Source organism: Salmo trutta, chromosome 1 (assembly GCF_901001165.1).
Source record: "Salmo trutta chromosome 1, fSalTru1.1, whole genome shotgun sequence".
In the NCBI taxonomy this organism is placed as follows: Eukaryota; Metazoa; Chordata; class Actinopteri; order Salmoniformes; family Salmonidae; genus Salmo; species Salmo trutta.
Window position 1 is genome coordinate 65,815,626 of NC_042957.1, and position 71,332 is coordinate 65,886,957.

The following is a 71,332-nucleotide window of genomic DNA, read 5'->3' on the forward strand; positions in this document are numbered from 1 at the left end:
ATCCATTTATCCCATCCCATCCATTACAATGACTTTGTCCTCCTATAGCTCCTCCCACCAGCCTCCTCTGCATTTCACACATACAGTAGGGGCATTCATCTTAACTTGCAATTGACGCTTGCTTTACAAAGGCCTGATAGATTGACATGTATAACTTCTCTGTCTTTAGCTTATCGAAGCTACCTGGGTTACTAGTCATAGATGTGTATTTTCAGTGTTTCCTAACACCCATCTCTGTGCAAAATATAAAAGCTAATTGTGAGTCGCTTATGTTTAGAGGCTGATATTTTGATCCTAACACACATGATCCAATGAGAACAAGCTCTTTTGATATTGCTGCTAAAGTGTATGTTAGAGTACTTTCTTCTGTCGTTGAAACCTTGTTGGATGTAACCTACATTACAGTCTAAATTGCCTTCGATGCACACTGAATGCAAAGCAAGAAAGAAAATGACGGATTATGGATTTACATATGATTGTTATGATGATAATGATTAAATAGATATTATTTATTATCATTATTATTTTGCTGTCCAAAACTAAGCTCACTTAGATGCCCTCTGCATTAGAGGTTGAACATCTTATACCTGTCGGTACAACATTTAGCACAACTTTGTAACTTTTTGACTCCTTTTGGTTACCATTGATTTGTTGGAGCCAGGTTACATTTCCCTGCACTTGTTGGTTCAAAGGCAAAATTATTGTTTTAAGGTGTGTTCCGATGGGGAGGGGCTGGAATTAGTACTGTTGGCACAGCTATGGTATGTTTTACAATAAAGCAAGAGAACTGACCGTTTTCTGACTTTGTCTGACTTTGGCCTGCTATGGGGACATGCTGTGCATGACATTAAGTGCTTAAGGCTAATGAATTGAAGTATTGTTTCAGTCAGTATGGGGAAAACATCCTTTATTTGTAGACTGGCATATTGTAACAGGCATTATAATTGCCTTCAACTACCCCCAAAAATGTTATATATATATATTTAAAAAATATATATTATTCACTTCATTCTACTTATGCCATGTGATGTTCTTTATTTTGACACTAAAGTTCATATTTAGGCCTTGGCTATCGACCACGTTTTTTGTTTTTACTTGACAAAAAAGGCTAACTTTCCTTTAAAAAACATGAATGTTGGTAATAATGTGACCTCTGAATGGAAGCACATATGAAGTTGCTTAAGCACATATACAATCCAGAACAAAGGGCCTTCTGTCTTAAATAACTGTTAAATAACTATTCTGGCCACTTGTGTTATTACTACTTTACTGATGGGTTATTTTTCTGTTGGAGGAAGACAGCTTGACCCTTGGCAGGAATGTAATCAGAACCACCACATAATGGGGGGGTGGGGGGGGGTCTTATGCAATGTCACATTGTGATACCTCTTGTATCAAAAGGCTTTGTGGAATGGGAAGACCTCTATTAGGCTTTCACTTCTATCAACCAAGGCTCAAGTATCACATTTGTAGGCTGTTTGATGTAGGCTACCATTGACTCACTCCATTTTGTAACAGCACAACTGAGGCTTTGTCAAACTCGTCGTTTCAGCAATGTGTCTTGTCCTGAGCAAGATGTGTCCTTCAGGTAAGTTCTGTCACGGGGTGGTAGGCTTCGTCTTCGGTTGTTCTTTATCCCACACACGCATAACCTTGGCCTATCCAGTAGACTCGTCTAATGAGCATGCAGTCGATCCATTCAGAATTAGGACGTGAGATGTGTCAGGTTACCTTATGTTTTGGTGGGAGACGTGCTGTGGGAGTTATAGATTTGTGAACTGTATCTAGGGTTTCCAAATTCAAATGCCTAAAGACCATTTGAGTTGTAGGCTTAACTCTGTTCAGATGTGCATGGTAGCCTACAGTAACTCCCAAAGCCCAATTTATTGACAACTCAAATGATGGCGCGAATGCAGTTGCAAAAAAGCGCACATACCTGGAATTTTGGCGCAAAATGTGTCAATGTATTGCTTCCTGGAACTTCGAGTTTACAGGCGGGCGCGCTTCTCAATGATTCGGCCCCAGACCAGTCAAGTGTAACAAGTAGACCTACCTATATTGGGAGGGAGTATGCCTATACATTAACGTTACATGGACAACAGAACATGTTGTATGGCTTGTTTAGACTTCATAATATGGGCCTGACCTTGTCTATAGACCTAATCTAAAACCAGTGTAAGACCTTGGGCTGGACTGGAAAACATGCCGAGGTCTTTCAATGGGAGTTGCTTATCAAATAATGTTTTTCGGCACTGGGAGTGTGTCATTCAACCTTGGAACAGATAGATATGTCAAGATTGATGGGCCAATTGAACACATTTTGAGAAAAGTTTTAATCGGCTAGTAGCCTAGCGGTGAAGAGTGTTGGGCCAGTAATTGGAAGGTTGTTGGTTCTAATCCTAGAGCCAACTAGGTGAAAAAATTCGAGCAAGGCAGTAAATGTTGCTCCTGTATTAAATGTAAGTTGGCGATGCACGCACATGGGGACTGTCCGGTGATGTCCTTATTTGAAAGCCTTTTTCGGAAATAGCTGGTTCTATTCATCTAAAAAGCAGGGACAAATACAATAATTTCAGCAATTCTCTTTTGGAATGCGTTCGCTTCTAATTTGAATTCCCTTTATTTGATCCATGTACAGAAGTCAAATTACACATTCAACTTGTTTGTAGCCTAACAATTGTTGTTTCATATTTTTGCAGATAGCTCTCATACACAAAACCAAGCTTTTTGACAAGTCCGGCACATTTCTAGAAGCGCAGCGCGGTACCTCTGAATTGCTCTCTGGGCTATATCATGCCAATAAATGTTGAAATTGTCCAGAGAATGGAAAACCGTTTCGCCATAGATTTGAGTCTGATCAGGTAGACTATATCGGTGTCATATATAGGCTCACTGACATCCCTTTCCCTATGCATTTGTTGCAAGTTTGACATCTCACTTTGAGCTTAATCACAACTTTAAGAATTCAAAGCTCTCAAGTTTGCACTGTCCATGTTCATGGCCACATATTTTAGACATGTTATTTTGTAGGTTAAAGTGTATAACTGTATTGTAATCGTGTTAGTATAGCCTATATAATTTTACAAGCGTCAATGGTTCTTTATCGGATAACATTAAGCTAAGAGCCATAGAGGATGTGTCTATTTTATATAGAATGGAGGTTCTTTGTTTGGTGAACCATATAGAAAAGTTTCAATTAATTGGTTTGCGTGTTTTCATCATGCATTTCAGGAATGAGGACTTTATCGAGGTGAATGAAGGCTACATTTCGTTTGTTGAGGCATCTACTTTCCAACTGTCCCCCAAGTAGCCTATGTGTTTGTTTTCCGTTTTCAGGTTTACATTTTTTAGATGTTTACACCTGAAGTAACTTAACTAATGTTTATCATTAAACAATTCGGCACATAGCCAGCTTGTATCAGTCTCCATTTGATTTGCACTGGAATCCGCTGTAGACGCAAGGGTTAGAGGATAGCTATATTGCATCTACGTTTATAAGTCTTCCTTTTTTAGGAAAATATCTTAGCCCTATAGTCAAATGTTCCATTATTCATACACAGCGTGTGTAACTTGCTGAAAAGGAGACAGCCATTTTCTCTCGTCTATACCCGCTTCAAGCAGCGGATCGAATGTTCGCAGGGGCTTTGCGGTGTATGAAATGGTCGCTCGGCATAACGTGCTGAGAGTTGGAGGTGTAGCCTAATAAACTACAGATTTGAGTAGTGCAATGGGCGTTCCGTGTCAGTTTCAATACAGAATCCCATTCTGAATTTGCTTACTGACCGAAGAAGCACGCCATTTTTGTTTATTACACAGTGTAACATAGGCAAATGCAACGTAAACGTAGGCACATTTCGAGAAATTGTATTTGATCTTAACGAAAGACAGGATCACTAATAAGGGGAACGAACAACCTTAGTTTTGGACATATGCACTTGGATAGTAAATAACAGAAATGCTTCATCGAAATTCATCAACAAGTCTATTTTCAATCAAGGTGTTAGGTGTGGATAGCAAATTGCCAAATGTGCACATAATACATATCGGAAAAGAGGTTTAAATATATCCGGAGTTGGGCATACTCTTCTAAAAATTGGCCCATAAATTGTTCTTCTGCTGTCTCTAAAGGATAACCTAATGTAGTTCCAGGCAGAACCCTTTTTGGTTCCAGGTAGACCCCTTTCACCCAACAAATTAACCCTCAATGAATACTTTAAGAATCATTTTGGTGAAAATGTTCTGTAACTAAAAAGGGTTCTATAATTGGGAGAGTCGAATAAACCTTTATGATTCAAGGTAGCCCATTTTTGCCACATACATTATATATAAGGTGAGGCCACTTGGCGGCCAATTTGAAGAAGATATAATTGGGCTACAAGACCGGCCACAGAAATGGAACAAGAAAACACACACAGAACTATCTTTAAAAGTGAAGGACATTATAGAAATAGCCAACCTCAAGATCGCATAAGAGATTGCATGAACCTGAGATATGACTGACACGCAGGACTCTGAGATGACTCCGCTTTCTGTAGTCAACAGAAACCTCGTTGTACACGTTGGAGCATATAAATAGAACAAGTGCGATGTTTCACATTCCCCCTTTATCGCCACACCACAACCTTCCAGTGCAGCCTGCCATTTCTGTATCATCTTACATTGACAGACGTAGCCTACTGCAAGGCGTATTTGCCATGTAGCCTAGGGCAAACAACAACGAATAACACCAATCAATTCCTGTTTTGTGTATTTTTTATGAGATTTATTTTAACAATTCTGATGGGGGCCAGTAGCATACGCCTATATGCCACTCTAATTATAAAGGATTCACAAATAAGTCAATTAAATGTAATTTGTGAAGATTACATTTATTTTGTGTTATATCATGGCCAAACACTAATATAATCCGCCAATACTTATTTGCAGCATCGTTGTTGAATAAACACGAGAGAGAGAGAGAGAGAGAGAGAGAGAGAGAGAGAGAGGCACAGTAAATTCAGTTTGCTTCGAGGCTGTGGTTCTTCTTCTCGAGCTGAAAACATACATGTATTTTATGTGTGTCTGTGGTTTTCCTCTTACTCAGGCTACGCGTTTTGCACAACAGATAATGTCCTCCATGAAAGTAGGACAGCGATCAGCGCTTGCGAGTAGTGAGCTGAGAAACCGCGGTTGCCCAGAAACGAGCGAGCCAATAATATTTTACCAACTCGCACTGTGTATCCATGTATGGCTGTCGCCATTGCTGCACTGCAGTAAAGCTGAGACCAATCATCGACAGCACCAAATATGGAGTCCTGCAGTTAGGTGTTACCTCTTCTAGGCTTAGCGCGTTCCCTTAAAATGTAGTCGTTTTAATACCCACATTGCGCTGAAATGTCGGTATCATGGTTTGAGCGTATCAAAATGGTGGTGGCATATGATTTCCAATGCAACCAATGCATCTTTTGTCCGCCGTCCTTTGTCTCCTCGTCCGTAATAAGGCTACAGTGGCCATATCTACGTGTTATGTTGAACATGTGTTGTTGGGTAACAGTGTAGGGCGAAATAATCTGGCATCTGATGGTCAAATACGGAACAAATCCGATGTACATTCTGGTCTCCCCTTCGCATAGGCTCTAGAGCCATTCCACCAAATGGAGCGTTTTCTTTCCAAACCCGAAGCATATTGTCGGTTTGATGAACCACTATGTCGTTATAAACACTATATTACCACACATTGTGCACACTAACCATACTTTGTATGCTATTCAGTAATACACTGTAATTGTGTAACAGCACACTTTCCCTGTTTCTATTGATATTGTGGAAACGCCTGAGTAATTTAGTCATATATCAATTCACATTGTTGACAGAAACGTTCCATAATTTCGTTATCATACAAAATTGTAAAATACCTATAATGTAATGTTTAGTATGATATGTAAGTCTCTCTCGCGTTCTCTCTCTCCCTCTCTCTCTATCTAAATCAAATTCATACATATTTCTTTGTCTCATTATATTTTCCTAACTCGTATGATTCCTTTTGGTAACTATGCCCTTTTTCTATAGATTCTTCTCTTACTTGTACAACGTGTTTAGTTGTGTACAAAAAATTGCAGGCTACAGTCGACTACTTGAATTTTCCCAATTTCCTTTTCTGAACAAGTTTAACCTTTTTCAGATGTGGACTTGAATAACACTGTACTCTAATGACTTGGGCCTACTCTTAAATACAGTCAGAAGATAACAAACGCGTGTTTTCGCAGTTTGATCTTTATGTAATTCATAGCTCTGTCTACATTACCATTTATTTTTCACGAAAGAAAGGCTGTAGTTTGCATGGCTCAAGGGACAGAACTCAAGGGGTTTATATTTGTATTAGTTTGTTTAATAAGTTATCTAACGAGGACTGATAGCCACATTTTGTCAAATACTATAGGTTTCAAATGAATGTAGGTTTCTGTAGGATATGTTTCAGATCTCAGAGTTATCTCTTTATTATAGGAGGCGTAAATCATATTATTCTTTGCTCTCTTAAAAATTCCTTAGAAAAACAAAATCATTATGAAAAACACAAAGCCTAAAAACCTTTGTAAGTAGGCCTAATTATTAAAACATATATAAGTTAATGAGACAATTAAAGCCACCAAAGCGTCTTGATAATAATAATAATAACAATAAACAATAACATTCGTTATAGTAAATAAAAAAACTGGTATAGATTTTTAACAAACCAACATCATTTAATTGAAGTAATTTGGTTATTTAGCAATGTATTAATATTGTTATCATTATTATTAGTAAGTATTAACATTATTATTGTTATTACCTTGTGCTAGACTACGAGTTATATGTCATTATCATGTCATTCTTTATTCCAAAGACCTGTTTATTCTTGTTATGGCTATGTTATCATATGTTCACATTTCTATGGCCAAGTTGTGTTTGAAATATTTGATAGTTTTCAGTTGTGTTTACCTATTCATCTTCAGACAGTAAAACTTAACATTCAACTCTTCTTAATTTGACTTTTAATTGTTTTCATAAATTCATAAATCTTCAACCGAATTACTTTTTTTAAAAACTATCGGACGACCAAAGAGACCAGCGATTCAACATCCCACAATGAAGTAAATTACCTATGAAAAACAAACAATATCTTCATGAAAATGATACAACTTGAAAGGTCAATTTTAATTGACCTTTGTAGAGTTTAGCCTCACGTAGTTGGACATTAATGAACAATAGTGCAATATTCTAAAAGAACATACTTTCCCATCTCTAGGGTACACATAGCTACCCTATGCATTTGTATTTAGGTTGGTGCATGGGACTCCTGGCAACTAGCTTATCAGTTAGATTCGGTGGAAATACAATCGAGCCTCAAGGTCATGTTCTTATTGATTCTCACTTTGATATTTTCATATCAAATAAATTAATGCTCTTTTTTATATTTCTAAATGCCGATGACTGGCTATTTAAAGATCTGATCAAGGAAATAGTCACAAAGCAAGGTAAGAGGTTGGGTAGACTATACAGTGTATATAAATTAACAAATAGTTTTAAAATGAATATTACTTTGTTGTGCCATAGTCAGACAGTTATTTATTCGCTTATGCCAAAGACATTCCTGCGCACAAGCCAGACCACCACCAAATCAGCGTCACTTCCTTAGACTCTAGAGGAATTAACTCCTCCTTTTCACTTAGCAACCCAGGGCACGTAGCAACAGCTGAGCCAATGCGCTCTACCAGATACGGTCCCACCGACTACGGTGCTTGGCAACCCATATAAAACGTGATGACGTCTTCCTCACTGAGCGTATTATGGGATGTGTGGAATTAAACAGCGACGGCAGTAGAAAGAAAAAATATAGAGCTTATAAACGAGGTTGAAGTAAACATGGAGCTATCGGCTGTTGGAGAACGTGTCTTCGCTGCCGAGTCTATCATCAAACAACGCATAAGAAGAGTATGCAGTTTATTTTCGTTACACCTCCGCGTTTCTAACAATAATGTATGCTAATCGCAATGACATTTTATCGACAATAAGTAATTCTCTCCCTATTTGTTGTTCTACTTGCAGGGTCGAATGGAATACCTTGTGAAATGGAAGGGCTGGTCTAAAAAGTGAGTAGGCTACACTCTGGGTTGGAAGCTGGCAGCAGCGCTTCCAGCCTGTCGTTTTATCTCTCGAATGCTTGTTTTTATGTGCAGCAACGTGTGCTCATGACATGTTTAGGCCATGTAACCGAGGCTTGTTGATTGCGTAAAGGGCATAGTTTTGGTAACATTCGCGTATTTTGCTTAGGCTATTTTAACGCACAAGCACAGGACAAGGGTGTTGCTAACATTAGCAGATTGCTACCTCCACATACGTCGCTGTCCGCTAGGCAATGCCAGAATGAAAGCAACGAGATTCTCAGCCGACATTGTTTCATTTGGTGAACGCTTTCGCCACGAATGTGACACTCTTTTTACGCTACCGTATCGTTCTTTTGGATAGATATAGCACCTGGGAACCGGAGGAAAACATTCTAGATGCGCGCCTCTTCGCTGCATTCGAAGAGAGGTAAGGTTTTGACAGCACAGCAGGCCTCTTCTGGCAGAGTGCGAATATGTCATCTTGGGCTATCCCCAACAGACGACACGCATTTAACATAACTCAAATAAGACTAAATTATTTCGAGCGAGTTACGTTTCATACGAAAATTGTATGTATTTATTTCACAGGGAGCGTGAAAGGGAGTTATTTGGGCCTAAGAAGAGGGGACCGAAGCCGGAGACATTTCTGCTGAAGGTGGGGGAATTAAACTGTGACTGTCATGAGTTAGTTAGTCCATATTTCAGTCATATGTCTTTTCTTACTCATCACCTATGTTTTCCGACAATTGAATCATGAATCTTGTGGTCTGATAGAATGTCAGACTACAAAATGTCTGACGTTCAGCTAATAAATAGATAAAAGTGCAACATTGTCTGTTATCTTGCTCTTTAATTTTTTTTAACCTCTGCTTTAATATCCGTTTTGATGCTATTGTTCAAACTCCAAGTTGAATAAAGTAACCCAGGTTTCCAAGTTACAATGGGAAATAAATGTATCGCAAAAGAGTGAATGCATGGGGCTTACTTTCTGTTCAAACATTGTCATTACCAACAAAATTGGCATCATTGTAACAATGATTTTGGTGTAGGGAAATGGCATGTGGATGAACAATGTCAAATAGGCTATAGGCCTATTTCAACGTTGGAAAATATCTGCAATGATACAGCTTATAAATAACAGGATTTAGCCTTCCAAGTACATGTTTATGAAACCCCATGCTTATCTAACTTGACCACCTTTATACAGGCAAAGGCGAAAGCCACAGCAAAGACTTATGAATGCAGAAGAGAAATGCCAAGGGGGATTCGTGTTTCATACCCTGTTCCGACGCCTATGATTACACCGAGAGCTCGAGAGGGACTACGGGCTGTCGTGCCCACAATCTTTCCCCCTAGCACGGTCAACCGAGGAGAGAGCGTGAGGGTCAGACTGCCAGAGACAGAGAGAAGGCCGCGACCGGCGCCTCCGCCCTCATTCATGGCTGAGGAATTTGTCACCATTCCTAAAAAAAGGGGACCTAAACCCAAGTTACGTTTACGATTCAACATGGAGCCAGACAGCTGTCCAACAGAGGAGCCCGGGAAGAGGAGTCGGTTAGAGGAGCAGCAGGTCCCATACGCTCAGTCTAAAATGTCCAGACATTGTCATCATGAAGGGGAAACATCTGAGAGAAGTGTCATCCAGTTGACACGCAGGTTTCAGGAGGGAACGAGCATTGTGCCAAAATCAAACAAAGCTCAAAGACAGGTGGGGACTGTGTCCCATCCTGGCACCCATAGCCATGACGGAAGACTCGTCCATAAGGCTAGACTCGATCACCAGAGCCGCAGGACTTTAGAATGCCCTGGGGGCATGTCTATCCCACACCCCAAACTGAAGCATGTGTCCAAAAACCATTTCTACAGAGCCAATGACTCTTCTTCATCCATGCAACAGTCTAGGCCCATTGTTGTCGCCAAATCGCCTGCATCGAGGAGTTCTGGAGAGCAGTCAGCAGTGTCTTGGAGGCCACGTCTGGATAATGTTGAGACGGTGGTGGTAACAGATGTTACAACAAACTTTTTGACAGTCACCATCAAAGAGAGCAGCACAGACAAAGGTTTTTTCAAAGATAAAAGATGAAATGAAGTCTATCTGCTTCACATAACATGACTAACAATGCAACAGCTATTTGTAAGAAGTTGGTAATAACTTAATCATGATCATTTGAGATACATTTTCTATAGGCCTAACTATATCCAGTGTTGTATGTTTAATATGTATTATGTCAAAAGTATTTAATGTAATAATGACCAAATTAAATATGTCTATATAGTTTATTTGAATATAATTTTTTGGATAACTATTTTGTATTTCATTTAAACTTTTAAATACATTAAGAGTCTTACATTTCCTCACCTTCTAATGGGGCTATCAGTTCAGCCTGGTTTAAATGTGGTAGGCTATAGAGGTATGTAATAGTTGTTACTTAATATAGCAATAAGGACTTTCCCTAACGTTTCATACCATTTTCTGTACACATTTAAAAAATATATTTTGTAAAATATTTTCACATTTTGTATTAACATAATTGCAAGGATAGACATGCATGTAGACCTACTTTAGTGTAAAGTAGGCCTAATGTTTAAAAATATTTGGAAAATACCTTTCATTATCCATGGCATATTCTATGCAATAAATCGAGAATATTCGTGTGAAAATGTATGTCAGATAAGGTTCAGTGGACGACCTTGACCTATAGTTAACGATTTCCCTAATACACAGCTTTGTGCTCCGCTGCAGCAACCAGTGTAGTTGGAGCTCGGCGGTTGAGTTGTTCCTGGACTTCCTGGTGTGTGTCAAATCAGTTCAGCACAGCTGGGACTGGGACTAGCGATATTTTAGTTATGACTTTCACTAAACTGCTTTAGAAAAATGCACGAGCAAAATAAATCAGGTTAATTTGTTTTGGGATTTGAGGGAATCATTTGTAAAATGTCTTTTGTTGGTTTATTCAAATAGCCATTTGGGAATTGTTTTGCGCAATATTCAAAATAACCCGTCAATGGATTTTCTTGACAAAACTAATTGTGTGCTTGAAGAAACCTTCGGACAAGATAATTAAATGGGACAATGATTAACTGAGGTTTTGGGTTTCTTCAAGCAAACAATTAGTTGTGTCACGAAAATGTGGGGTTTAAGGACAGGACTCTTCAGAGTTTAACTTTTTGACAGTATCTAAATGGTAGGTTTACTTCAGTTAGGGTAGATAATGAATTACCGTTTAGCTCTAAAGCATTGGTCATGGTGCGAGCTAATGAGTTTTGATGATCTATTGCTCGTTAGACCAATTTTGTCTTTTCTAATTATTTGTTTACATTCTAGAGGGATATTCGCATGGGGTCTTGATTAGCAGACAAGGACGTGCATTTATGTAGTCAATATTTTATCACTTTACTTATTATTCTTAGGTCTATTGACAGACTGCCGAAAGAAATGGCACACATGGGGCCACGGACTGCTTCATCTTTTGGATCTTGAATTTGACCACAACCTTTTAATTAAATTAGTCGAACGCTCTTTTTTTTTTTAAATTACGAAATATCATGTCCAAGTGCATCTTAGAAGTATTCCTACTTTTGATAATGCCAATATCTAATGGCTTCTGCATTGGAGATTTGCTTCGTTATCTATAGCCTAATATAATACAGGTTTTACATTCATGTCAGCCTAACGGTTGACGTTTCTATCTTTTGGAAAATACGAAATATGACTCATCATCACACACCCTGATGACCCACGCCTCCTTTTATAAACTGAGCTATATGACTTGCCTAGTTAAAGGTTAAATAAAGGTTAAATATTAATACAGTTAAATAAAGGTTAAATATTAATACTTATATACTGCAATCAATTCCTCTCGCACGCCCGGGACTATAGGCCAACCCATGTGTGTGTATGTGCAACGTTATGTCTCCTAATTGTTTTAGGCCTAAGCCTATGTCTTTTGCGACAAGCAATGTATAGACGGTGCCAGACGCATGCCAGACGCACGGCAGAGAGGTAGGCTATATTACAATGCAGGGACCAGAGGGCACGGGAGTCTCATTACAGGTGGTTGCCGTCGGGGACCGTTTTAGCCAGCCATGGGTTGGTCCTGGGCAGGAGGGCCACGAGCGTTCAAAGGTGCAGATGAAACGCGGATGCTGCTGGATGTGTGTGATGATGGGACGTCTGTGTGGCATATTTGACTATTTTCATATGATGTGGTCGTGCCTCATATGGGATGGGGTGCTTGCACTTGCAGGTACGGCAGTAACCCTCAAGACTAGGTGGAGTGTCACAGACTCAACTCTATGTTGCCATAAGCCTATGAGCTTTTTATTTTATTATTCACGATTTTAATATATATTATTCAATAGGAGTTCTAATACAGCTACTAGGTTACATTTACATTTTGCATGATTTTGTAACATTTTAAAGGGGTTCACATTAAAGAAAAATATTACTTTGGCCAATTACTTTGGAGACAGAAATATTACAGTGCTGGAGCTGAGCTAGAGGCTGACTGTGACCATAAATGATCACTGGCATTTCTAACACTCTGGCCCATTATTTTAATTGAGGACCCCAAACGAGCCCATTTTATTGCTTGAGGCTCCCATTATTAGCCAGATAATGATACTTTTGCGAAGAAAAAAAATAAGTTATGCAGGCAAAAAATGTACCAGCCCTTCTGGCATTTGCCCGAAATGCCAGATGGCTATTCTGCCCCTATGGGACACTGAACCACTAGCCTTCTGTACAATTCAGTCAGTCTGGGAGCTGAATGCCACTCGGACTAGAGGGTTATTCTCTCTCTTTTTGTAGAATAACAAAGTGTCCATTCATGTTGCTCTCCCCAGGGAACTGGGCTCTGGCCTCCGAACACGTGACGCAAACAGACCAACCTGAGAGCGCTGTGACAACAGCGCGAGCCACTCAACTGCCATTGACAGTTACAAGGCCTTCCCTTACAGCTGAATTCTGATAGACGATTGAAAATAATAGCTATTCCTGAGTATAGTTTGGAATACTTTTTATAGAATAAATTAAAATTGTGTAGGTTAAGAAATACATACATTATTAGTGTTTAAAATGAATAAAACGTGCCCTATTTTAGCTCTTAGCAGTTTTTTTAATCTAGCCTATAGACTATGTTATTACTACACAGTAGGCCTATGTCTGTTAAATTTCCACCCTGTTGAGGAAAGGACATATCATTTCGTACGCCTATACCCTAGCAGAGGACTTTTCCCGCAGCTGAGAAAACATCTGCCTAAATTCTCCATATGAGTGCAATTTACCAAACCACATTCCCATAAAAACGCATAAGCCTTTGATCTCGCACCACCGGAGGGGCCAACCAAGTCCTGTGACTTTGTATTATACACATGTGGTTGCTGGATAACCCCGCAAGATGTCGCCATGGACTTGACTTGCACCTTTTGTTGCTTGAGCACAGAAGGATTGCTATTTTGTTCACAGGTTTTTAACCCTCATAAACGTTAAACCGAGACGCGCATGCCCTGCATTTTCCAGATGTGCATTACATGTACACGACCACTAGATAGAGCCCAAGTATCAAAAATACGTTGTGCCTTTTTCAGTTCTTGGCCTGGGCCTGTTCCTAGTTGGATGCAACCGGGAAGGGATTTCGTCATCATTACGGTTATTCGCCCTCCCCACCTCCTTCACCCCCACTCACCACCCAAACAACACTATCTGTGGCCGTTAGGCCTCCCATTCGTTTTATAAAACCAAGCCTATCATTACAAATGCGATTTCAATTATCTATATATACAAAAACATCGTATTATTTTGTTAATTTATTTTATGAGTGATTTACTTATATAGGCCAATGTTTAGGGGTTGAATGTACAAATATAAAGTGTTCGGAAAATACGTATCAATACTAGCCGACATAAATAAAAGGCTTCTAAATAAGAAGTCATTGGCAGTTGTCGTCATTTATTTCCCAAAGTTTCATGAAGGCTCGCTCCAATTATCCAGGTGTGGAAAAGCTGTGAGTCGCGCAGTGCAGCTGAAGGTAACAAATGGCTGGAGCCTGTACTGCGGATCGTCTTTTCACTGAACTAACCTAAAACAAAAGCTAAAAGAGATTGAACGCGTATTAAGTATTCAGTCGTGTGAGAACGTAGGCCTAAATAATGCGATAAAAATAAATGTAATTACGTTTTGTTCAAGCTTTTTCGATTATTGGACCCACAGGCTATTCCGATTGATAGCCTATACCTACAATTTACCACAAATAGTCTACATGTTGTTTTATCTATTTTACACAACTTCTATCATTAAATTATGCAAAGACAAATGCAAATTACCGCCTTTGAAACGGTTTCGATTTTACAAATATTTGGGCTTGGTAATTACGCCATTGATTGATTGATTGATTTAATTTATTTGACAATTTGTAAAATACATACATAATGGCGCTCCAGCCAGTGACGTCTCCACATACAATTTAAGAAAATCATCAAGGATAACACAATTAAGCTTAATAGCTTATTTCCATTGTGGTCCAACGGTAATGATGACGAAATCCATTCCCGGTTGTATCAACCATCATCATCACACATACACACAGACACACACACAGACACATAGCGAGGACATCCATTTTCTAGGGTGCAATTTACTATTCATACAATGCAGCCGCAGCGTCAGTCACAGGCGTCCACAGATGTTGCTAAGAGAGCATCTCAGTGAGCTAGCAGAAGGATTGGAGCGGAACATTGGTGATGTCTTCTCACCAAGTTGATTTTGGATTCTATTTTTATTCCTATATTTGGTGGATGCAATGTCGCCAACTCTCAGGCTGATTTTCATGTATGTGCTGTTCCTCTGCTGTTTGTCTCCCTGCGCGGCAGACCTATGCAACTGGAGTGGAAGGTGAGGGATTAGGCTTTTTTTTAGTAGCCAGAATTCCAAACTGGTATTGACTTTGGGATTGCGTTTAGCCTTTCTAAAAACTTTGTTCTAAATATTTATAATTATTATCTGTTTATACCAATATCCTAATCGTTTTCAGGCAATTGTGTATTCTTATTGTTGCATATTATTGCAACAACAAGCAATAATATGCAATAGCACTACTTGCAGTTATCCTATCAAAATGGGTTTTGCCAAAATAATAAATGTTTTAACACCCCTCCTGGGGGTGAGGGGGAATAATATACATATTCTCTGTGAATATAGGCTAATCTCTCTCGTCGTATATTATTTTCTGACCTGCATTGTTTTCAGTGAGTCTGCCCATTTGAACCCTTCTTGTTCTTGGATTGCAGTGGTTTGGCGCGCGAGGCTGAGGCGAACTCGCGGACTGTGCAGCAGGTGCGGCTGCGTTGCACGGAGGGTTCGGTGGAGTGGGTCTACCCGGGCCAGGCGCTTCGGGTCGTCCTGGAACCCAACCTGTCCTCTGCGCGCCACACAACGGTCTGTATCAAACCGTTCCGCAGCTTCAACGGCGCCAGCGTCTACATCGAGCGGGCTGGGGAACTGGACCTGTTGATGACGGATGGAGGGCGGCCGGAGCAGGTGTTCTGTTTCCCGGCGGACGGACCTCAGAAGCCAGCCATCTTCCTCCTGGCGAACCCGCAGGGGGATATCAGCCAACGCGCAGTAGGCTTCCGATATGAGTTGCTGGGCAATCGGACCACTGCGCCCAACCTCGGCCAAAGTGTGTTGCAGGGTGAGTATTTGACAGTGGTGGAAAAATTACCCAATTGTCATAGTTGAGTAAAAGTAAAGATTCCTTAATATAAAATTACTTAAGTAAAAGAGAAAGTCACCCAGTAAAATACTACTTGAGTAAAAGTCTAAAAGTATTTGGTTTTAAATGTACTTAAATATCAAAAGTAAATGTAATTGCAAAACTATACTTAATTAAGCATAAAAAGTAAAGGAAAAGTATAAATAATTAAAAATTGCTTATGTTAAGCAAACCAGACGGCACAAGCTTATTTATCGATAGCCAGGAGCACACTAACACTCAGACATAATTTACAAACGAAGCATTTGTGTTTAGTTAGTCCGCCAGATCAGAGGCAGTAGGGATGAACAGGGATGTTCTCTTGATAAGTGCGTGAATTGGACCATTTTACTGTCCTGCTAACCATTCAAAATGTAACGTATACTTTTGGGTGTCAGAGAAAATGTATGGAGTAAAAAGTACATTATTTTATTTAGGAATGTAGTGAAGTAAAAGTAAAAGTTGTCAAAAATATAAAGTAAAGTACAGATACCACAAAAAACGACCTAAGTAGTAGGCTACGTTAAATTATTCGAATTTAAGTTCTTTGCACCACTGACATTTGGAGATAAAACGAATTCTCTATTTGTATGCCATGGTAATAAGATGTTCATTTGACACTTTTGTTGGAGTTGCAATCCCAATTGTAAATAGACCTAATACATTATTTTTTTTATATCAATAAATTATGTTTTGTCAGTTGTATTGGTGTCAAAAAAGAACATTGCAGTGAAGAATGAAAGTGATCAACAAGTATCCTTAATGCAAATCATCATGCCTTCAGTTGTTTTTAAGTGGTTTTTACTTTAGACCCATCTTCTTGACCATCATTTAACCATTTCCAAGCAAGTGCATCAATAATAAAACACTGATACATTCTAACTTAATCATAGAAGACAATAAACTCCTAGCATCACAGTACATGGCACAAGAGGTGGGCTCATTCACTGTGTGGGTGGAGGGGTGTGCTGGGGAGACTGAGGGACAGTTTGGGGCCCAAAGAAATCAGTCAATTATCCAATTAAAGACCAAATCCAATCTTGCCTGGTCTAGGAAGCAGCTGCTGACCGGTCTGTTTTGTCTGGTGGTCTCATTTCCACCGGAGGGACAAAGCCAGGGACTAGGATGGCGGAGGGCCATTGGCCCCCGGGTGTCTCAATGGAGACAGCAAATACTTGTTGGATTCTACAGATGCCTCATCTCTGAGTGTGTGTGGGCCTGTCTCAATGGGGTGACGTCATTCTCCTGTCCTGATGAGATGATGTGATGTCTGTCCGTCTGAGTCCTTCTCTCCCAATATTGACAGAGTGGAGGAGTTCAGTGGAGAATACCAGTGATTGGGGTCACCAGTCTGGGGTCATTCAATTAGACCGCTAAACAATAGAAGTCAAACATGGAGGTCGAGACTTATCAAGGCTTTTGATCTGTGTGGGTAGTGCTAGTATGGTGGAGGAGATGTGAATGGAGTAGACACATGCCAGACATTCCTCCATCTGACCCCTTGGCTTGTTGTCTGGATGAACTGAGGAGGGATGAATGGATGGAGGGATGGAGCTGCTGGTATGTGTGTGTCAATGGAGTGGCAAGCTGTCTGTAATCCTCATCCATCAATCAGTTGTCTCAAGCCCAGCCGTCAGAGTAGGGTGTTGGGTGTGGTCTGAAGTGTTGAAAGTGGACCCTCACAGTAGCGTGTTGGGTGTGGTCTGAAGTGTTCAAAGTAAACCCTCACAGTAGCGTGTTGGGTGTGGTCTGAAGTGTTGAAAGTGGACCCTCACAGTAGCGTGTTGGGTGTGGTCTGAAGTGTTCAAAGTAAACCCTCACAGTAGGGTGTTGGGTGTGGTCTGAAGTGTTCAAAGTGGACCCTCACAGTAGCGTGTTGGGTGTGGTCTGAAGTGTTCAAAGTGGACCCTCACAGTAGGGTGTTGGGTGTGGTCTGAAGTGTTCAAAGTGGACCCTCACAGTAGGGTGTTGGGTGTGGTCTGAAGTGTTCAAAGTGGACCCTCACAGTAGGGTGTTGGGTGTGGTCTGAAGTGTTGAAAGTAGACCCTCACAGTTGGGTGTGGTCTGAAGTGTTGAAAGTGGACCCTCACAGTAGGGTGTTGGGTGTGGTCTGAAGTGTTCAGAGTGGACCCTCACAGTAGGGTGTGGTCTGAAGTGTTGAAAGTGGACCCTCACAGTAGCGTGTTGGGTGTGTTCTGAAGTGTTCAAAGTACACCCTCACAGTTGGGTGTGGTCTGAAGTGTTCAAAGTGGACCCTCACAGTAGAGTGTTGGGTGTGGTCTGAAGTGTTGAAAGTGGACCCTCACAGTAGGGTGTGGTCTGAAGTGTTGAAAGTGGACCCTCACAGTAGGGTGTTGGGTGTGGTCTGAAGTGTTGAAAGTGGACCTTCACAGTAGGGTGTGGTCTGAAGTGTTGAAAGTGGACCCTCACAGTAGGGTGATGGGTATGGTCTGAAGTGTTGAAAGTGGACCCTCACAGTAGCGTGTTGGGTGTGTTCTGAAGTGTTCAAAGTGGACCCTCACAGTTGGGTGTGGTCTGAAGTGTTCAAAGTGGACCCTCACAGTAGAGTGTTGGGTGTGGTCTGAAGTGTTGAAAGTAGACCCTCACAGTAGGGTGTTGGGTGTGGTCTGAAGTGTTGAAAGTGGACCTTCACAGTAGGGTGTGGTCTGAAGTGTTGAAAGTGGACCCTCACAGTAGGGTGATGGGTATGGTCTGAAGTGTTGAAAGTGGACCCTCACAGTAGGGTGATAGTGTCCAGTAAGATGATCACTATAAGAAGTGTAGATGATGATGGTTAATATGAGAGAAAGAGAGAAATGGGTGGTGATGCAGAGTATGGAGTGGGCAGAGTGAGAGAGATAGATAGATTGTGAAGCGAGAGAGAGAATGATTAGAGAGCGAGAGAGAGTTGTGAGAAGACAAGACAAGTGAAGTGAAAGGATGTGCATTGGTGCTCCACAGGGTGATGTGTGCCCCTTTCCTCTGCATAGACCCACACTCTTTCTCTAAACTTCTCTCTCTCTCCTCCCACAGCTAGCTGCCGTCCCTGCATAGACCCACACTCTTTCTCTAAACTTCTCTCTCTCTCCTCCCACAGCTAGCTGCCGTCCCTGCATAGACCCACACTCTTTCTCTAAACTTCTCTCTCTCTCCTCCCACAGCTAGCTGCCGTCCCTGCATAGACCCACACTCTTTCTCTAAACTTCTCTCTCTCTCCTCCCACAGCTAGCTGCCGTCCCTGCATAGACCCACACTCTTTCTCTAAACTTCTCTCTCCTCCCACAGCTAGCTGCCGTCCCTGCATAGACCCACACTCTTTCTCTAAACTTCTCTCTCTCTCCTCCCACAGCTAGCTGCCGTCCCTGCATAGACCCACACTCTTTCTCTAAACTTCTCTCTCTCTCCTCCCACAGCTAGCTGCCGTCCCTGCATAGACCCACACTCTTTCTCTAAACTTCTCTCTCTCCTCCCACAGCTAGCTGCCGTCCCTGCAATGACACAGAGCTCCTCCTGGCCATCTGCAGCAGTGACTTTGGTATGTATCAATAGAACATAAATAATTCATTATTGTTCTTATTTACAAATCTAGATCCTATATGAAACATTTATAAAAACGGTAAACAGCTATAGCTTTTGACTCGTTGTGTGCTATCTCCTTAGTTCTCCATAGATCCATGTAGCTCAATCTGTCCCCTCATCAGCTGGGTATCACCACTAATTTATGCTACAAAGGCCTGGGGTGGAGTGAGTGAGTGGGTGTTGGAAAGGAGATTTTGTGTCTGTGTGGATGTGTTGGGGTGGGGGGGTAGTGGGCCTGATCTGTTCCCAGCGAACAGCTTCTGTAGCTGGGCAGAGGGGCCTGACAGATGTGGGGCTGTGGCTGCACAATGGGGGACCCATTGGCTTAAGGCTGCAACAGAGCAGAAGCAATAGTACCATTGAGTCCACTTCATTTATAGGCTGACTCCCGTGCCCTGATCTCACAAATCACCATCATCGACTTTTTGATGAGAGAAAATAGCTGGCTAATGAAAGTGTAAATGGCCACAGAGAGTGAAAGGAGGGAATGGAGGGCTTTCTGTGGAGTGGGGGATGTGGAGGCTGAGAGGAGGGAGAGTGAGTGGGGGATGTGGAGACAGAGGAGGGAGAGTGATTGGGGGATGTGGAGACTGAGAGGAGGGGGTGGGGGATGTGGAGACAGAGAGGAGTGAGAGTGAGTGGGGATGTGGAGACTGAGAGGAGGGAGAGTGAGTGAGGGATGGGGAGACTGAGAGGAGTGAGAGTGAGTGGGGGATGTGGAGACTGAGAGGAGGGAGAGTGAGTGGGGATGTGGAGACTGAGAGGAGTGAGAGTGAGTGGGGGATGTGGAGACTGAGAGGAGGGAGAGTGAGTGGGGGATGTGGAGACTGAGAGGAGGGAGAGTGAGTGGGGATGTGGAGACTGAGAGGAGTGAGAGTGAGTGGGGGATGTGGAGACTGAGAGGAGGGAGAGTGAGTGTGGATGTGGAGACTGAGAGGAGGGAGAGTGAGTGGGGATGTGGAGACTGAGAGGCGTGAGAGTGAGTGGGGGATGTGGAGACTGAGAGGAGGGAGAGTGAGTGGGGGATGTGGAGACTGAGAGGAGGGAGTGGGGGATGTGGAGACAGAGAGGAGTGAGAGTGAGTGTGGATGTGGAGACTGAGAGGAGGGAGAGTGAGTGTGGATGTGGAGACTGAGAGGAGTGAGAGTGAGTGGGGGATGTGGAGACTGAGAGGAGGGAGAGTGAGTGGGGATGTGGAGACTGAGAGGAGGGAGAGTGAGTGGGGATGTGGAGACTGAGAGCGTGAGAGTGAGTGGGGGATGTGGAGACTGAGAGGAGGGAGAGTGAGTGGGGGATGTGGAGACTGAGAGGAGGGAGTGGGGGATGTGGAGACAGAGAGGAGTGAGAGTGAGTGTGGATGTGGAGACTGAGAGGAGGGAGAGTGAGTGGGGGATGGGGAGACTGAGAGGAGTGAGAGTGAGTGGGGGATGGGGAGACAGAGGAGTGAGAGTGAGTGTGGATGTGGAGACTGAGAGGAGGGAGAGTGAGTGGGGGATGTGGAGACAGAGGAGGGAGAGTGATTGGGGATGTGGAGACTGAGAGGAGTGAGAGTGAGTGGGGGATGTGGAGACTGAGAGGAGGGAGAGTGAGTGTGGATGTGGAGACTGAGAGGAGGGAGAGTGAGTGGGGATGTGGAGACTGAGAGGCGTGAGAGTGAGTGGGGGATGTGGAGACTGAGAGGAGGGAGAGTGAGTGGGGGATGTGGAGACTGAGAGGAGGGAGTGGGGGATGTGGAGACAGAGAGGAGTGAGAGTGAGTGTGGATGTGGAGACTGAGAGGAGGGAGAGTGAGTGTGGATGTGGAGACTGAGAGGAGTGAGAGTGAGTGGGGGATGTGGAGACTGAGAGGAGGGAGAGTGAGTGGGGATGTGGAGACTGAGAGGAGGGAGAGTGAGTGGGGATGTGGAGACTGAGAGGCGTGAGAGTGAGTGGGGGATGTGGAGACTGAGAGGAGGGAGAGTGAGTGGGGGATGTGGAGACTGAGAGGAGGGAGTGGGGGATGTGGAGACAGAGAGGAGTGAGAGTGAGTGTGGATGTGGAGACTGAGAGGAGGGAGAGTGAGTGGGGGATGGGGAGACTGAGAGGAGTGAGAGTGAGTGGGGGATGGGGAGACAGAGGAGTGAGAGTGAGTGTGGATGTGGAGACTGAGAGGAGGGAGAGTGAGTGGGGGATGGGGAGACTGAGAGGAGTGAGAGTGAGTGGGGGATGGGGAGACAGAGGAGTGAGAGTGAGTGGGGGATGGGGAGACTGAGAGGACGGAGAGTGAGTGGGGGATGGGGAGACTGAGAGGAGTGAGAGTGAGTGGGGGATGTGGAGACTGAGAGGAGGGAGAGTGAGTGGGGATGTGGAGACTGAGAGGAGTGAGAGTGAGTGGGGGATGTGGAGACTGAGAGGAGGGAGAGTGAGTGGGGATGTGGAGACTGAGAGGAGGGAGAGTGAGTGGGGATGTGGAGACTGAGAGGCGTGAGAGTGAGTGGGGGATGTGGAGACTGAGAGGAGGGAGAGTGAGTGGGGGATGTGGAGACTGAGAGGAGGGAGTGGGGGATGTGGAGACAGAGAGGAGTGAGAGTGAGTGTGGATGTGGAGACTGAGAGGAGGGAGAGTGAGTGTGGATGTGGAGACTGAGAGGAGGGAGAGTGAGTGGGGGATGGGGAGACTGAGAGGAGTGAGAGTGAGTGGGGGATGGGGAGACAGAGGAGTGAGAGTGAGTGGGGGATGGGGAGACTGAGAGGACGGAGAGTGAGTGGGGGATGGGGAGACTGAGAGGAGTGAGAGTGAGTGGGGGATGTGGAGACAGAGAAGAGTGAGTGGGGGATGTGGAGACAGAGAGGAGTGAGAGTGAGTGGGGGATGTGGAGACAGAGAGGAGTGAGAGTGAGTGGGGGATGTGGAGACTAAGAGTGGAGTTTTTGGAGGGAAGATTTGAATCCTTTTTCCACTCATACTCACACAGCAAGATCCTGTTAACGTTTTAATTTCCCTCTTGGCCACTTTAAAAAAACACGTTATTGAAATGCTCACAACAATTTAGATCAGCTGAATCATACTGTATTGGTGGCTGTTTAATTGATACATTTCTCATCTTTCTGTTCATATTAATTTTCATTGCAATAAAACATAACCATAAATGTTTGGGCTGACTGAAAACAGTCTCTAATGTTAATCCCCTCCTCTGCCCCTCCAGTGGTTCGCGGCTCCATCAGGAACGTATCCCACAATGCTGAGCGGCAGACATCGTTGGTGGAGGTCTCAGAGGGGAGGGTGTACCGGCAGCGTAGCGGGGTGTTCGAGCGCCACACTGGCACCATAGGGGTTCCCGGTTCCAGTTCCTCATGGCACGGTTACATCCACACACTGTTACAGTGTCACGTAAAGCCTGGGGGCGGAGAGTTCCTTTTCACAGGGACAGAACACTTTGGGGAGGCCTGGTTGGGTTGTGCCCCCCGCTATAAAGACTTCATGTCCCTCTACCAATCAGCTTGGGCGGCTCGTCAGAACCCCTGTGAGTTCCCGCTGGACTGAGGGTGTGTCCCATTTCCTAGTGGTAATCCATGAGCCCTTTGACCTATAGGTAGGGTTTATTTTCTTAAATGGAACACATTGAGTCTCTTCTTCCTACCCCAGTTGGCGTGGTAGAGGTTATGTCGCCGTGGCAGCAAGCGAGCGAGATGAGTTCCTCACGACCACAGCGGTTTGAGAGATGTTGTCCCTTCTACTCCTCCTGATTCTATACCGCTCACAACACCAGCAGGGACAAATCTGTTGGAGCACTTGTAGAGCACAAGGAGTACAAGGCCCAGGGCAGGGGCCCACAGGGGACCCATCCAGGCAGCACTAGAGGGGCCACCCCTGCCCCTGCCGGCCCCAGCGGGGAAAGGCTTAGAGAGCCTGGCCCTTTGTCTGTCTCTCTTCTCAACGCCCACAGCTCCCAGAGACTAAAAATGGTTTGACTGCTGCTTCACGCTTTGTCTCTCCCCACACCAACTGCTGCTCACTTCAGGGTCTCGGCGTGAGAGGTGTCCTCTGGACTACTGTGGCAGGAAATCATATGAATTTAATGTCTGATTGTTGTTAGAGGGTTTATGTGGTCTTGTTTATTCCTTTGTACGATAGGTTTTGAAATATTTTATTGTAATGTAAATTAAATGTTTTGTAAATTCACAAGGATTTGCTTATTTACATATTGATTGTATCATTTTGGTTTTATTACAGGGTATGGATGATGCTACTGTGTAGGTGCAAACCTTCAGTTTGATTACCATTTATTGCCAAATATATAAGCAATGTTTGTGGGGATTTCTTGTGTACTTTTTTTGATTGACTTGAAATGCACTTTCAAGCAATTACTTAAACTTTTGAACAAGAGATTTATTTTGTTCTTCATAACATTCTTTATTGTGGTTCTTGAGCATTCTGGGAAAATATTTGTTGAAAATAGCTCCTCCTGTAGGAAATAATGATCATGAATGTTTGCATTACAATTTTCTGCAACACATTTAAATGACAACATCTATTGCACTATTGTATCTATTGTCTATTAAAATAATGATGTTACACATGTGGTACAGATGTTTTTTTAATTTCAGTCATTGAGCTTTTGGCTTTAAGCGTTAGACAACCCTAAGCATTAGAGGGAGAGTTTGAAAGATGAGGGGATGTTAACCCCAAACCCCCTCACCTCTACCCCCCAACCAGCAGGCCTCCCCTCAGTGTTAGCCTGGGCGTGGCAGCCCCTCCCGCTCTATTGTGGGTAGTCAGTGGACTGACGCAGACAGAGTGGGGTTTTACAGAGCTGCTGGGATAGTGAATGAAGAAGACCATTTTTCTTCAGCTTTAAGATTGATTATATGTCTCAGGCCCTCTGTCCTTCATCAGCCACATTCAACAGACCTGTGCTTTAGATGGAAGCAGTGGCTGGAGCCAAAACTCAAGGCACTATAAAATATTGTATCACATTAGTATTGCCAGTCTTGCTAGCTCAGCAAACTGTGACCAGACAGACAGAGAGAAAGCTGAGGTGATGAATGTGGGAGTCTTTATTAGACTGCAGAGGTAGATAGTTTGGGCTTTTTTTCTTAGCAATCTCAGCAGTGTTGACGGTGGAATTTTTTAGATAAGAGTTAATAAATACTTAATAGATAGTTAATGGCCAATGTTCAAGGAGATTATTAATATGGCCTCAAATAACCCTAGTGATGTCCATTTAAAATCTCACTGCTCACAGGTGGAACGGTTGCTCTAACTAATAATGAGATTTTTCAAAAATCGGAATTTCAAAAGTATTACAACCTGCGTCTGAACGCAAATTCTTAATATATATTTATATTTAGTCTATCCAGTCCATCTAGCTGTGGTCTATAGAGTGTTTCACAACAGAGACATGAGCCCCTCCTAAAGACCAGCATCTAAAAGCACAAGGCTTTTGTGTCTTTTGGTATATCTGGTATGGAATAGGATTAAATGGGATGTTATACCCCCATCCATATGCAACACAGTGCATAATCTCTGTTTTATAGGGGAATGGGAGTTCAGAGCCACCTGTCCAACACGTTTCTACTTTGGCCCTTTTCCACTGCATCCTATACCGGCCTAATTATAAGCAGTGCTAATGTCAATGGAATAACTCAGCGTAAAATAATATACAAATGGCTAAGATGGGGACAGAAAATGAGTAGGCTGAATCAGTCTATTCTTTTGGGGCTGTTGCTCCCCGATCACAGCCTGGGAAACAGAGTGAGCAGAGGTGGGAGGGGGACTTTTCGGGGCCCCAAAAATCTAAGGCCCCTCCCCTTGCCCCTCCCCCCAAAAGATGGAACAATTCATTGACTTTTAAAGCGACTCCTTTTTATGCCTATTCCACACGTCTACTTGGCTGAGCAGGATTCACAAATTGCTGTGTTGAACATTTTATTGGGACTAAATAGCTGCCAATGAAAGTGTAAATGACTGTGGGCTGAATGGGGCCCCCACAATGGGCCCACGGTGACAAGGCCCCGGCAGACATAATGATCATTGTCACAGATGCTGTTAGCCAGGAACCACTGGGCCTCATGAATCCAAGGGGGCAATTTCAAGCCAGTAGACCGGTCACTTTATCCACCAAGATCATCTCTATCTCTATCTCTATCTTTTAACTCTTTCTTTCTTTCTTTCTCCTCTTTCTATGTCCTCTTTCTATCTCTCTCCTCTTTCTATCTCTTTTCTCTTTCTATCTCTGTTCTCTTTCTCTTCTCTTTCTATTTCCTCTGTCTTTCTCTGTTCTCTTTCTATATTCTCTTTCTATCTCTCTCCTCTTTCTATCTCTTTCCTCTTTCTATCTCTGTTCTCTTTCTCTTCTCTTTCTATCTCCTCTGTCTATATTTGTTCTCTTTCTATCTCCTCTTTCTATCTTTGTTCTCTTTCTATCTTCTCTTTCTATCTCTCTTCTCTTTCTATCTATCTTCTCTTTCTATCTCTGTTCTCTTTCTATCTATCTTCTCTTTCTATCTTTCTTCTCTTTCTATCTCTGTTCTCTTTCTTTCTATCTATCTTCTCTTTCTATCTATCTTCTCTTTCTATCTATCTTCTCTTTCTATCTCTGTTCTCTTTCTATCTATCTTCTCTTTCTATCTTTCTTCTCTTTCTATCTATCTCTCTTCTATTTCTTTCTATCTCTCTTCTCTTTCTATCTATCTCTCTTCTATTTCTTTCTGTCTCTCTTCTCTTATCCTTCCGGTTCGTCCAGTTATTGTCAAATTTAGTTTCTTCGTGAGGTTTTGATCATAATAACTCCTGATACTATAATCCACTATACATTTTTCTTAGAAAAGCACCTTTGAAAAACCCTAAATGGCTTAGCGTTTTAACCAACCTTTTAAATACTATTAAATGCAAAACTGTGGTGTGAAAAAATGATGAACCCTGCTCAACTCCAACTCATATCTCCCAAAGTCAACAAAAAAGTAGATTTTCAAACCCAGATCTCCCTCACCAAGTCACTATTGTCCTCCTGAGGGGCGTACCATATCACATTTCCGAGCTGAATATTGTCTACTCTCCGGGCTTTTGAGGTCACACAATTCCCATATTTGGGAATTCTCCAGCCGGGCTCTGAGTGAACGACGTCCCGGGGTTTTCCAGGAGCGCCTGGAAGCGGGAGGCCGTGAGCCCCTCGGATGGTGTGCCGGCAGGAGTCCCCTCCGTCTGGGGGGTAATTGGTTTATCCCGCCGCCTGGCCAGCTTTCCCATGTGGGCCACTGCTGTGGGGAGGCCCGGGGTACAATGTGGAAACAGCATGAGACCCTCCAGGCCAGCCTTTGACTGGATCTCCTTTACAGGCTATAGGACCAGGAGCATGGGAGCATAAAGCTCATGCCAGAGATGGACCCTGTGGTTTTGAAAAGGTCCTTCATTATTTTGCCGTCTGTTGTTTGCGTTTCAACTGAGTGTTTTGGTAATTGACTTATGGGGAAAGTTCTTTTGTTTTTGTTTTTTTATATCCCCGCTGATTCATAAAGGAATGAGATGGAGAGTTGGGCCAAAGTTTTACAAAGTGGTGAAGCCCTCTATACACAACACACCTGGTTGGAAATTCAGTTGGCTTTTCCACATTCTTTTCTACATAATGTTCTGCATTTGGGCATTCTTTTGTTGGTCTTCTAAAAGGGAATGCTGAAATTGAGTCTCAGTATCTGAGTATCTGACAGAGTGACAACCACATTTCTACTATTCCTGGGTGTTTGCAATAGTCAGTCCTCGACACAAACTTTTCCATGCTGAGAATAACTTGACTGATATACACTGAGTGTACAAAACATTAAGAACACCTTTCTAATATTGAGTTGCACCCGCCTTGCCCTCAGAACTGCCTCAATTTGTCAGGGCATGGACTCTACAAGGTGTCGAAAGCGTTCCACAGGGATGCTGGCCCATGTTGACTCCAATGCTTCCCACAGTTGAGTCAAGATGGCCGGATGTCCTTTGGGTGGTGGACCATTCTTGATACACAAGGGAAACTGTTGAGCATGAAAATCTCAGCAGCGTTGCAGTTCTAGTTCGCCTGACACAAACTAGTTCGCCTGCACCTACTACCATATTCCGTTCAAAGGCACTTAAATCCTTTGTCTCAATTGTCTTCTTTAACCTGTACTCCCCTTCATCTACACTGATTGAAGTGGATTTAACAAGTGACATCAATAAGGGATCATAGCTTTCACCTGGATTCAGCTGGTCAGTCTATGTCATGGAAATAGCAGGTGTCTTGAATATTTTGTACACTAAGTGTATGTTAAAAATACATGGTTGACAATAGCTTGTCACTTTGTTAATAAAAAGCTTTTAATCTCAAATAGTCACAGGAAATAGTGTCCCCAAAATATACTGGGAAAACAAAAAAGGTGATAATATAACAATAATGGTGATAATATATTCAACAACAATGGTGATAATATAACAATAATGGTGATAATATATTCAACAACAATGGTGATAATATAACAATAATGGTGATAATATATTCAACAACAATGGTGATAATATAACAATAGTGATGATAATATAGCAACAACAATGGTGATAATATAACAATAATGGTGATAATATATTCAACAACAATGGTGATAATATAACAACAACAATGGTGATAATATAACAACGGTGATAATATAACAACGGTGATAATATAACAACAACAATGGTGATAATATAACAATAATGATGATAATATAGCAACAACAATGGTGATAATATAACAATAATGATGATAATATAACAACAACAATGGTGATAATATAACAATTATGGTGATAATATATTCAACAACAATGGTGATAATATACAGTACCAGTCAAAAGTTTGGACACACATACTCATTTAAGGATTTCTCTTTATTTGTACTATTTTCTACATTGTAGAATAATAGTGAAGACATCAAAACTATGAAATAACACATATGGAATCATGTAGTAACCAAAAAAGTGTTAAACAAATCAAAATATATTTGAGATTTGAGATTTTTCAAAGTAGCCAACATTTGCCTTGATGACAGCTTTGCACACTCTTGGCATTCTCTCAACCAGCTTCATGAGGTAGTCACCTGGAATGCATTTCAATTAACAGGTGTGCCTTGTTAAACGTTCATTTGTGGAATTTCTTTCCTTCTTAATGCGTTTGAGCCAATCAGTTGTGTTGTGACAAGGTAAGGGTGGTATACAGAAGATAGCCCTATTTGGTAAAATACCAAGTCCATATTATGGCAAGAACATCTCAAATAAGCAAAGAGAAATGACTGTCTATCATTACTTTAAGACATGAAGGTCAGTCAATCCAGAAAATTTCAAGAACTTTGAAAGTTTCTTCAAGTGTAGGATGAAAAAAACATCAAGCGTTAAGATGAAACTGGCTCTCATGAGGACTGCTACAGGAAAGGAAGACCCAGAGTTACCTCTGCTGCAGAGGATAAATTCATTAGAGTTAGCTGCACCTCAGATTGCAGCCCAAATAATTGTTTCACAGAGTTCAAGTAACAGACACATCTCAACATTAACTGTTTAGAGGAAACGGTGTGAATCAGGCCTTCATGGTCAAATTGCTGCAAAGAAACCACTACTAAAGGGCATCAATAATAATAAGAAACTTGCTTGGGCCAAGAAACATGAGCAATGGACATTAGACCAGTGTAAATCTGTCCTTTGGTCTGATGAGTCCAAATGTGAGATGTTTGGTTCCAACCGCTGTGTCTTTATGAGACGGATGATCTCTGCATGTGTGGTTCCCACCATAAAGCATGGAGGAGGAGGTGTGATGGTGTGGGGGTGCTTTGCTGGTGACACTGTCAATGATTTATTTAGAATTCAAGGCACACTTAACCAACATGGCTACCACAGCATTCTGCAGCGATTTGCCATCCCATCTGGTTTGCGCTTATTGGGACTATCATTTGTTTTTCAACAGGACAATGACCCAACACACCTCCAGGCTGTGTAAGGGCTATTTGACCAAGAAGGAGAGTGATGGAGTGCTGCATCAGATGACCTGGCCTCCACAATCACCCAACCTCAACCCAATTGAGATGGTTTGGGAAGAGTTGGACTGCAGAGTGAAGGAAAATCAGCCAACAAGTGCTCAGCATATGTGGGGAAAGCATTCCAGGTGAAGCTGGTTGAGAGAATGCCAAGAGTGTGCAAAGGGTGTCTACTTTGAAGAATCTAACATCTTAAACATATTTTGATATGTTTAACACTATTTTGTTTACTACATGATTCCATATGTGTCATTTCATAGTTTAGATTTCTTCACTATTATTCTACAATGTAGAAAATAGTAAAAATAAAGACAAACCCTTGAATGAGTAGGTGTGTCCAAACTTTTGACTGGTACTGTATGTAACAACAGCGGTAATCTCAGACCTGTCAACTCGATATATGGTATTACTTCATGAGAATACGTGTCTTCCGGTCTCCAAGCAGTAGTCTGAAAAAAACAGATAGCATGAGGTTCTGAAGATGATGCTTTATTGTGACATTATAGATCTTCATTCAGTATGCTCGCTTTCACATCAGTAATAATAAGACTACACATTGAGGAACATAAGAAAACACATACAGTGAAATGGTGTGCGCATTCTTCAGTTTCTCCATGCATCATCCTGCACAATCTCGAACACATTCTTACAGTATAGCTGCTGAACCAGACTATTCTGTCTGGGACATAGCCTCATAGAATTACATATGAGAAGTCATTTAGTAGGATCTCTGTGTGTAGTCTATCCTCACCTAACCAGTGCAGCAGCCACCAGTCCACCAGTGATAGGTCCTACCCAGTAAACCCAGTGGTAGGTCCAGTAGTTGGCCACTATAGCAGGACCCAGGGCTCTGGCCGGGTTCAGACAGGTTCCAGACACATCTCCACTGAAGAAATAATAACGACAAAGAGTATTAGAACCATGATAGTAGAAAACATTATTATCTAGGCCTCTAGGCCCTAATAACCTGATAGCAAGGACTGACCAGGTCAAGTAGCCAGGAAAATCTTTGGGCCTAGTTACAGTACAAGTGAAAATTTCCACTCTTGGCCCTCTCAGTATCTCACCCAGCCAGGATGTTGATGATGACAGTGCAGCCCACCATGAAGGGCACCATGGGGCTGCTACTCTTGGCGTTGACCGCCCCCAACAGCACCACCATGGTGACCAGGCAGGTCATGGCTATCTCCCCAAACAGAGCCCCCCACAGCTGATCTTGTGATTGCAGCAGGGCAAACGCTGCCCCCTGGGCCTTGGAGTAGTTCTCTGTTGTGGTCATCAGCTGAGGAACAATGGATTCAGGTTCATTTACTGGCAGTGATGTCATTATACTACTACAAAACCCAATGCATCGTCTGACGAGCTAAACTGGGGTAATGTCTGTTGTCTGCATATCTAATCACTGTAGTTGTGAATATTCATTTTGTAGTTTTTTTGCATTAGTTTTATTTTGATTCAATCCAACTGATATTTTTGTCTGCATTTCAAATCATTTCAAGGTGCAAGACAAAATTGTACCTCCACAGATACTGTTAGTCATAGATGTGCATTGAATGACCACTGATATCAGGTTTAACCCTCACCTTTGACATAGAAGCACCTAGCACACCCCCTATGAGCTGACTGATGAGGTAGGGCCCCACCATATTCAGCTTCATGCCTCCACACAGGTAGATAGCAATGGTAAACGGTGGGTTAAAATGGGAGCCGCTGTGGAGGTCAGAGAGAAATAGCAGAAGAATGGTCAGATAGCCCAGGAGGGTTGGGTTTTACACAGTATATTTCACAGTTTAACATTACTCACCTTCACACTTTTGCCTTTGTATCAGTTCAAGGAGATTGGCTTTAGATATTGATTAGACTTTGTTAATATGTTCACTCAATTATTAGGTATAACAATATGAATGGGGGTCACAGTTGCTTTATTAACTTGGGATATGTATGTGTCAGGTGCATCTGTGAAATCATAACACATGACACCATAATGGCCACTGTTTGTGAGTTGAATGGCTCCGATTGGAACGAGAATGGTTTTACAACCTTAGGTATATTACATTTATCTGTAAAAGACTGTTTTGAACTCTGCACACGACGAAGAAACACATAATCACCACAAAAAGAATACAGGACTTAAGGGTTTCCACTCCGTGTGTGTTCAGTATTTTGACCCCAAATTGTAGCAATATAGAACATTGTAGCAATATAGAACATTGTAGCAATATAGAACATTGCAAATATAATGGAATAATGGGCATGCATTGCACTCAAATACTTTCATTCCACTCATATTAAAGCACACAACATACTGTTCATGCAAAATATAAATGCTCTATTGAAAACAAATGATTAACGTTAATCTCAAAAGGAGACCAAAGTACAACACTGTAATGATGTAATATGAGACATTTTACAGACACTTTTATCCAAAACAGCACAGTACAGTGAGTACAGTGAGACAGTGTATCAATACACTGTATATAAACACACAGACCCATCTCCTCACCTGATCTCTGCCATGCAAGCCACCATGACTGCCACAGCCAGACCATGGACCAGAGCTGGCTGCAGCCTCCCTGCTGCCTCCACGTTCTCTATGACCGACACACAGCCGATGAACACAAAGAACATGGTCCCCACCAGCTCAGCCAGACACGGCTGGACCAGGCGCTCAAACTTGTTGGGAGGTTTGACCGGTGCTTTCTTAGAGTCTGATGCCATCAGGGATGTCCCAACGTCACCCAGTTCCATTGTCCCTTCTGTCATAGTGGAAAGGAATTTGGAGAGATAGAGTGAGAATAGAGGAGAGAGAGAGAATAGAGAGAGAGAGAGAGAGAGAGAGAGAGTGAATGGAGGAGTTTGGAGAGAAAATAGATGAGCGAGAGAGAGGAGTCGTTGTATCTAGAGATTCAGTGCAGCACTGGCGATAACGTCCACAGGTGTGTGTCCAAATATCTACCTGTTTGCGTTGCTAATCACTTGAACTTTGGTAAGTTCAAAGAACGAAAGGGCGAGATAGAGAGTGGAGAGAGAGAAAGAGAGCGAGGGAGAGAGCATAAAATGTAATTGCTCCATTGACCAACGATGGACTCTTTGACACTGATATCCATGTTATGATTAATCCAAGTCAGTTTACTCTAGTGAACACAGTACAACACACAACCTGTTCACAGTATAAAAGTATAGTACTTGTCCAGCAGACAGATATTTTGTTGGCACTGATTTGAAAACAACATTTTCAGCATAGAGCACATGTCAATATGATTATATGTTTTTACTATTTAAATAAAGGAAATGTTTTGTTAGTTTGTTAATACAGCAGCCTACTACTAGACATAGTGTTCTAGATTTCCAGGCCAAGCAAAAAGTTTCATCTTGGTTAACCTGCTTGTATTCATCATGCATAGATCATTGATGTTAGCCAGTCCCAGCTAGATAAGATAAAGCATTAAAACTAGACAGTTTGACGAAGTCTCTGCATCTGTGCAAAGTCTGCTCCTGTTATTCTCTGAAGGGAGTAAAAGACAATCCAGTGAAAAATGAAACAGGCTTTTTACACTTTAGCATAATATCTTATTATTTGTCCTAAATGGTAGACCCATCCATCAGCAAATAACAGATGATAAATTGACATTGTAAATGTGTAGAATGTGGCTAAATCAGACTGTTACTGTGCTTTCAGGCATCATAGATGTACTTATTCTTGAGGGGGCACTAATGGAATTATTTAATAATTCATTTGTATTAATTGCGTATGAAAGAAACCGTATCTTCTATATTTCCAACGTACAAGTCAATAAATGGACATGACGACGACACCTCTGCTGTACACATTTATACTTCATTTCTTGAACCTTCACTGCAACATTTTTTGAATGTTCACATACTACTGTCTCAAATGAGTGTCTGCCATAGAAATATAATTACTAGAAGAGAGGTCCCCGTTCAAGTCAATGAGGCCATAATGGGAGGACCGGTTGTCTGATGGGCTATGACCTTTCTAGCAAATATACACTGCTCAAAAAAATAAAGGGAACACTTAAATAACACAATGTAACTCCAAGTCAATCACACTTCTGTGAAATCAAACTGTCCACTTAGGAAGCAACACTGATTGACAATAAATTTCACATGCTGTTGTGCAAATGGAATAGACAACAGGTGGAAATTATAGGCAATTAGCAAGACACCCCCAATAAAGGAGTGGTTCTGCAGGTGGGGACCACAGACCACTTCTCAGTTCCTATGCTTCCTGGCTGATGTTTTGGTCACTTTTGAATGCTGGCGGTGCTTTCACTCTAGTGGTAGCATGAGACGGAGTCTACACCCCACACAAGTGGCTCAGGTAGTGCAGCTCATCCAGGATGGCACATCAATGCGAGCTGTGGCAAGAAGGTTTGCTGTGTCTGTCAGCGTAGAGTCCAGAGCATGGAGGCGCTACCAGGAGACAGGCCAGTACATCAGGAGACGTGTAGGAGGGCAACAACCCAGCAGCAGGACCGCTACCTCCGCCTTTGTGCAAGGAGAAGCACTGCCAGAGCCCTGCAAATGACCTCCAGCAGGCCACAAATGTGCATGTGTCTGCTCAAACGATCAGAAACAGACTCCATGAGGGTGGTATGAGGGCCCGACGTCCACAGGTGGGGGTTGTGCTTACAGCCCAACACCGTGCAGGACGTTTGGCATTTGCCAGAGAACACCAAGATTTGCAAATTCGCCACTGGCGCCCTGTGCTCTTCACAGATGAAAGCAGGTTCACACTGAGCACGTGACAGACGTGACAGAGTCTGGAGATGCCGTGGAGAACATTCTGCTGCCTGCAACATCCTCCAGCATGACCGGTTTGGCGGTGGGTCAGTCATGGTGTGGGGTGGCATTTCTTTGGGGGGCCGCACAGCCCTCCATGTGCTCGCCAGAGGTAGCCTGACTGCCATTAGGTACCGAGATGAGATCCTCAGACCCCTTGTGAGACCATTTGCTGGTGCGGTTGGCCCTGGGTTCCTCCTAATGCAAGACAATGCTAGACCTCATGTGGCTGGAGTGTGTCAGCAGTTCCTGCAAGAGGAAGGCATTGATGCTATGGACTGGCCCACCCATTCCCCAGACCTGAATCCAATTGAGCACATCTGGGACATCATGTCTCACTCTATCCACCAACGCCACGTTGCACCACAGACTGTCCAGGACTTGGCGGATGCTTTAGTCCAGGTCTGGGAGGAGATCCCTCAGGAGACCATCCGCCACCTCATCAGGAGCATGCCCAGGCGTTGTAGGGAGGTCATACAGGCACGTGGAGGCCACACACACTACTGAGCCTCTTTTTGACCTGTTTTAAGGACATTACATCAAAGTTGGATCAGCCTGTAGTGTGGTTTTCCACTTTAATTTTGAGTATGACTCCAAATCCAGACCTCCATGGGTTGATAAATTGGATTTCCATTGATTATTTTTGTGTGCTTTTGTTGTCAGCACATTCAACTATGTAAAGTAAAAAGTATTTAATAAGATTATTTCTTTAATTCAGATCTAGGATGTGTTGTTTAAGTGTTCCCTTTATTTTTTTGAGCTGTATATTTCTATGGCTGAGACACTCATATCATGACAGATGCTGCTAGACTTTTAGTCAAGATAGCAATTACAGTGTCAAATTCAATGTTATCTAATGTGGCTAATTTTTGGATGTCTGTGTGGAGATAATCAGTGAAAAGGCATGACGCATATGGAAGGTTGTATCACAGTACAGTGAGAGTCAGACCAATGCAAGGCTGTAGTTCACCACATAACCAAAAGGTGGTGGTATAAAACACAGACTACGGGCCAGAAGTCAATTCTCCTATGTCAAAAGGGATCAATCACAGAAAGAAATATGCAATGCAATATTTAATGCACAGAAATTAGTTTATACAAATGGCATTGAATATAATACATTACATTTATGGACAATAGATAATCTATATATACTGGTATAGAATAAAGTTACATTGGTAAGATTATTTTAAACTAAGAGACATGGAAATAGTAACAGAAAAATACTGTTAGAATTTATGTGGATTTGGAAATTGACGTTTTTATGGACTTGAACTGGAAACCTACATCTGTATCACATCAAGAGAACTCTGGTTTTCTCATCCCCAAGCAGTAATCTGAAAATAGAAAAAACACCATCAAAATAGTACAGAATTGTTGAATGTAACATCACTCGACAAGTTGTTGCTTCCACACATTGTTTCTTTAGTTTTTTAAACATAAATGTAAATAATTCCCCAAAATATGTCTTAGACAACACAAGACTTTAACAAGGAAAATCAAGATAAAAAGGTGTTAAATCCACACATTGTTAAACTAGGTTAATGACTCTCCCAGACTTAAGAATTGTATAACAGCACCCATTGTAAGAGTAACTTTCCATAACATAGCTAGCCATTGATTTTAGAGGGACAGTTAATGTTTACCAAGTTGAGGACAAACAGCCCTGTCTAACAGCCATGTTACGATACAGTGCTTTATCGCACAAGACCACATGGTGGTGGATTCTCTTGCTGATTTGCAAGAATTTATGGGCAGACAAGGCTTCTAATCCCACACTTGCAGCTAGTGTAGGCAACTTCCATTCAATAGTAAATATATTGAATTCTAATCTATGGAGCTCCAGTTGGGTAATTATTTTAGTATTAATGGTCATTTCAAGGACAAAGATTAAGGCTGCTCTCCCAACCACAGTGTTTAAGTAGTAGCTTTGGCTCCAGTCTGTTTAAAACCAAACAGGACAATGATGTAAACAGCCAGGTATCCAGGCCCCAGAAGATCAGAGCTGTACAGTACCGTATGAAGCTGGCGGTTAGCAGGGCTCCAGACATGGGTCCCACCCAGTAGATCCAGTGGTAGCTCCAGTAGTTGGCCACCACGGCCGGGCCAAAGGCACGAGCTGGGTTCATACATGCCCCAGACACCGCTCCCCTGTAGAGGACGTGATATAAAAGTGATGCATGAATGAATGATAGAGCATGTGGTGTCTTACGGTACACAGTAAGGAGTGTATTGTGGTGTACTGTGTGTTTTATTGGTAGTGTACAGGTATTTATCTCAGTAGTAGTTAACTATAATGTACAAAGGTAGGCCATTACATCAAACATCAAGACAAAGGAGGATGATTGTGGACTACAGGAAAAAGAGGACCGAGTACACCCCCATTTTCATCGACGGGGCTGCAGTGGAGCAGGTTGAGAGCTTCAAGTTCCTTGGTGTCCACATCACCAACAAACTAACATGGACCAAGCACACCAAGACAGTCGTGAAGAGGGCACGACAAAACCTATTCCCCCTTAGGAGACTGAAAAGATTTGTCATGGGTCCTCAGATCCTCAAAAGGTTCTACAGCTGCACCATCGAGAGCATCCTGACCTGTTGCATCACTGCCTGGTATGGCAAATGCTCGGCCTCCGACCGCAAGGCACTACAGAGGTTAGTGTGACATCCCAGTACATCACTGGGGCCAAGCTTCCTGCCATCCAGGACCTCTATACCAGGAGGTGTCAGAGGAAGGCCCTAAAAATTGTAAAAGACTCCAGCCATCCTAGTCATAGACTGTTCTCTCTGCTACAAAACGACAAGTGGTACCAGAGCGCCAAGTCTAGTTCCAAGAGGCTTCTAAACAGCTTCTACCCCCAAGCCATAAGACTCCTGAACATCTAGTTAAATGGCTACCCAGACTATTTGCAGTGCCCCCCCTCTTTACACCACTGCTATTCTCTGTTGTCATCTATGCATAGTCACTTTAATAACTCTACCTACATGTACATACTACCTAAAATAACCGGTGCCCCCGCACATTGACTCTGTATCGGTACCCCTCTGTATATAGTCTCGGTATTGTTATTTCACTGCTGCTCTTTAATTACTTCTTACTTTTATCTCTTATTCTTATCTGTATTTTTTTAACTGCATTGTTGGTTAGGGGCTCGTAAGTATGCATTTCACTGTAAGGTCTACACCTGTTGTATTCGGCACATGTGACTAATAACATTTGATTTGATTTGTTTGTATCTGAAAAGTTATTCTGCAGAATGTACAGTACAAGTCTTTCTCCAGGCTAATTTCTCAAACCTTTCCAGCCCTCCTCCCATCCTATCCCTTACCCACACACCTTACATCAATCCACTCCATGACCAACCCACCAACTGCTCTTAACCCACACCTTCTACCCCATGGGTCCTCACCCAGCCAAGATGTCTGCGGTCACGGTCAGCCCAATGCAGAGAGGGGCCAACAGGCTGCGGGTGCGTCCATTCACGGCCCCCATACACACCACCATCGTCAGGAACAGAGTCATGATCACCTCTGCCACCGTGGCTGGTACTATCTGGGTGTCTGCCTGCACTGTGATGAATGCTGCTCCTGAAACTTTGGCATAGTTCATGGATGGGGAAATCACCTGGAGAAGGAGATATTTCTGATATGAATATAGGATATGTAGAAAGAAAAGTATAGGTCCAGATACAGAAGAACATTATTTAACATTTGCTTATCGACTGCTACTTTCCACTGGTCATATTCTACCTCTGTTCAGAGTTTGTCTTTTCAAGTGTGATAAAAATAATATACAGTACTAGCCAAAAGTTTGGACGCACCTACTCATTTAAGGGTTTGTCTTTATTTTTTACTATTTTCTACGTTGTAGAATAATAAGTGAAGACATCAAAACTATGAAATAACACATATGGAATCATGTAGTAACCAAAAAGTGTTAAACAAATCAAAATACATTTTAGATTCATAAAAAAAAGCTTTGATGACAGCTTTGCACACTCTTGGCATTCTCTCAAACAACTTCACCTGGAATGCTTTTCCCACATATGCTGAGCACTTGTTGGCTGAATTTCCTTCACTCTGCAGTCCAACTCTTCCCAAACCATCTCAATTGGGTTGAGGTTGGGTGATTGTGGAGGCCAGGTCATCTGATGCAGCACTCCATCACTCTCCTTCTTGGTCAAATAGCCCTTACACAGCCTGGAGGTGTGTTGGGTCATTGTCCTGTTGAAAAACAGATGATAGTCCCAATAAGCGCAAACCAGATGGGATGGCGAATCGCTGCAGAACGCTGTGGTAGCCATGCTGGTTAAGTTTGTCGTGAATTCTAAATAAATCATTGACAGTGTCACCAGAAAAGCACCCCCACACCATCACACCTCCTCCATGCTTTACGGTGGGAACCACACATGCAGAGATCATCTGTTCACCTACTCGGTGTCTCACAAAGACACAGCGGTTGGAACCAAAAATCTCACATTTGGACTCATCAGACCAAAGGACAGATTTACACCGGTCTAATGTCCATTGCTTGTGTTTCTTGGCCCAAGCAAGTCTCTTCTTCTTATAAGTGTCCTTTAGTAGTGGTTTCTTTGCAGAAATTCGACCATGAAGGCCTGATTCACGCAGTCTCCTCTGAACAGCTGATGTTGAGATGTGTTACTTGAACTCTGTAAAGCCTTTATTTGGGCTGCAGTTTCTGAGGCTGGTGTAACGGCTGTCTGAAGAGAGAGTAGACCAAGGCGCAGCGGGTACATGAATACTCATACTTTAATATTATTATTTAAAGTGAGTAACGGGAAAAAACAAGAAACAGAACGACAGCTAACAGATTTGCAGGTTAAACAAACAGCAGTGCAAATACAACTACCCACAAAAACCCAAACCAAACACACACCTATATATAGGACTCTCAATCAGAGGCAACTAGAAACACCTGCCACCAATTGAGAGTCCAACACCCAAACCTAAACATAGAACGTAGAAATACATACAAAAACACAAACCCTCTGCCACGTCCTGACCAAAACTAATACAATTACTCCCTCTGCTGGTCAGGACGTGACAGCTGGTAACTCTAACGAACTTATCCTCCGCAGCAGAGGTAACTCTGGGTCTTCCTTTCCTGTGGCGGTCCTCATGAGAGCCAGTTTCATCTAAGCCCTCAATGGTTTTTGCGACTGCACTTAAAGAAACTGTAAAAGTTCTTGAAATGTTTTGGATTGACTGACCTTCATGTCTTAAAGTGATGCTGGACTGTCATTTCTCTTTGCTTATTTGAGCTGTTCTTGCCACAATATGGACTTGATCTTTTACCAAATAGGGCTATCTTCTGATTGCCTCAAATGCATTAAGAAGGAAAGAAATTCCACACCTGTTAACGGAAATGCATTCCAGGTGACTACCTCATGAAGCTGGTTGAGAGAATCCCTAGAGTTTTCAAAGCTGTCATCAAGGTAAATGGTGGCTACTTTGAAAAATATATTATATGTAAAAATATATTTTGATGTGTTTAACACTTTTTTTGGTTCCTACACTATTCCATATGTATTATTTCATAGTTTTGATGTCTTCACTATTATTCTACAATGTAGAAAATAGTAAAAATAAAGAAAAACCCTGGAATGAGTAGGTGTGTCCAAACTTTTGACCAGTACTGAATATATATATACAGTTCAAAAGTTTGGGGTCACTTAGAAATGTCCTTGTTTTTGAAAGAAAAGCAATGTTTTTTGTCCATTAAAATAACATCAAATTGATCAGAAATACAGTGTAGACATTGTTAATGTTGTAAATGACTACTGTAGCTGGAAAAGGCTGATTCTTTATGGAATATCTACAGTACATAAGGGTACAGAGGCCCATTATCAGCAACCATCACTCCTGTGTTCCAATGGCACATTGTGTTAGCTAATCCAAGTTTATAATTTTAAAAGGCTAATTGATCATTAGAAAACCCTTACGAAATTATGTTAGCACAGCTGAAAACTGTTGTGCTGATTAAAGAAGCAATAAAACTGGCCTTCTTTAGACTAGTTGAGTATCTGGAGCATCAGCATTTGTGGGTTTGATTACAGGCTCAAAATGGCCAGAAACAATTAACTTTCTTCTGAAACTCATCAGTCTATTCTTGTTCTGAGAAATGAAGGCTATTCCATGCAAGAAATTGCCAAGAAACTGAAGATCTTGTACAACGCTGTGTACTACACCCTTCACAGAACAGCGCAAACTGTCTCTAACCATAATAGAAAGAGGAGTGGGAGGCCCCGGTCCACAACTGAGCAAATGGACATTAGAGTGTCTAGTTTGAGAAACAGATTCCTCAAAAGTCCTCAACTGGAAGTTTCATTAAATAGTACCCGCAAAACACCAGTCTCAACGTCAACAGTGAAGAGGCGACTCCGGGATGCTGGCCTTCTAGGCAGAGTTGCAAAGAAAAAGCCATATCTCAGACTGTCCAATAAAAATAAAATATTAAGATGGGCAAAAGAACACAGACACTGGACAGAGGAACTCTGCCTAGAAGGCCAGCATCCCGGAGTCGCCTCTTCACTGTTGACGTTGAGACTGGTGTTTTGCAGGTACTATTTAATGAAGCGGCCAGTTGAGGACTTGTGAGGCGTCTGAAAACTTTCAGGGAACCATAGTAAAACATCCTCAGTACCTCCCTGAAACGTAAAAATTAACATTCCCAGAACAAATCAAATCAAATCAAATTGTATTTGTCACATGCGCCGAATACCTCAGGTGTAGACCTTACAGTGAAATGCTTACTTACAAGCCCTTAACCAACAAAGCAGTTTAAAAAAACTTCTGTTCTCAGAACGTTTAAAAAACATAAAATTTTACCGGTCAGGAAACATATGGCTTCGTTCACAGAACCAATGGGAAACCAAAAATGTATGTTCCCACAACTTCCAAGGAACTAAATGTGCTAGCAGGGTAATGGCCAATGAGCTCTTGACTTTACAAGGTGGTGAAACACAGACTCAACTCATCTTGTTCAGCTCTAAGGATACTGTACATGTAAATGACTGCCAATAGAGTAGAGTGGGTGACTGCCTGCTCACTCAACTCTCATGGATGTCAATTGCTTTATCGTTTTACTGTCCTGGTAGCAGCCAAGAGAAGAGCAGGGTAGGTGTAGAAAGAGATTATTGTCATGATCCATATCTGAAGTGTTGACAGGATGAGGATGATCATACTGTTAGGATGAGTGTGGAATGTATAAGTGTTGTGTATTATGGGACGATCAAACCTCTGAAAGTGTGAAATATCTAGCAAATATTTTCCTGACGTTTACATAGTCTTTATGACAGTAGGCCTAGCCATTTGGTGCCAGGTAGTTACCAAATACTGTATACTGAATTCTTGAACGTTCGTACTAGAAAGTACATATTGTTACCAAATAATTAAGTTAAATAAATGTACATGTTTTCAATGTCAATAAAATACAACAATTATAATTCAAATCCTATTAAATACCAAGTTAGTACTAGTAGAAACAGTGCAACCCACATATTAGTAGGCTACAGAGTACCCACCTTGGCTAGTCCTGCCCCTATCATCCCTCCACACATCTGAGCCAGTATGTAGGGGACCAGCAGTATGATGTTGAGACCCCCGATCAGAAACACAGACACAGACACTGCTGGGTTGAAGTGCCCCCCACTGCAGAGAGAGACATGGAACAATTGAGTTACTCTAATACATTTGAATTAAGTTATTTTATTTTAAACAGTTCACAATAGCTTTTTTTATATGAGGCACATCCTTTAGAAAACAAAACAAACTATTTTAAATATAGAGGCATGTAGCAACAATAAAACCATAATAAGAAAAATTGCTAATATAGATTGCCTCATCAAAATTATACAAGTGTGATTGTAAAATTCTGTTGTGCATTTTAATGATCTATTGTAGGCTACTTTGAAAGCACAGTCATAAAACTTCAAGTCAATGCTGATCAACAGATCCATTACAATTCATTGTTTTTGCAATGAGTTTTTTTCAATCTGTTACACATCAACATAGTGCATGTTGAAAGCCTAGGAACTGACTCTTCTGTCGCTCTGCTAACATTTGAAAACCTGAGCATCAACTTAGCAGCCTAGTCCCAAAACCTATACCATGTCATGGCCAGAAAGGTTGGCTATACAGCACAAACAGATCTAGGACCAGGTTATCACCTTCCATCCTCTCACCACCCACCCCCAGAGGGGCCCCCCAGCCTTACCTGATCTCCCCCAGCACGGCGATGACGATGCCCAGGGCCAGGCCGTGTGCCAGGGCCGGCTGCAGCCTCCCGGTGCCCTCCGTGTTCTCGATCACAGACAGACACCCCACAAAGATAAACAGAGATGAACCCAGCAGCTCTGCCAGACAGGGCTGGATATAACGTTCGAACGCATCCCTGAACGGCTTGGTACCGCTGTTTCCATCTGTGGCTGGATCTGGACCTTTCCCCTCTGGCTGGATCACATTGATGTCCAGGTCCCAGAGCTCGGTCTTAGACTCATATAGAGCCATGGTGTTGGGTTAGACTGTGTGAGACTGGAAACAGCCCATGGGTTGTTAGTGCTCTTAAGTCTAGAGCTTACGCAAGAGTGCTGATAAGGAATAAGAAGGGAGGAGGAGGGGTGAGGTGGATGAGGAGGGAGGTGGAGGAATGGGAGGAGGAGGTGGAGGTGAGGGGCGGAGGTGGGGTGAAGATAGTGGAGGGGGGAGTTGATAAGTTATTTTCTTGGATTGGTCCAGATAGCTAGGCAGAGAAATGCTACAAGATCATCAAACGATGAGACAAAATGCAAGAAATGTTCAGATATTGTTCGCTTACATTGATTACCGTTAAATGTAATACTCCATCATGACTTTTGGTTAAACTTCAAACATACTTGTCAGTACTTTGTATGGATAAAGAAATGCAATAAATCAATCAAAATTATTTCCCCATGACTGTTATTATGAATAGGATTATGAATACTAGTTGTGAAATGAATAGCTTACATTTCAATATACATTATGCAGTTAGAATATAGGGACAGAAACCATGCTTCTGCAGATAGAGCTATTGCCTAAATACAATAGAAGTACAGCATAGAGGCTATGTGTCACATCTTAAATGTATGTAGTTCTGTCCTTGTGCTGTTCTTGTCTATTAATGTTCTGTATTATTCATGTTTCATGTTTTGTGTGGACCCCAGGAAGAGTAGCTGCTGCTTTTACAACAGCTAATGGGGATCCTAATAAAATACCAAAATGATGAGTGTGTTATAGGACATATGGATAGACAAGCGGCCTCATTATATGACTGTCTATATAAGTTGTAATTCTACATAACTACTGAATTACCATCAATCCACTTGTATATCAGTGTAGGCTGCTGAGGGGAGGACGGCTCATAATAATGGTTGGCATGGAGCAAATGGAATGGCATCAAACACATGGAAACCCTGTGTTATATGTGTTTCATACCATTCCACTTATTCCACTCCATCCATTACCACGAGCCCGTCCCCCCCAATTAAGGTGCCACCAACCTCCTGTGTTGTATATGTAATGTGACTGAAACATATCTACATAATAATCAGAATAACATATTACGATAACAATCTTTTACATATACAGTGCCTTGCAAAAGTATTCATCCCCCTTGGCGTTTTCGTATTTTGTTGCATTACAACCTGTAATTTAAATTGATTTTTATTTGGATTTCATGTAATGGACATACACAAAATAGTCCAAATTGGTGAAGTGAAATGAAAAAAATTACTTGTTTCAAAAAATTCTAAAAAAAACAAAAACAGAAAAGTGGTGCGTGCATATGTATTCACCTCCTTTGCGATGAACCCCCTAAATAACATCTGGTGCAAACAATTACCTTCAGAAGTCACATAATTAATTCAATAACGTCCACCTGTGTGCAATCTTAGTGTCACATGATCTGTCACATGATCTCAGAATATTTACACCTGTTCTGAAAGGACTCAGAGTGTGCAACATACTAAGCAAGGGGCACCACCAAGCAAGCGGCACCATGAAGACCAAGGAGCTCTCCAAACAGGTCAGGGACAAAGTTGTGGAGAAGAACAGATCAGGGTTGGGTTATAAAAAAATATCAGAAACTTTGAACATCCCACGGAGCACCATTAAATCCATAAACATTTTTTTAAAGAAAATATGGCACCACAACAAACCTGCCAAGAAAGGGCCGCCCACCAAAACTCACAGACCAGGCAAGGAGGGCATTCATCAGAGAGGCAACAAAGAGACCAAAGTTAACCCTGAAGGAGCTGCAAAGCTCCACAGCAGAGATTGGAGTATCTGTCCGTAGGTTCACTTTATGCAGTACACTCTACGGAGCTGGGCTTTATGGAAGAGTGGCCAGAAAAAGCCATTGCTTAAATAAAAAAATAAGTAAACACATTTGGTGTTCGCCAAAAGGCATGTCTCCGGTCAGATGAGACTAACATTTAGCTTTTTGGCCATCAAGGAAAATGCTATGTCTGGCACAAACCCAACACCTCTCATCACCCCAAGAACACCATCCCCACAGTGAAGCATGGTGGTGGCAGCATCATGCTGTGGGGATGTTTTTCATTGGCAGGGACTGGGAAACTGGTCTGAATTGAAGGAATGATGGCGCTAAATACAGGGAAATTCTTGAGGAAAACCTGTTTCAGTCTTCCAGAGATTTGAGACTGGGATGAAGGTTCACCTTCCAGCAGGACAATGACACTAAGTGTCATTGTGTATGGAGACATACCCCAAGAGACTTGCAGCTGTAATTGCTGCAAAAGGTGACTCTACAAAGTATTGACTTGGGGGAGGGGGGGTGAATAGTTATGCACGCTCAAGTTTTCTGTTTTTTTGTCTTATTTCTTGTTTGTTTCACAAGAAAAAATATTATGCATCTTCAAAGTGGTAGTTGTTGTGTAAATCAAATGATACAACCCCCCCAAAAATCTATTTTAATTCCAGGTTGTAAGGCAACAAAATAGGAAAAATGCCAAGGGGGGTGAATACTTTCGCAAGCCACTGTACTTTTAGGTTATAGGTTTCATCTAGAGCTATGAGTTTTCCTGACCACCTTACGTATAAATAGAATCTGGAGGTTTTCCTGGCCATGTCACCAGGTTAGGAAAAACTCCTGGCCCTATTCATATGCCATCAAATAATGTTCATCCTACTTTTGAATACAAGGTCATAAAATATAAACCTCTAAATTATACCACCACATACCATAAATTATAATATAATGCCTTAATAAAATAAAGGTCAGGTGAGAAACATAATTTTCTGGGAAACAGCAAGGACCAAAACAATGGATATAGTGTTGGCTCAATGTTAAATGGTCTAATCATTTGACATTGATATTAACCTCATAACTTGTTGATCTTTCCTGATACTTGTTTGTCTTTCCGTCTTGGTGGGGGAGTTTTAGTGTATTGAATGTAATGACGAAATATGTAATCTTAGGCACAAATATTTCACTTCCTAGAAGGGTGAATTTCAAGTGATAGGATGAACGTTTTCCACCACACATCAAGAATGTGACTTGAGACTGAGGAGACTTTTCATTCCTGAAGTACATTTTGCCCTTCAATAAGACTGTAAGAATGGAAACAGCTTTAATAAAAAAATATATAATTTAAAAGTCACATTTTTCAACCAAATTTATATGAAACTGTGGGCACGTCTTCAAAGATTCATTTCAACAACTCAAAAAACAAATGTATTCATTCAAGATATTCTAACATAGCAGTCAAACTTAAAGGGGTAGTTCAGCAATTTTATATATTTAGATATGTCTTTCCTTTCCTTGAAAGCAGTGTATGGACAGCGAGCCAGCCCAAATAATTACCAACCTCAGAATTTCGGGATCAATTCCCCATCTCCCCCATTTAGCACTATATGTAGAAACTTGAAATTCACCCTCCTAGGTAGTGAAATATTTGTGCCTAAGATGACATATTTCGTAATCACAGTCAATAAACTACAACTCCCCCACCAATACAGAAATACATACAAGTATCAGGAGACAAATAAATAACGAGGTTAATATCAATGTCGAACGATTAGACCATTTAACATTGAGCCAATATGTAACATTTCCACCTGAAACTCAGTGTCTTACGTCAGATAGTGCGTCGATTCTGCCTGCACTGATGGGTTATGGGACAATCGTCGTGTGGGAGTGATGCCATCTGACGTAAGACAATGCCTGCAACTAAAACTAATTGCCAATTACATAACAGTAGTAGCAACGGAATAGAAGTCGTCGAGAATAAAACATACTTTTTAGAATTCTGCGTATTGCTACTATTAGCATTTTCGCCATAGCATTTAGCATTTTTTTGTCACTATACTACTTTCAAGGTATGTAAACAAATATCATTATGTGACATCGCTGAACTATCCCTTTTAAAATAAACTGTCCCATTGAAGGAAGACATTCAATTAAAAATAAGTAAATACCTTCAAACTCTTCACTTTTTGAACTAGAGTTGAAGTTTCTGATTCATACTTAAATGACCAGTTTCATTGATTTATCTGACAGTTAATCTTTAATAAAGTTGACAGGTAAGTTGACTGATAAAAATGCGGTTGTTAAAGCTTTACCTGAGCAGCACCTGTGGAGTGTGCCTCTTGTATAGTAACAGTACTTATCGACTACTATAAGGCTGAAGAGCCCCACCACTTGGACATGACCCCTGCTCAGAAACACCACGAGCCTGTCTGACAGGGGAACGTTGATAGTTAACTGGCACTTTGGGCTCCATTGGAAATGAATAGTCTAGCTCTGTTATTATGGGTTTTTCACGTAATTGAGAGAATGAAAACCCATATCCAAACAGTAAAGAAGAGTGATGTTTTGTATTTCTCTGGACATTTCTAGGTATTTTTCGTCAATCTGAAGTAGACCGACCGTTGCCTAGAAGACCAAGAAGGCAACTGTGCCACTAGCTGTCCTTCAACACCACCAAAGGGTGGCGCTCTGCTCTATAGTCTTAGACTAGACATTTTAGTAGGCTATACCCCCTTTATTAGAGGCAAGCACCACATCATATTTCCGAGTTTGCCTTATGTGCGAACCACCCTCTTCATTGACTGAACTGTTCATAGTTTTTTATGCATCAACCTAAACTACTCTTTCTGTTTTCTAAATTGGTTTCATCAGCCAAGTAGGCCTAGGCTTACACATCAAATGACCATCTAATTATAGAGCTGAGGCAAAAACAGCAATCATGTGTCAGACTAAACCAGACTTTTACACACCTGATTTTGTTCAAACAATCTTGAAAGGGAATGCAAATGAAATAGATGATGGACAGTCAGTGGATTATCCGTGCTGGCCGTTTCAATCTGTAGGTTGTTTTACTAGATAAGGTTGTGGATGAGATACGCCACATGCCCACACCACATCATGAAGAGAGGAGTGGGGGGAGGACCACATAGGGTCAGCTATAATAAATACCTTGAACGTCGGAATGGACCTGAACTCAGTGACCACGACCACAGTGGCAGATTACCGACAACTAACAGAGTTGAAGTCAATTTAATAAGACAATTAAAGTATTTAATAGATAATGTAATACAAATGTAAGTGTTAAAAAATGTTGTTATATCAATAGAATGATGGCTGTTACCATAAGGTAAGGACCCTGGGACTAAACACCTCCCTCTGCAACTGGATCCTTGACTTCCTGAAGGGCCGCCCCCAGGTGGTAAGGGTAGGCAACAACACGTCTGCCACGCTGATCCTCAACACTGGGGCCACTCAGGGCTGTGTACTTAGTCCCCTCCTGTACTCCCTGTTCACCCACAACAGCGTGGCCAAACACAACTCCAACACCATCATTAAGTTTGCTGACGACACAACAGCGGTCGGCCTGATTACCAACAACGATGAGACAGCCTATAGGGAGGAAGTCAGAGACCTGGTAGTGTGGTGCCAGGACAACAACCTCTCCCTCAATGTGAGCAAGACAAAGGCGCTGATCGTGGACTACAGGAAAAGGCGGGCCGAACAGGCCCCCATTAACATCGACGGGGCCGTAGTGGAGCGGGTCGAGAGTTTCAAGTTCCTTGGTGTCCACATTTCCAACGAACTATCATGGTCCAAACAAACCAAGACAGTCGTGAAGAGGGCACGACAACACCTTTTCCCCCTCAGGAGACTGAAAAGATTTGGCATGGGTCCCCAGATCCTCAAAAAGTTTTACAGCTGCACAATCGAGAGCATCCTGACCGGTTGCATCAACGCCTGGTATGGCAACTGCTCGGCATCTGACTGTAAGATTCTACAGAGGGCATTGCGTTTGGCCCAGTATATCACTGGGGACAAGCGTCTTGCCATCCAGGACCTATACACTAGGCGGTGTCAGAGGAAAGCCCAAAAGATTGTCAGAGACTCCACCAAGTCATAGACAGTTTTCTCTGCTACCGCACGGCACGCGGTACCAGAGCGCCAAGTCTAGGACCAAAAGGCTCCTTAACAGCTTCTACCCCCAAGCCATAAGACTGCTGAACAATTAATCAAATGGCCACCGGACTATTTACATGAACCCCCCCATCTACACATTACAAATACCCCCGCACATTGACTCCCCCTGTATACAGCTTCGTTATTGTTCTTTTATTGTGTTACTTTTTATTATTTTTTACTTTAGTTTATTTGGTAAATATTTTCTTAACTCTTGTTGAACTGCACTGTTGGTTAAGGGCTTGTCAGTAAGCATTTCACGGTAAGGTCTACATATGTTGTATTCGGCGCATGTGACAAATAAACTTTGATTTGATTTGTTATGCCCTTCCAGATGTTTTGTTGAGAGGTCAGGTTCTGTTGATTGACAGCTTATTTAAAAATATAAATCATTAAATCAAACCAAAATGTATTGGTCGCATACACAGATTTGCAGATGTTATCGTGGGAGCAGCGAAATTCTTCTGTTCCTAGCTCCAGCAGTGCAGTAATAACTAACAATAAAATATATAATAATAATAATTTTTAAAAGTAAAAAAAACAAACAAATATAATCTAAAAAGGAAAAAGAAGGAGAAAAACAAGACATTTAGAAATATCAGAGCGAGGAATGAGAGTCCGGAATACAAATAGTTGGTGTGACTAGACAGTATGGACAGTATATGAATAGAAAAGGTGTGTGCAGCAGTAGTTATATAGGATGAGCCTTGACTAGAATACAGAATATATATATATATATATAAAGGGTAAAACAGTATGTAAACATTATTAAAGTGACCAGTGTTCAATGACTCTACGAGTATAGGGCAGCTCTAGGGTGCAGGGTAGAGTACCTAGTGGTGTCCGGCTAGTGACAGTGTCCTAAGGGGCTAAGTCTCCCACAATGTGGAAATACATGATTTATATCATTTTCTGCATATTGCAATGCTTTTAAAATACAAATGGATGCATATGGGCATGCTATGTTTCTTGTCAGTCAATGAAGACATATGCACATTCCACACTCTCGTTCTGAGAAGGCATGTTATGCATGTCATGCAAATAGCCACAAGGGAGCAGCAGAACACTGGAAATGACAGCAGCCATTGAAGGCTCCAGGTATTACCCCCCAAGCATAGATCTCGTATCAGCTCACCATACTTACCTCAATCCGTACAACTGATGAATGACTGGTGGCAATTTCCATTGATTCCATCCATGGCCATATGAAACACCTCATGAAGTTCACATCAAGGGATCTGTTAGACTTATACACACATACTATTAACAGTAATTCAAGTTCAGTCATCACGTGGCATTCATATCACTGCACTGTAATAATACATTTGTTGTAACATAACATTTTAAAATCATTATAAGAACATTGTAATAACATATTGTATGGCCATAGTGCTCTTTATTTAATGAATTGAGTATGATTGTGTAAGCCTGACTGCCTAGTCACTGATTAGAAACAACATTGTTTCCATCATGTTGATTGAGCACATCCCTGGGTGGCCATAATGGCATTACCAATTTCAAAAAGCAAAAATGTCCATTGAGAAATAGTTTCACTGACCCCTACTGTAGCCAAGGTATTGTAAGCCTATTATGTGCTGCTGTTGAATCACATAGGTGGATAAGCCCTTTTAAACCTATAGTAAACATAGTAAACCGCGTGACAGTTAGAAAGCCATTAATGCATCGCAAACAATTCGCTTTACACACTGTTTTGTCCGTTTTTTTCCGTACTCATAATTGCCCATTATAAGTGTGTCACTTCGACAGGGTTGTTTTACCAAGGTATCACATGTCACTCACTAGTGGGCCATGTAGGCTAGCCTACAGTAGGGAAGTGAATTGCACTTCCTCCTTTTACACACCACTGTTCAGCACAGCGTTTGGGTTATAGGAGTAGCCCACAAAGTGAAAATGGAAAGAGCGAAAACTGAACGGGGCTGTGTCCTGTAATTGCCTATTCACTTTGTAAGAGGAAAAAACATTGCGGGGAATGACAATCGATTGTTATTAGAACGCTCCAACAACACCTATTCAGCGGCGACAGCAGAGTCAACGGAACATTTTCACAAATACCAATGGCAGCGACCTAGATCAACTTTTGGACTTGCTTTCTAAAAGGATCAACGAGGGGGCCTTGCAACTTTTTGAAACTTGTTGGATACGGTGGAGCAAGGACGCAAACATGAAGAAACAGTTTAATCGCATGAAACAGCTCGCCAACCAAACAGTTGGAAGGTAGGCAAAGTATTTTGGATAAATAAAAGTGTAGCCTACAATTATTTAGTGGGCTCAGGCTGCATTTTCTTTTGCAGTGTTGCATTCATTGCTGTCATTTATTTTGTCGGTGGTGTTACATTGTAGTTAGGCTACATTGTAGTTACATTGTAACTTTGTAGTTACAGTGTAGCCGCAGAGACAGGTTGGCAGTTGTAATTGTGGTGCATGACCAAACTGTCACTAACCATGTTATGATACATATCTCCGTATCACAAATCGTTCTCCTGACCATAGCCACCCTCTGAGTTTTATCTCATCTCAGTGGGCTGTGTCAGAAGTGTTGGGCCACATATGAGTGCTCAAGAATGGGTTTATACCAATTAAATGTGATAATATAAGAAAGATATGCCTAACATAAGAACTTTTACAATTAATAACTTTTATAACGAATACATGAATGTGTAATCAAAAAGCTTATAGTCACAACCTGATGTGGATATGATGTCTGAATAGTTTGCCTGACAAATGTTAACTTCTTAATGGTAGGCTACATGTGTCCTACATGGATTGATTTGTTAGGCCTACACGTGGTGTGGGAAGAAAGTAAAAATGGTGGTCTAACCAAATGGTGGTCTAACCATGATGTAATTAGTGTATTGTGGACAACCCCGCCCTGTGCAATTCGGTTCTGGACTTCCTGACGGGCTGCCCCCAGGTGATGAAGGTAGGAAACAACATCTCCACTTCGCTGATCCTCAACACTGGGGCCCCACAAGGGTGCGTGCTCAGCCCCCTCCTGTACTCACTGTTCACCAATGACTGCGTGGCCATGCACGCCTACAACTCAATCATCAAGTTTGCAGACGACACAACAGTAGTGGGTTTGATTAGCCGCAACAGAGCCTCTTCAATCTCAGGAGGCTAAAGAAATGTGGCTTGTCACCTAAACCCTCACAAACTTTTACAGATGCACAATTGAGAGCATCCTGTTGGGCTGTATCACCGCCTGGTACGGCAACTGCACCGTCCACAACTGCAAGGCTCTCCAGAGGGTGGTGCGGTCTGCACAACGCACCACTGGGGGCGAACTACCTGCCCTTCATGACACCTACAACACCCAATGTCACAGGAAGGCCAAAAAGATCATCAAAGACAACAACCACCCAAGCCACTGCCTGTTCACCCCGCTACCATCCAGAAGGCGAGGTCAGTACAGGTTCATTAAAGCTGGGACCGAGAGACTGAAAAACAGCTTCTATCTCAAGACCATCAGATTGTTAAACAGCCATCACTAACTGCCTACAAACAGACTTGAAATCATTGGCCACTTTAATAACTGGATCACTAGTCACTTTAATAATGTTTACGTATCTTGCATTACTCATCTCATATGTACATACTGTATTTTATACCATCTATTGCATCTTGCCTATGCCGCTCTGTCATTGCTCATCCATATATTTATATGTGCATATTGTTATTTCATTCCTTTGCTTAGATTTGTGTGTATTAGGTAGTCGTTGTGGAATTGTTAGATTACTTGTTAGATATTACTGCACTGTCAGAACTAGAAGCACAAGCATTTTGCTACACTCATTAACATCTGCTAACCATGTGTATGTGACCAATAAAATGTGATTTGATTTGTATATAGCTAGTGTGCTATGATGGAAAAACACTGACTGTTATATGTTTATAGCCAACTCCCATGTAAAGGGGGAATCCCCATCCATCCAACCAGGCACTGTGCAGCCCCCATCCCACACTGCTTCCTCACTGTGCCCCCTCTCCCTCTGACCCTACAGGGGTTGCCCTCAGGCGCTCAACACCACTGTTCTCCCTCAGTCTCTGCTGATGTCCACTGAGCTAACACCACTGTTGTCCCTCAGTCTCTGCTGATGTCCACTGAGCTAACACCACTGTTGTCCCTCAGTCTCTGCTGATGTCCACTGATCTAACACCACTGTTGTCCCTCAGTCTCTGCTGATGTCCACTGATCTAACACCACTGTTGTCCCTCAGTCTCTGCTGATGTCCACTGATCTAACACCACTGTTATCCCTCAGTCTCTGCTGATGTCCACTGATCTAACACTACTGTTGTCCCTCAGTCTCTGCTGATGTCCACTGAGCTAGCACCACTGTTGTCCCTCAATCTCTGCTGATGTCCACTGAGCTAGCACCACTGTTGTCCCTCAGTTTCTGCTGATGTCCACTGAGCTAACACCACTGTTGTCCCTCAGCTCAGTGGACATCAGCAGAGATTGAGGGACAACAGTGGTGTTAGCTCAGTGGACATCAGCAGAGACTGAGGGACAACAGTGGTGTTAGCTCAGTGGACATCAGCAGAGATTGAGGGACAACAGTGGTGTTAGCTCAGTGGACATCAGCAGAAACTGAGGGACAACAGTGGGGCTAGCTCAGTGGACATCAGCAGAAACTGAGGGACAACAGTGGTGTTAGCTCAGTGGACATCAGCAGAGACTAACACCACTGTTGTCCCTCAATCTCTGCTGATGTCCACTGAGCTAACACCACTGTTGTCCCTCAATCTCTGCTGATGTCCACTGAGCTAACACCACTGTTGTCCCTCAGTCTCTGCTGATGTCCACTGAGCTAACACCACTGTTGTCCCTCAGTCTCTGCTGATGTCCACTGAGCTAGCACCACTGTTGTCCCTCAGTCTCTGCTGATGTCCACTGAGCAACAGTATTATCACATTAGGAAAGTCTATCGACCATAAGTACTGCACACTATATCCTCCAGTAGTACATCCTCTAGAATAACTATTAAAGCTCTAATGGATGAGTGCTTCACACTATATCCTCCAGTAGTACATCCTCTAGAATAACTATTAAAGCTCTAATGGATGAGTGCTTCACACTATACCCTCCAGTAGTACATCCTCTAGAATAACTATTGAAGCTCTAATGGATGAGTGCTTCACACTATATCCTCCAGTAGTACATCCTCTAGAATAACTAGTAAAGCTCTAATGGATGAGTGCTTCACACTGGTAGCCTACAGTGCACATGTGTAAAACTCATTCCACGAAGGGCCAAGTGTCTGGATTGAAGAGTTAAGGTTTCTGGTTAGTAAGACAATCCCCTCTGGTTATCTAGGGCTTAATTGAAAGGAAAATCAAAAACCAGCAGAGACTAGGCCCTCCATGCAATGAGTTTGACAGCCCTGTTATAGTGGATGATGGAGTTTACTTTCCCCCTCATAATGTAAAGTGTTATATAAATACAATCCATTATCATTAAGTCGGTTTATTATCATTAGGAATAGAATAACTTTACCCTGTCTGTAATAGTCATTAGAGTTTAAGTAAGAGGCCTTGATTGCCTATCCAGTCTTTTCCATATATTGGGACATAGCTGTAAACACAGCTGGGCAGGCTGACAGCTAGAGAGGATGCGTTCCAAATGGCATCCTATTCATAGTGCCTGTTTGACCAGGCCCCATAGGGCTCTTATCAAAAGTAGTGTACTATAAGATCACTTTATTGGTCAATTAACCACATGGTCCAACCGAAACTTGACCTCTGCCTTTAACCCAACCCCTCCGAAAGAGACGCATACATACACAGGTATATACATATATACTGTACACACATACACACATACATACATACATACATACATACATACATACATACATACATACATACACACACACACACACACACACACACACACACACACACAGGTGTATTCATACATACATACATACATACATACATACATACATACATACATACATACATGCATACACAGGTATATACATTCATACATACATACACTACCGGTCAAAAGTTTTAAAACACCTACTCATTCAAGGGTTTTTCTTTATTTTTACTATTTTCTAAATTGTAGAATAATAGTGAAGACCTCAACTATGAAATAACACATATGGAATCATGTAGTAACCAAAAAAAGTGTTAAACAATCAAAATATATTTTATATTTGAGATTCTTTAACTAGCCACCCTTTGCCTTGATGACAGCTTTGTACACTCTTGGCATTCTCTCAATCAGCTTCATGAGATAGTCACCTGGAATGCATTTCAATTAACAGGTGTTCCTTCTGAAAATGTAATTTGTAGAATTTCTTTCCTTTGAGCCAATCAGTTGTGTTATGACAAGGTCAGGGTGTTATACAGAAGATAGCCCTATTTGGTAAAAGACCAAGTCCATATTATGGCAAGAACAGCTCAAATAAGCAAAGAAAAACAACAGTCCATTATTACTTGAGGAACATTTCAAGAACTTTGATAGTTTCTTCAAGTGCAGTCACAAAAACTATCAAGTACTATGATGAAACAGTCACTCATGAGGACCGCCACAGGAAAGGAAGACACAAAGTTACCTCTGCTGCAAAGGATAAGTTCATTAGAGTTACCAGCCTCAGAAATTACATCCCAAATAAATGCTTCACAGAGTTCAAGTAACAGACATATCTCAACATTAACTGTTCAGAGGAGACTACGTGAATCAGGCCTTCATGGTCGATTTGCTGCAAAGAAACCACTACTAAAGGACACCAATAATATGAACTTGCTTGGGCCAAGAAACACGAGCAATGGACTGTGGAAATTTGTCCTTTGGTCTGGTGTCCAGATTTGAGAGTTTTGGTTCCAACCGCCGTGTCTTTGTGAGACATGGTGTGGGTGAACAGATGATCTCTGCATGTGTATTTCCCACCGTAAAGCTTGGAGGAGGAGGTGTTATGGCGTGGGGGTGCTTTGCTGGTGACACTGTCAGTGATTTATTTAGAATTCAAGGCACACTTAACCAGCATGGCAACCACAGCATTCTGCAGCGATACGCCATCCCATCTGGTTTGGGCTTAGTGGGACTATCATTTGTTTTTCAACAGGACAATGACCCAACACACCTCCAGGCTGTGTAAGGGCTATTTGACCAAGAAGGAGAGTGATGGAGTGCATCAATGACCTGGCCTCCACAGTCCCCCGACCTCAACCAAATTGAGATGGTTTGAGATGAGTCGGACCGCTGTGTGAAGGAAAATCAGCCAACAAGTGCTCAGCATATGTGGGAACTCCTTCAAGACTGTTGGAAAAGCATTCCAAGTGAATCTGGTTGAGAAACTGCCAAGAGTGTGCAAAGCTGTCATCAAGGCAAAGGGTGGCTATTCGAAGAATCTCAAATATAAAATATGTTTTGATTTGTTTAACACTTTTTGATTACTACATGATGCCATATGTGTTATTTCATAGTTTTGATGTCTTCACTATTATTCCACAATGAAGAAAATTGTAAAAATAAAGAAAAATATTTTGAATGAGTAGGTGTTCTAAAACTTTTGACCGGTAGTGTACATACATACACACATACTGTACATACATACATACATACATTTGAAGTCGGAAGTTTACATACGCCTTAGCCAAATACATTTAAACTCAGTTTTTCACAATTCCTGACATTTAATCCTAGTAAAAATTCCCTGTCTTAGGTCAGTTAGGATCACCACTTTATTGTAAGAATGTGAAATGTCAGAATAATAGTAGAGAGAATGATTCATTTAAGCTTTTATTTCATTCATCACATTCCCAGTGGGTCAGAAGTTAACATACACTCAATTAGTATTTGGTAGCATTGCCTTTAAATTATTTAACTTGGGTCAAACGTTTCAGGTAGCCTTCCACAAGCTTCTCACAATAAATTGGGTGAATTTTGGTCCATTCCTCCTGACAGAGCTGGCGTAACTGAGTCAGGTTTGTAGGCCTCCTTGCTTGCACATGCTTTTTCAGTTCTGCCCACACATTTTCTATAGGATTGAGGTCAGGGCTTTGTAATGGCCACTCCAATACCTTGACTTTGTTGTCCTTAAGCCATTTTGCCACAACTTTGGATGTATGCTTGGGGTCATTGTCCATTTAGAAGACCCATTTGCGACCAAGCTTTAACTTCCTGACTGATGTCTTGAGATGTTGCTTTAATATATCCACATACTTTTCCTTTCTCATGGCCATCTATTTTGTGAAGTGCACCAGTCCCTCCTGCAACAAATCACCCCCACAACATGATGCTGCCATCCTTGTGCTTCACGGTTGGGATGGTGTTCTTTGGCTTGCAAGCCTCCCCTTTTTTCCTCCAAACATAACGATGGTCATTATGGCCAAACAGTTCTATTTTTGTTTCATCAGACCAGAGGACATTTCTCCAAAAAGTACGATCTTTGTACTTTTCAGTTGCAAACCGTAGTCTGGCTTTTTAATGGCGGTTTTGGAGCAGTGGCTTCTTTCTTGCTGAGCGGCCTTTCAGGTTATGTCGATATAGAACTCATTTTACTGTGGATATAGATACTTTTGTACCTGTTTCCTCCAGCATCTTCTCAATGTCTTTTGCTGTTGTTCTGAGATTGATTTTCACTTTTCGCACCAAAGTACATTTATCTCTAGGAGACAGAATGCGTCTCCTTCCTGAGCGGTATGACGGCTGCGTGGTCCTATGGTGTTTATACTTGCGTACTATTGTTTGTACAGTTGAACGTGGTACCTTCAGGCATTTGGAGGTCTTGGTTGATTTCTTATGATTTTCCCATGATGTCAAGCAAAGAGGCACTGAGTTTGAAGGTAGGCCTTGAAATACATCCACAGGTACACCTCCAATTGACTCAAATTATGTCAATTAGCCTATCAGAAGCTTCTAAAGCCATGACATAATTTTCTGGAATTTTCCAAGCTGTTTAAAGGCACACTCAACTTAGTGTATGTAAACCTCTGACCCACTGGAATTGTGATACAGTGAATTATAAGTGAAATAATCTGTCTGCAAACAATTGTTGGAAAAATTACTTGTGTCATGCACAAAGTAGATGTCCTAACCGACTTGCCAAAACTATAGTTTGTTAACAAGAACTTTGTGGAGTGGTTGAAAAATGAGTTTTAATGACTCCAACCTAAGTGTATGTAAACTTCCGACTTCAACTGTACATAAAGTGAATAGGCTGTAATTTGGGATACACACAGTGTAGACCGACATGTGCATGCTGCCACCTGCTTTTGGCAGAACTACTACTCTACTCCACTCTCACATTCCTGTGGGCCTGCTGCCAGTGGGACTGCCTGGTAGGCCTACCAAACAAAAGGCTTTTCACAAAAACAGTTGGCTGAACACAGGAGTTGCATGAGGAGTGATTTATGCAGGAGTTTGTTGTGAACTCTGAGTATCTATGAGTATCACAAACTAATAGGAATGAACATCTCAAACTAAAAGTAGTTTTGATGAGAGTGGTGAAGAGAAACAGTTTGATCAATGCAGAAAGTGTGTATTACGCATACCTACAGGTAATATAGTGACCAGGGAAACACAACTCAAAGTAAATCTAATACATTTTACTCCTAACTTTTAACCCTAACTTTTAGTCCTAACCTTTTCCAGAAAACAAAAATGCTTTTTCTGGAGTCGATGGGGACTATGTGGAGGGTGGTGTACTAATGGTGTAATGATTCATATCAATCTTCCCTCCGTATGTCACCACCCTGGTGATGAGGGCCTCTCTGTCTGTCTCCGGAAAGGACTGGCGGGCCAGGCTGGGGCATGGGGAGGTTTTGTCGAGTAAGCTTTTCCATGCTTGGTCAGCCAGGAGACAGCATGGTGCTGTGGACGTCACTGAGCTACACTATCGTAAATTAAAAAGGAGGAAGTTTGGGTTTAGTCATACTGTAGTCTCGTTCCCAGCCCTGTGTCTTCATAGTAACACCATAACCCTGCCAAGCAAGGCTAAAGTCTGGACCAGTAATACTCTTTTGGTAGTCAATTCTAGTCCTAGTAGGTTCAATAGTAGTGTGTTTATTGAAGTGATTATACCCTTGAAGCCGGTGTTTGTGGGATATATTGGCACGTTAGCAAACCGTGTCAATATATCCTCCAAACACCGGCATTGAGGGCATTATCACTTCTATACAATGGGTTACCAACGTATTCAAATAATTATGGACATATTTTCATCCCCCAAAATATTTTTTATGAATTTATTCGTACTATTTCATCCTTCCACGAGATATAATCCTGACACAAATCTAAGTTTGCTGGTTGTTTGTTCTATAGGTTTGGTTGCCAGAGACACGACCCAGTCGCTAAGTCTTTTTGTACTGTATCTATGCACGCGACCCAGTCGCTAAGTCTTTTTGTACTGTATCTATGTACGCGACCCAGTCGCTAAGTCTTTTTGTACTGTATCTATGTACGCGACCCAGTCGCTAAGTCTTTTTGTACTGTATCTATGTACGCGACCCAGTCGCTAAGTCTTTTTGTACTGTATCTATGTACGCGACCCAGTCGTTCATTCTAAATGTTCCAAATGCAAACGTTCTTATCCCTTGATTGCTAGCTAACCAACTACGGCTAATTTACAGTCATGGCAAACAGTGCAACCAGAATAATAGCAAATTAGCTGCATTTGCATTTGTTTAAGCTGTTTTCCAGTGAAATTTATTTGGATACAGCCATAAAATGAGTTAATCTAGGTCCAAAATGCTCCTAAACAGCTTCTACCCCCAAGCCATAAGACTGCTGAACAAGTAATCAAATGGCCATCCCCCCTTTATTTTTACACAGCTGCTACTCGCTGTTTATTATGTATGCATAGTCACTTTACCCCTACCTACATGTACAAATGACCTCGACTAACCTGTACCCCCGCACGTTGACTCAGTACCGGTACCCCTTGTATATATCCTTGGTATTGTTATTTTTTTGTGTTACTTTTAATTAAATTTTTTACATTAGTTTATTTAGTAAATATTTTCTTGAACTGCATTGTTGGTTAAGTGCTTGTAAGTAAGCATTTCACGGTAAGGTCTTCACCTGTTTTATTCGGCGGATGTGACAGATAAAATTTGATACACGATTTCGCCTGGCATAGAAAATGTGTTCTCTCATCAGGACACTGATGTTCAGAGGAGCTAGCCAACAACACAGCTAACACAATCGCAAACTAGGTGCATTTAGTCTGTTTATCTGTATCCTTTTGACATTTCTTTGTATATAGCCATAAAAATGATGCCAGCTGATTCATAATTTCGACTGGCTGAGGAAAGCTGTCTGCCTGTCTGTCTCGTCCTGACTTCCGACACGTTCATTACTATGGGACAGCTGGAGATCAAATTTCAATATTGAAATAATGTTGCAAATGTCGGAGAGAGAGACAGCAAGGTTTATACAAATCTCCGCTGTTGAAAACCAAATGCTAGTCTAAAAGAAATGTGAGATAATATCTTGATGCTTTTTATAGTGGAAATCAAGTTTATAAAGTGCCTGGATGGGCTGATGAGACAGAGGATTGCGCAGGGAGATGGAACAGAGTAAATGAGCATTTCATTGTCATAGTTTATCCGATGGTAATTTGTGGAATAGACACCTGCCGGAATGTGGTTTTATCCAATCAGCATCCCTGAATTAGACCTACCGGTTGTATAATGATTCATACTGTAGACTCACTTCCAACTCTGTGTCTTCATAGTAATGTTATACGCCTTACAACTGAGGCTAGTCATTCTGTCCTGGTACTGTAGTTATAAAGCTAGTCATACTGTTCTGGTACTGTAGTTATACAGCTAGTCATACTGTTCTGGTACTGTAGTTATACAGCTAGTCATTCTGTCCTGGTACTGTAGCTATATAGCTAGTCATTCTGTTCTGGTACTGTAGTTATGAAGCTAGTCATACTGTTCAGGTACTGTAGTTATACAGCTAGTCATTCTGTCCTGGTACTCTAGCTATATAGCTAGTCATTCTGTTCTGGTACTGTAGTTATGAAGCTAGTCATACTGTTCTGGTACTGTAGTTATAAAGCTAGTCATTCTGGTACTGTAGTTATATAGCTAGTCATACTGTTCTGGTACTGTAGTTATAAAGCTAGTCATACTGCTCTGGTACTGTAGTTATAAAGCTAGTCATACTGTTCTGGTACTGTAGTTATAAAGCTAGTCATACTGTTCTGGTACTGTAGTTATATAGCTAGTCATACTGTTCTGGTACTGTAGTTATAAAGCTAGTTATTCTGGTACTGTAGTTATGAAGCTAGTCATTCTGGTACTGTAGTTATATAGCTAGTCATTCTGTCCTGGTACTGTAGTTATAAAGCTAGTCATTCTGGTACTGTAGTTAAGAAGCTAGTCATTCTGGTACTGTAGTTAAGAAGCTAGTCATTCTGGTACTGTAGTTATATAGCTAGTCATTCTGTCCTGGTACTGTAGTTATATAGCTAGTCATTCTGTTCTGGTACTGTAGTTATAAAGCTAGTCATTCTGTTCTGGTACTGTAGTTATAAAGCTAGTCATTCTGTTCTGGTACTGTAGTTATAAAGCTAGTCATTCTGGTACTGTAGTTATAAAGCTAGTCATTCTGGTACTGTAGTTATAAAGCTAGTCATTCTGTTCTGGTACTGTAGTTATATAGCTAGTCATTCTGTTCTGGTACTGTAGTTATATAGCTAGTCATTCTGTTCTGGTACTGTAGTTATATAGCTAGTCATTCTGTTCTGGTACTGTAGTTATATAGCTAATCATTCTGTTCTGGTACTGTAGTTATATAGCTATTCATTCTGTTCTGGTACTGTAGTTAAAAAGCTAGTCATACTGTTCTGGTACTGTAGTTATGAAGCTAGTCATACTGTTCTGGTACTGTAGTTATGAAGCTAGTCATACTGTTCTGGTACTGTAGTTATATAGCTAGTCGTTCTGGTACTGTTGTTATAAAGCTAGTCATTCTGGTACTGTAGTTATAAAGCTAGTCATTCTCTTCTGGTACTGTAGTTATAAAGCTAGTCATTCTCTTCTGGTACTGTATTTAGAAGGATTACTTTATCCTATCCCAGGTATTCCTTAAAGAGGTGGGGTTTCAGGTGTCTCCGGAAGGTGGTGATTGAGTCCGCTGTCCTGGCGTTGTGAAGGAGCTTGTTCCACCATTGCCAGAGCAGCAAACAGTTTTGACTGGGCTGAGCGGGAACTGTGCTTCCGCAGAGGTAGGGAGGCGAGCAGGCCAGAGGTGGATGAACGCAGTGCCCTTCTTTGGGTGTAGGGACTGATCAGAGCCTGACGGTACGGAGGTGCCGTTCCCTTCACAGCTCCGTAGGCAAGCACCATGGTCTTGTAGCAGATGCAAGCTTCAACTGGAAGCCAGTGGAGTGTGCGGAGGAGCGGGGTGACGTGAGAGAACTTGGGAAGGTTGAACACCAGACGGGCTGCGGCGTTCTGGATGAGTTGTAAGGGTTTAATGGCACAGGCAGGGAGCCCCGCCAGCAGCGAGTTGTAGTAATCCAGACGGGAGATGACAAATGCCTGGATTAGTACCTGCGCCGCCTCCTGTGTAAGGCAGGGTCGTACTCTGCGAATGTTGTAGAGCATGAACCTACAGGATCGGGTCACCGCCTTGATGTTAGCGGAGAACGACAGGGTGTTGTCCAGGGTCACACCAAGGCTCTTAGCACTCTGGGAGGAGGACACAATGGAGTTGTCAAACGTGATGGCGAGATCATGGAACGGGCAGTCCTTCCCCGGGAGGAAGAGCAGCTCTATCTTGCCAAGGTTCAGCTTGAGGTGGTGATCCGTCATCCACACTGATATGTCTGCCAGACATGCAGAGATGCGATTCGCCACCTGGTTATCAGAAGGGGGAAAGGAGAAGATTAATTGTGTGTCGTCTGCGTAGCAATGATAGGAGAGACCATGTGAGAATATGACAGAGCCAAGTGACTTGGTGTATAGCGAGAATAGGAGAGGGCCTAGAACTGAGCCCTGGGGGACACCAGTGGTGAGAGCACGTGGTGCGGAGATGGATTCTCGCCACGCCACCTGGTAGGAGCGACCTGTCAGGTAGGACGCAATCCAAGAGTGAGCCGCGCCGGAGATGCCCAACTCGGGGAGGGTTGGGCATTCTCTTCTGGTACTGTAGTTATAAAGCTAGTCATTGTGTTCTGGTACTGTAGTTATATAGCTAGTCATTCTGTTCTGGTACTGTAGTTATATAGCTAGTCATTCTGTTCTGGTACTGTAGTTATAAAGCTAGTCATTCTTGTACTGTAGTTATATAGCTAGTCATTCTGTTCTGGTACTGTAGTTATAAAGCTAGTCATTCTTGTACTGTACTTATAAAGCTAGTCATTCTGTTCTGGTACTGTAGTTATAAAGCTAGTCATTCTTGTACTGTAGTTATAAAGCTAGTCATTCTGTTCTGGTACTGTAGTTATAAAGCTAGTCATTCTTGTACTGTAGTTATAAAGCTAGTCATTCTGTTCTGGTACTGTAGTTATAAAGCTTGTCATTCTGTTCTGGTACTGTAGTTATAAAGCTAGTCATTCTTGTACTGTAGTTATAAAGCTAGTCATTCTTGTACTGTAGTTATAAAGCTAGTCATTCTGTTCTGGTACTGTAGTTATAAAGCTAGTCATTCTGTTCTGGTACTGTAGTTATAAAGCTAGTCATTCTGTTCTGGTACTGTAGTTATAAAGCTAGTCATTCTGTTCTGGTACTGTAGTTATAAAGCTAGTCATTCTGGTACTGTAGTTATATAGCTAGTCATTCTGGTACTGTAGTTATAAAGCTAGTCATTCTGGTACTGTAGTTATAAAGCTAGTCATTCGGTTCTGGTACTGTAGTTATATAGCTAGTCATTCTGGGGGGTGGGGGGGTTGGAAGATTGGTTTAAAACTCGACACACCAGAAGTCCATTGCTGTCGGGGTCGGCAACAGGCGGCCCGCCGGCCAAAACCGGCCTGCGAGTGATTCATTTTATTTTAATTTTATTTGAGTATAAAAAGACTGTAAAATCACCAAGAATTCAGCTTAAAATTTGTTTAATTTAGGAATTAAGTTCCTAAGAGACATACGTGATTGGGTCTCAATGTAATTCAAGGTATGAAATGATTGTTAAAAACATCGGCCCATAGATGAGTATACCAGTATTAATTTAGGCTTGATTAGTTTTACTATAGATATGTTCACATAACACTGAACGAAGACTTTTGAAGTGTTCCACTGTCGTTTTCCAGTGAATGAATTAGGGTCTTTCTATTTCACCAGAGTGGTAAAGCTGTAGAACACCTCCTTCACTGTGCCTATGGTCTGGTGAAAAACTGCTGGAATACTCATCATGTCTGGGATACAGTAAATCAAAGATTGTAATGTAGTTTGCAGACCTAAGTCAATGGGAGGTCACTGCGTGTGTGTGTGTGCTTGCGTGTAGAGGGGTGTATGTGTTTTGTGTGTGCGTGTGAGTAGCCTACAAGTGTGTGTTTTTGTGTGTGTATTTGAGCACACTCGTGTATGTGTTTATATTTAATATATATTTGTATGTATGCATGTGATTGGTGTGTGTGTGTGTGTGTGTGTGTGTGTGTGGAGGGGGGTTTACTTGTGTGTGTGTGTGTGTGTACACCAGTGCATGTCTGTTTTATATTTATCTGTGTATGTGGTGAGCCTATTTGTGTTACAGGTTAGCATAGTGAGCATCAGCAGTTATTTCCTACACTTGTCGAACTGCAGCAGTATGTTTCTGGCTAATGTGGTCAGTCTGTTTTGCATTCCTTTCCTCCATATCTTAATTTCTGTTACCGAGCTTAAAGTATGTGTAGTATACTGCAATAATAACACTGTTGCTATGTATTAGCTCTGAGGACATAGCAGCTGTGAGAGACAGTACTGCATCACCAAATATGTAGACCACAGTGTAAAGTTGTTGAATATGTAGACCATAGTGTAAAGGTGTTTAATATGTAGACCACAGTGTAAAGGTGTTGAATATGTAGACCACAGTGTAAAGGTGTTGAATATGTAGACCACAGTGTAAAAAAGGTGTTGAATATGTAGACCACAGTGTAAAGGTGTTGAATATGTAGACCACAGTGTAAAGGTGTTGAATATGTAGACCACAGTGTAAAGAGGTGTTGAATATGTAGACCACAGTGTAAAGGTGTTGAATATGTAGACCACAGTGTAAACAGGTGTTGAATATGTAGACCACAGTGTAAACAGGTGTTGAATATGTAGACCACAGTGTAAACAGGTGTTGAATATGTAGACCACAGTGTAGAGGTGTTGAATATGTAGACCACAGTGTAAAGGTGTTGAATATGTAGACCACAGTGTAAAGGTGTTGAATATGTAGACCACAGTGTAAAGGTGTTGAATATGTAGACCACAGTGTAAAAAAGGTGTTGAATATGTAGACCACAGTGTAAAGGTGTTGAACCACAAGAGATAAATAGGATGATATGTTCCTCTATGAGATGAATAGGCTTGATTAGGTCTTTGCTGGTGCATGACTGCTGTACCACCAAACCCACAACCCCTCAGTTTATCCATAACCATGTTGCATTGAAACTTACCCCCAGAACAGAGTCTCTTCAGCAGACACTGGCTAACATGTTCCAGTGACTGGATGGGTAGATAACCGACCTGATAGACAGAGAGCAGGGGTTTCCTGTTTAGAAGCTTGACAGAGAGTCTCTGTAACAAAGTCGTGGGGCTCAATACGTGGATAAGATAAATAAAGAGGAAAATATATCTATCTAACCCAAGTCTATATGTAACCATTACTGAGCATATTAAGATGGTAAGCTGACATGAAGCCAAATGGAATGACCTGAGAAGTGGATGTATGGGGTGGTTGGGACTCTGAGCCGATTGGTCTGATCATCTTTCTACATGTTTTATTTCTTATTCAGTGTTATACTCTCTCTTCTCCCAGGGTCCTGACTGTAGCATTGCAGTCAAGATGCCTATTCTTAGAATAATGCCTGCTAGCTCAATGCAGCTATTCTAGCTCAAATCAATGCTAATTCATTATAGATTTTTGCTCAGCTCATAGCCTCCTACCTCCCCAGGCCAACCAATGACCATGTCTTCTCAGTAACGAGACACTTTACTGCATGGTCTGTGTGGATATTCTGGTTTGACCTGCCATTTGTCTGGTCTAGATGATATCAGGGCATGATTTATGTGGCCTTTACAGATGAAGATATATCCATCCCTAGTCTCTCTGGTTGATTATAAACTTACTTCACCAATTAAAGGGGTAGTTCAGCGATTTAACAAAAGCCAAAGTGTAGATTTCAGTCACTCCTTGTCCATAGACTGCTTTCAAGGTAAGGGAGCAAATATGTAAATACGTCAAATCGCTGAACTATCCCTTTTATACAATTCTGCTACTTTCAGTGGGATAGATCATAGACACAGTTTCTATTTGTTGTACTGTATTCCAGCGGTACCATTTACAGTAAAGCAGGGGCTTGGTACAGTAATGTGCAGTATTGGGTAAGGTATTATTTCAGTGGGTATTAGGTAATAGATGTTGTGTATGTGTGTGTGTGTGTGTGTGTGTGTGAGGGGGTTAATTGATCCCAATGAGCATTACTGTAGGTTGTTGGCCCAGACTCCAGTAAGAGGACAGTGCCCTCTGGGAAGATGGTATGTGTGTGCCTGTACGTGTACGTGCACACGTTTGAGTGGGGAGGACCTAAGTTTCTGTAGCCATCCTGCTGGCTCAGCAGTATCAGAACCCTCTAAATGGTGAGCTAATGATCACTTCACTTCCCAGCACACTTTAAGTCTGGCTTTTGTTAAGTGCTGGGAAAATCTAGTGCTGGGACCACCACTCCACTGGATTAAAGGGAACTGTGTGTTATTACAGATGTAGGGATTGGTCTATGGAGAATATTGGCTGTTCTTTTTTTCCACAGTGAATGATGGTGTTAAGATTGGTAGGCTGTGTTTCCCAAAAGGTGGATCAGGAAGATCAATATGGGTTTCTCTTGCACCTGATTCTTTGTGGCTGAATGCTAGATTGCGTCGACGAACAGTTTTTGCTTTTTGGGTCTCAAGAACATTTGAATGGCTTTAAGTCTGTCACAGTGCCAAGAAGACCTTTGAAACCACAGCTGTATGGGATAGTGCATTTTGGTTTTGGAATGATGTCAGTAAACTCTCTCCACTCTACTCCTCTCTCTCCTCCAACACACTAGCTGACTGGTGGGTATTACATGTTTGAGACATCAACAGACCTCTCACCTCCTGCTGTTGCCATAACAAAGGCTGGAATTCAGGAAACAGGAAGTGTGTGTTCTAACAGGCCCTCTCCCTGGAAACAGCCAGAAGCAGAGGTGTGGAGTGTCGGTGTGTATGAGTGAGTTAGGTCTACTTGTGATGTTTGTTGTGCAGGGTAGTCCAGGGTGAGTTTCCTGAAAGCTTTATTTCTCTCGTCGACCCAGGCCCAGACCACTCATAGTATAGCAGAAACTATTTTGTTACTGTAGGGCTGCGTTGTCTAGAGAAATAAAGTGCAATGTTACCTATGACTTGCCCCTAATCAGTAAGACAGGTTAGTCTTCATTACCTGTCGTAGTAATGGCTCAGAGATGGAGAAGTAGAGAGATACACTCGCCAATCTCTGTTTGTTGTCTTTTCACTGCAACGTTACTCTTGCTAAGTTGAAATTAAGTGCAGTGGAGTTGCAGGCTTACAGCACCACTATAGTACCACAATAGTTCACTTATTAAGTCTTTCAGTCACTCCTGGAATTGTATTGTTTTTTTTAATCAGTAGAGAAGTCTTATAAACGGTGAGAGAGTGTGATCTGGCACAACTCTGACACAGGCCCTGCACTAGAGTTGGGCTCAGTTGGGCTTTCCATACCATATGATATCTTAAATACCACCATGTTGAAGGTAGAAATGCAAAGTATAGAACTGACACCATTCTCTATTCTTTACAACAGAGAAGCGTTTCTGTAGCATGGTTGAACCAGACTGAACGCTGCACTCACCATTGTTTCTGGTGAGCACACAGTTCAGTCTGGTTTAACCAGGCTAACATTTCTGATCTACACACTACACTTCTATTGGAACTCTCTGTAATGAATAAGTCCTATTATGTCTGCCTATGTCACGTCCTGGCCAGTATATAAGGTTAATTGTTTTGTAGTTTGGTCAGGGCGTGACAGAGGGTATTTGTTTTATGTGGTTCGGGGTGGTGTGGTTGTGTAAAGGGTGTTTGATTTAGTATGTCCGGGTTTTGGTTTATGTCTAGGTAGTTCTATGTGGAATCTAGTGTGTGTGTTTCTATGTTTGGTTGATTGGGGCTCTCAGTTGAAGGCAGGTGTTGTCTATCTGCCTTTGATTGAGAGTCTCATAAATGAGGGTGTGTTTGTGTTTGTGTTTTGTGGGTGATTGTTCTGTGTTCAGCCCTAGGCTTTGCCAGACTGTTTAGTTGTTCGTTCGTTTTCGTGTTTTGTTGTTTTGGAGTGCTCTTTTGGATAATTTAAATAAAAGTCAAAATGAGCATACACGTACCTGCTGCGTATTGGTCTACATTTTCAGACGACGATTTCGTTATATCGTCGGAAGACGAAGACGACAATCGTGACAGCCTATCTGACCTTTGACCTCCTTATGTGTTTTCCTCCACAGAGCTGAGAAGACTGAGGTGCTGAGTGATGACCTTCTACAGGTGAATATTATTATTCTGTCTCCTGCTTCCACTTTATACTCAGTCACAGCAGCCTTAGACACTGTCAAGTCAAATGCAACCATTAACATACAGTATGACTTGTGTTGACTGGATGGAACATGTGATGACTTGTGTTGACTGGATGGAACATGTGATGACTTGTGTTGACTGGGTGGAACATGTGATGACTTGTGTTGACTGGGTGGAACATGTGATGACTTGTGTTGACTGGATGGAACATGTGACGAATTGTGTTGACTGGATGGAACATGTGATGACTTGTGTTGACTGGGTGGAACATGTGATGAATTGTGTTGACTGGGTGGAACATGTGATGACTTGTGTTGACTGGATGGAACATGTGACGAATTGTGTTGACTGGATGGAACATGTGATCACTTGTGTTGACTGGATGGAACATGTGATGAATTGTGTTGACTGGATGGAACATGTGATGAATTGTGTTGACTGGGTGGAACATGTGATCACTTGTGTTGACTGGGTGGAACATGGGATCACTTGTGTTGACTGGGTGGAACATGGGATGAATTGTGTTGACTGGGTGGAACATGGGATGAATTGTGTTGACTGGGTGGAACATGTGATGACTTGTGTTGACTGGGTGGAACATGGGATGAATTGTGTTGACTGGGTGGAACATGTGATGAATTGTGTTGACTGGATGGAACATGGGATGACTTGTGTTGACTGGGTGGAACATGTGATGAATTGTGTTGACTGGATGGAACATGGGATGAATTGTGTTGACTGGATGGAACATGGGATGACTTGTGTTGACTGGGTGGAACATGTGATGAATTGTGTTGACTGGATGGAACATGGGATGACTTGTGTTGACTGGGTGGAACATGGGATGAATTGTGTTGACTGGGTGGAACATGGGATGAATTGTGTTGACTGGATGGAACATGGGATGACTTGTGTTGACTGGGTGGAACATGTGATGAATTAACTGAGAGGAGGGGAGAGAGTGTATGTTAACTGAGAGGTGGAGAGAGAGAGAGAAAGAAAGTGAGTCCATGCTCTATTGAATAGACATGGTCTTTAAGAGAGGGAAGGAGTGTGTTAAAAGTGGAACAGAGGAAGTGAAAGAGGGAGTGTGAGTGCCAGACAACTACACACTTCTCTCAGCTCTTCATAAAGAACACTTGTGTCACACTTTTAGGACCTGCCTTAGTGAACTGTGACCCTAAGCTTGACTTAATATACACACAGCCTAAGCACCTGGTTAACAGTGAACGTTTATAGAGCTGAATAGACAAACAGAACAGGAATGGATAGGGATGCTGAAACTGCATAGTTACAAGACACTGGACAATGTATAGAATCTATACTTACTGGCTATTATCACAATGCACTATGAGATTTGAGGCTGACTTCATAGTCTGAGTTGAAAGGTATTGACTATAAATAAGAGACTGCATCTCAATAGTCTGGAATGGCTTCCTTTCCTCCTTTCCTCTGCTCTTATCTTCATAATCACAAACTGAAATAACATAACAGGTAAAAGTGATGTGGAAAGGAAAGTGAAATCCAATCTTTCACATGTGAATGACCATGATGGAGATACTTACTGTAAGTTGAGGCTGAGGAAACTGAGTACAAATATTGAAACACATCCTAACTCTCTGCTATGCTGACTGACTCTTCCTTGGTGAGAATGCAGTAAGAAGCTGTTTACAAGTATTGAGACACAGCCTTTAACTCCCTCAAGACTCTCCCCTGGGAAGAATTCAGGAGATAGGGATTCCTTCCCACAAGTTCTCCCTCAGCTAAACTTTGCTCCTGCAGAAGTGCTTTGTGCTGCCCAAGACACTCCTACTATCTATTTTCCCTCCTCAATGGAATGTGCTTCACTAGTTGAATGCTAATTTCTCTCTGAGCGTGAGGGCAGTCCAAGTCAGGGCTATGGTTTGTATCACAGGGATGACAGTCTAGTTCCAGCATTCAGAGTTCCTTTCTGGAGCCTAGTGGGTTTTGTACAGGCATTTTCACCCTTGAAGGGTATTGCCTGCATATACAAACGCAAGTATGCCTACATGTACACACAAACACATACATTATGTTCTTCTATCCTCGTGGGGACCTAAAATAATTTCCATTCAAAATCGTATTTTTCCTAGCCCTTACCATAACCCTAACCCGTAACACTAACCCTAAACCTAACTCCAAACCCTTAACCTGACCCCTAAGCTTAAAATAACCTTGTCCTCATGGGGTTGTGGGAAATGTCCCCACAAGGTAGAATTTTCCTTGTTTTACTATCCTTGTGGGAACTTTTGGGGATTTTAGGTCCCTCCACACACACACACACACACACACACACACACACACACACACACACACACACACACACACACAAGCACCTTCCTAATATTGAGTTGCACCCACTTTTGCCCTCAGAACAGCCTCAATTCATCGGGGCATGGACTCTACAAGGTGTGAAAGTGTTCCACAGAGATGCTGGTCCATGTTGACTCCAATGCTTCCCACAGTTGTGTCAAGTTGGCTGGATGTCCTTTGGGTGGTGGACCATTCTTGATACACACAGGAAACTGTTGAGCATGAAAAACCCAGCAGCATTGCAGTTCTTGGCACACTCAAACCGTTGTGCTTGGAACCTACTACCATACCCCATTCAAAGGCACTTAAATATTTTGTCTTGCCCATTCACCCTCAGAATGACACTCGTACACAATCCATGTCTAATCATCTCAAGGCTTAAAAATTATTCTTTAACCTGTCTTCTCCCCTTCATCTACACTGATTGAAGTGGATTTAACAGGTGACATCAATAAGGGATCATAGCTTTTACTTGGATTCACCTGGTCAGTCTGTCATGGAAAGAGCAGGTGTTCATAATGTTTTGTACACTCAGTGT

The 71,332-nt window shown here is 42.0% G+C and overlaps 6 protein-coding genes across 9 annotated transcripts in view; 4 read left to right on the forward strand and 2 right to left on the reverse strand.

The window, feature by feature from the left end:
• LOC115205470 (E3 SUMO-protein ligase CBX4) overlaps window positions 1-792 on the forward strand; it is a 9,339-nt gene extending 8,547 nt beyond the window's left edge. The window contains exon 5 of the mRNA XM_029771477.1: window positions 1-792. This exon is cut by the window's left edge and continues 2,889 nt beyond it. The gene's annotated coding sequence lies outside the window, so the exon portion shown is untranslated.
• A 6,898-nt stretch (window positions 793-7,690) lies between these two features.
• On the forward strand, window positions 7,691-11,030 carry LOC115205473 (chromobox protein homolog 8). The gene is made up of 5 exons (XM_029771490.1): window positions 7,691-7,950; window positions 8,065-8,108; window positions 8,485-8,550; window positions 8,712-8,778; window positions 9,331-11,030. The coding sequence occupies exons 1-5, from the start codon at window positions 7,882-7,884 to the stop codon at window positions 10,204-10,206; spliced, it is 1,122 nt and encodes a 373-aa protein (XP_029627350.1). The 5' UTR covers window positions 7,691-7,881; the 3' UTR covers window positions 10,207-11,030.
• Window positions 11,031-14,923: 3,893 nt separating this feature from the next.
• On the forward strand, window positions 14,924-23,167 carry LOC115197677 (meteorin-like protein). Its single transcript, XM_029759464.1, has 4 exons — window positions 14,924-15,015; window positions 15,411-15,814; window positions 19,350-19,409; window positions 22,636-23,167. Exons 1-4 carry the CDS (start codon window positions 14,924-14,926, stop codon window positions 22,971-22,973), a joined length of 894 nt encoding a protein of 297 aa, XP_029615324.1. The 3' UTR covers window positions 22,974-23,167.
• A 6,593-nt stretch (window positions 23,168-29,760) lies between these two features.
• On the reverse strand, window positions 29,761-32,402 carry LOC115205484 (aquaporin-8). The gene is made up of 5 exons (XM_029771503.1): window positions 31,955-32,402; window positions 31,035-31,161; window positions 30,519-30,733; window positions 30,203-30,337; window positions 29,761-29,900 (listed from the first exon to the last, which is right to left on the reverse strand). Exons 1-5 carry the CDS (start codon window positions 32,212-32,214, stop codon window positions 29,858-29,860), a joined length of 780 nt encoding a protein of 259 aa, XP_029627363.1. The 5' UTR covers window positions 32,215-32,402; the 3' UTR covers window positions 29,761-29,857.
• Window positions 32,403-35,366: 2,964 nt separating this feature from the next.
• Window positions 35,367-42,826, reverse strand: LOC115205490 (aquaporin-8). Its single transcript, XM_029771515.1, has 5 exons — window positions 42,491-42,826; window positions 41,799-41,925; window positions 37,665-37,879; window positions 36,271-36,405; window positions 35,367-35,591 (listed from the first exon to the last, which is right to left on the reverse strand). The coding sequence occupies exons 1-5, from the start codon at window positions 42,781-42,783 to the stop codon at window positions 35,549-35,551; spliced, it is 813 nt and encodes a 270-aa protein (XP_029627375.1). The 5' UTR covers window positions 42,784-42,826; the 3' UTR covers window positions 35,367-35,548.
• Window positions 42,827-50,568: 7,742 nt separating this feature from the next.
• Window positions 50,569-71,332, forward strand: part of LOC115205495 (rho GTPase-activating protein 17) — a 47,476-nt gene continuing 26,712 nt past the window's right edge. For 3 of the 4 annotated variants that reach the window (XM_029771541.1, XM_029771530.1, XM_029771551.1), the window contains exons 1-2: window positions 50,569-50,974; window positions 68,391-68,430. In XM_029771541.1, coding sequence (XP_029627401.1) covers window positions 50,922-50,974; window positions 68,391-68,430 — 93 coding nt within the window. In that variant the 5' untranslated portion in view covers window positions 50,569-50,921. The remainder of the gene's footprint in view (window positions 50,975-68,390; window positions 68,431-71,332) is intronic. The other variant, XM_029771558.1, reaches the window with a different exon arrangement.

What these genes read in the sequence shown, in the direction of transcription:
- LOC115205473 (XM_029771490.1), top strand. Translation starts at nt 7,882, where the DNA reads ATGGAGCTATCGGCTGTTGGAGAACGTGTCTTCGCTGCCGAGTCTATC. An exon ending in TTCGCTGCATTCGAAGAGAG is followed by an intron (nt 8,551 to 8,711) that starts GTAAGGTTTTGA and finishes TTTATTTCACAG; the next exon opens with GGAGCGTGAAAGGGAGTTAT. An exon ending in CGGAGACATTTCTGCTGAAG is followed by an intron (nt 8,779 to 9,330) that starts GTGGGGGAATTA and finishes ACCTTTATACAG; the next exon opens with GCAAAGGCGAAAGCCACAGC.
- LOC115197677 (XM_029759464.1), top strand. Translation starts at nt 14,924, where the DNA reads ATGTCGCCAACTCTCAGGCTGATTTTCATGTATGTGCTGTTCCTCTGC. An exon ending in CTATGCAACTGGAGTGGAAG is followed by an intron (nt 15,016 to 15,410) that starts GTGAGGGATTAG and finishes CTTGGATTGCAG; the next exon opens with TGGTTTGGCGCGCGAGGCTG. An exon ending in CATCTGCAGCAGTGACTTTG is followed by an intron (nt 19,410 to 22,635) that starts GTATGTATCAAT and finishes CTGCCCCTCCAG; the next exon opens with TGGTTCGCGGCTCCATCAGG.
- LOC115205484 (XM_029771503.1), bottom strand. Translation starts at nt 32,214, where the DNA reads ATGACAGAAGGGACAATGGAACTGGGTGACGTTGGGACATCCCTGATG. An exon ending in GCTTGCATGGCAGAGATCAG is followed by an intron (nt 31,162 to 31,954) that starts GTGAGGAGATGG and finishes TGACCTCCACAG; the next exon opens with CGGCTCCCATTTTAACCCAC. An exon ending in GTGGCTGCTGCACTGGTTAG is followed by an intron (nt 29,901 to 30,202) that starts GTGAGGATAGAC and finishes TGTTTTTTTCAG; the next exon opens with ACTACTGCTTGGAGACCGGA.
- LOC115205490 (XM_029771515.1), bottom strand. Translation starts at nt 42,783, where the DNA reads ATGGCTCTATATGAGTCTAAGACCGAGCTCTGGGACCTGGACATCAAT. An exon ending in GCCGTGCTGGGGGAGATCAG is followed by an intron (nt 41,926 to 42,490) that starts GTAAGGCTGGGG and finishes CTCTCTCTGCAG; the next exon opens with TGGGGGGCACTTCAACCCAG. An exon ending in ACCGCAGACATCTTGGCTGG is followed by an intron (nt 36,406 to 37,664) that starts GTGAGGACCCAT and finishes CGTCCTCTACAG; the next exon opens with GGGAGCGGTGTCTGGGGCAT.